The sequence below is a fragment of the Ochotona princeps genome, chromosome 6, assembly GCF_030435755.1.
Source record: "Ochotona princeps isolate mOchPri1 chromosome 6, mOchPri1.hap1, whole genome shotgun sequence".
Classification (NCBI taxonomy): Eukaryota; Metazoa; Chordata; class Mammalia; order Lagomorpha; family Ochotonidae; genus Ochotona; species Ochotona princeps.
The window spans coordinates 39,894,622-39,966,710 of record NC_080837.1 but is presented as its reverse complement, the minus strand read 5'-3'; the positions used below and the strand labels follow the sequence as shown (position 1 = coordinate 39,966,710).

At 39.8% G+C, this 72,089-nt stretch overlaps 1 protein-coding gene across 2 annotated transcripts; it reads left to right on the top strand.

Annotated features, from left to right (window-relative positions):
* Nucleotides 1-24,803: 24,803 nt before the first annotated feature.
* Nucleotides 24,804-40,481, top strand: TMCO5A (transmembrane and coiled-coil domains 5A). 2 transcript variants are annotated; one of them, XM_058665352.1, is made up of 12 exons: nt 24,804-24,896; nt 25,403-25,446; nt 26,762-26,911; nt 27,333-27,456; nt 27,837-27,887; nt 28,614-28,685; nt 31,652-31,708; nt 32,162-32,221; nt 32,644-32,708; nt 34,446-34,503; nt 34,800-34,840; nt 40,114-40,481. In XM_058665352.1, the coding sequence occupies exons 2-12, from the start codon at nt 25,409-25,411 to the stop codon at nt 40,310-40,312; spliced, it is 915 nt and encodes a 304-aa protein (XP_058521335.1). In that variant the 5' UTR covers nt 24,804-24,896; nt 25,403-25,408; the 3' UTR covers nt 40,313-40,481. The 2 variants fall into 2 exon arrangements, with proteins under 2 accessions (XP_058521335.1, XP_058521334.1); XM_058665351.1 differs by having other exon boundaries at nt 27,282-27,456.
* The last annotated feature ends 31,608 nt before the right edge of the window (nt 40,482-72,089 follow it).

Genomic DNA, 72,089 nt, shown 5'->3' with positions numbered 1-72,089 from the left:
GAGCACAGTAGAAAGACAGAACAAAGGGAAGATGCGCTTTGGCAGGGGATGGGGGACAAGGACTGGCAGATGTGGCTGTAGGTAGACTACCAGGATAAATGCCTCAGGGGATTGGTGGAACAGAGCCCTCAGGCATGGGGTATGAAGTACAGGGATTGGTGGAGAGCACAATTTAAATCTAAAGGGCACAAAGCTTACATAGGAAAGTGGACCTTTAAGGGAACCAAGACCTAGGGGATTTATGGTAGTGCTGGGTAAGCAGGTATTCAAGGTGGCCCTGGGTCCAGGATGGTGGGGTCAGGGATCAGTCTTTGGGCTGCTGTTCAAATTGCTCGTTACAGGGTGAACACTATCTAATTCTGGCATCTGAGAGGTGTCACATGTCATTAGTGTGGTGTGTCCTAGAAAGTGGTTCTCAAGAGACAGTTGATTCTTGTTCAAGTTTCTAGTTGTTATCTCCTTCCTAATTTATGTGGTCACTCCTCTGGTCCTCCAAGATCAGCTTCTGTCAGACTCTGGACAAAAGGGTAACCTGTTCTTGAATTGTAACCTCCAAAATTATCAGTTGGAATAAACACTTTCTTCCCCCCAAGAAGCTCCTCTTGGTATTTTAGTTCAAGTAACAAAAACAAACAACAAAAAAAACTAACTAAAACCAATACCTACTATATAAGCTTTCTAGGACTGCCATCACAAAGTACTTACAACAGCAGGGCTTAAAACAACAGAATATGTTGTGCAGATCTGGAAGTCAGAAATCTGAAATCAAGGTGTTGGCAGGACTTCTTTCTCCATGATGGCAGGGGAGGATTCTCAGCCTATTTCTAATTCCTCATATTTAGCCAAAGGGGTAGAGTCATGTGAACTGTCACATGACGTTCTCCCTTTGTTTCATATCTTCACTTGGTCATCTTCTGATAAGAATACCAGTTGTTTTGGATTAGGAGTCCAAGTCTAATCTATATGACTTAATTTTAGCTAATATCACCTGTAAACAATCCTATTTCCAAGCAAGGTCACATTTTAAAATAATGGAGATTAGGACTTCAATATATGAATTTTGGGAGTATATAATTCAGCCCATAACATGTGCCAGAAATTTCTACATATTTGCAGTATATCATTAAACGAACTGTACATGGAGCATTTGTGTTCCACATGGGAAAGTCAACCTGGAAACCCCAAAATACTTTACAATTATTTTAGTTACAGATAAGAGCTCTGAAGAAAGGAAAATAATAGATTAGAGCAGAGGTTTTCAGGAACCCTTTATTACTTTCTAAATTATTGTTATTTTATTTGTTTTCCCTTTATTTGAAATGCAGAGGGACAGACAGAGCTATACCACCCACTGGTTCACTCCCTAGTTGCCTGCGACAGCCAGAGCTAAGTCAGTATAAAACACATTCCCAGAATTTGATTCAGGTGCTCCATGTGGGCAGCAAAGACCCAGGTTTTTGAGTTACCATCCACTGCCTTACAGGGTATCCACAATCAGGAAGCTGGAACTGGGAAAAGGCCCAGACTAGAATCTAAGCACTCTGATATGAGATGTGTGCGTCCTGAGTGGCATCTTAACTGTTTCCCCTTTTACTTTTTGGACCCCAAAGAACTTTCGTGGATGTGTCAAAATTTTTAAAAATTGATCCTAATTTACCCATTGTTTCAAATTCAAAAGTTAATGACAAACATTTACTGTTTCATGTGAAAATAACAAGTTTAATATAAAAAAGCTAAACCAATATATGATTGCTCAGAAAAAAAATGCAAAATGTTAATTTCAACCTTCATAAGTCAACGAACATTTTTACACCAACTTGGGTTGTAAGTTTCATTGATTACTCAAAAAACCACATGTACTCAGATGATGGCCAATCAAATACCTAAGCACTGTGTTCATATTAGTAGATAATTTATTCATTCTTACTTAATTTTTTTTTGCTTCTCCTTGAAAGGTAGATTTACAGAGAAAGAAGAAGAAACAGCAGCAGCAGCAGAAGAGGAGGAAGAGGGAAAAAAAGGAGAAGGAGAAGAATGAGAGAGAAAGAGAGAGAGAGAGATCTTTCATTTGCCGGTTCACTCCCAAAATGGTTGCAACAGCCAGAGCTGGGCCAGTTCAAATACAGGAGCCTCCCCAGGATTTCCCACATGAGTGCAGCGGCCCCAGAACTTGGCCCATCCTCCACTGTATTCAAAGGTCACAAGCAGGGAGCTGGATCAGAAACAGAGCAACTGGTAATTGAATTGGTGTCACTATGGGATGCTGGAACTGCAAGAAAGGCTTAACTAACTAGGGCATAGCTCTGGCCCCATGACACTTATTTGTAAATACATGGTTCTTAAAATCATGTGGGGAACAGTAAAGGTGTTAATGACGAAGTTTAACTTAAAATCATTAAAATCGGAATGTCTGAATCTGGGTTCTGCTGAACATCACTGTCAATGATTTTGTATTTCAGTATAATAAAGACTCAAATTTTACCAGACACAAGAGCTGTACAGGTGATGCCAAGTCAGGGTTGAGAACAACTGTTCTAGTTTAGATGAATATGAACTCCAACAGGCATAGATTAGCAAAATCAAATATTCAACCTAACCTTTCTATCTTCCAGATACACAGAATAATTTTATCCAATATGAATATGAACAAAACTATGTATATTACATTAATTCTACCTGTATGTAGTCAGTTAAATGATTTCAATACTGGGAAGGAAAATTCAGCTCTTGCTATTTTGAAAAATGCTCAACAATCTGTCCTGCAAAAAGGTTGAAATGTCAAATGACATTGCTTCCTACAAAACCGAATTAGAGCATGACCTCAAATGTTAATATATTCAGATCTTTCCTATGCCCTTAGAAGGTCAACTATTCACAACAGTCATAAAAATCTGCATTGCTCTATCCTCCCAGGATTCTGAGGCTGCAGCAACAAATTATAGAATTAAAGAAAAAGAATTCCCCTATTAAAGGAAAGTTATGATCTTTAGAAAAGGTAAAACTTCGTGAAGTGGCAGATAAACAATGAAATATTTCATCAGTAAGACATTAATACCTAGTAACTGTGCCCTTGACAGTACATGGGACTTTTATTTGTAAATTGATTTTGATTTAATAAAAAATTGTGTTTAGAGACTGTTACTTAAATTTATAGCTTCTACCAGAGAGAGATTACATAACATCTAAACCCAGGTTTTAAAAAAAAACCTGAGCTCTTTCAACTGTTCCTCTATTTACTTCTTGAGCAAGTTTTCCTGTTAAATACTACCTACAATAAGAAATTTCTTCCTAGACTAAATAGAAACAAGATGTGTTTTTAAATCTGGTCAATGCATTATATCACTTCTGAATCACTAAAATAGTACTTTTCCACTAAAGATTCTTGGGCATTTTCTGTTCCTTATTTTCATCATCAACGGCCTAAAATCAAGAGGTGCACAATTTCCACAAATACTAGACAGAATTAGTTAACTATTTTCTTTTTGCTATTATCTCTCAAACCAATTAAGTAAGCTGAAATAACTCTGAAGTCTCTTACCAGATAAGTGTTTTTGGAGACAATTCTGAATCAAATGAAGAAGCTCAAAGTTAAGTTAAAGAAAAAGCTTTCCAATATTTTACCTAACAATCTGATCTCACAAAGAATGCAGTCATGGTAACCCATGGAAAAGGTTGTATTTTGAGTAAGCAATGGTGAATATGAGACCCCTTCAATGCCCCATATTAAAGAAAATCTGTAGTTCTTGTAACCAGTTAAAACAACAATCCCATTTTCTTTAGCCCAAAATCTTCTGTAAATGGTAAGAAAGAACAACCCTCAACGAAGCAAGATAGCCAGGAGTCTATCTCCTTTCTTATGAATCCTCAAAATAACAGCTTGCAAAATCCAACAGCCAAATGCAGACTGCACAGGGCAAGAGAGCAGGGGCAGCAGAAAAGCAGATGCGGTGGCAAGAAGGCAGCCTAGGGATGCTAGTTTCCAAGATTTTTATAGCAGGAATATTGAAAAGCAGAACCTAATTGAATAAAAGAGTTTTAAAATAGTGAACCATTAATTAGGTGGCATACGGTAAAGCACAGGACTTGGTAACATACAAGGCTTCTGGAAGTCACAGACTACATTCATCGATTCAGTCAGGGCTCCAGAAGAACAAGGGAGCCGAATGTTTTGTCTCTTCTGGAAACCTACCTGATACATTTGGAAGTGGCTTCCTCATGTACTGCCTCTGTGCAAATCATCCCATAATTACTCTGGCACCATAAGCTGCTTACTTGGCGGGCTCTGAGAGATATCAGATGTTTTTCTCATGCTTGCTGAACCTCTCTTAGACAAATTTTGCATTGTTTTTTTGTGTCAGTTTTATCGTGGAACATTGTGTTGCCATCTGGGAAGAAAAACAACATGGTAGAGGAGCAGCTGGTGAATGGCAATGGCCAAGTAAACATTGGCAGACACCAGCTATTAGGTGAGATAACAGGGATGGGCAGCCGCCAACACAAGTGATCTCACACCACTGGAACATCTTTCACTGTCCCGTTCTCTCTTATCTTCATTCAAATTAACAGCAATTTGTCATTCTGAAGTTCAGGCTCTCCAAGTACCAGGTATGGGGCCATCCCTTCTCTGTCCTGCAGGAACAAGATACATCTGTAGAGTGCCTAGCCAATTGAATCCTCTCCCTGGATAGGACAATAGGTTTCCTGAAGCAGGGGACAGCTTCTGACAGCTTACCACAAAGACTCCCCTACAGGAGGAAAAGATACCAAAACATTTATCAAGCTTTTCACCAATTTTCTGGCTATTATCTTGCTCCTGCCCAACAGCATATACTCATAGCTTTCAAGTACACTGATCTTGGAAAGACTATGAGCGTGATAAATATCAATAATATAAATTTGCCTTTTACAACAAAACAAAGAGAGGAAAGTGAGTTACACCAGATCAAGAATATTGTACCTCATGTTTCACTGTTTCTAAGATGTACTTTTCTGTTATAATATTTTTGAAAAATGAAATGCATAAAACAGCTTCCATTTATAAAAATGTTCAGAACATTTAGGCAATAAAATGTATTGGGAAGTACTAGCAATCCTCACTGCAAATAGGTAAACATTTCAGTTGTTTTATTTCTCTTGACAAGATCAATAGGCTTGAATTTTTAGCTTAGATTCAGATTTCAAGTTTTGGCTTAAAGTTTCAATAGACAAAATATAATGTATTAATTATCATGCTATTAACTTGAGAGAAACTTGCTTTATCATAGGCAGTGGAATCACTCAGAACCTACTAACTGCATCAATCAAAATAATATAAAATTTTGAATGTAGAAGAGGTTGATATGATGAGCACATGCATCATGGAAACTAACACTTCTACTAAAACATACAACCGAGTTTCCTTCTGATGTTCTAGATGTAATTCAATGGACACGTATCTAACAAAAAAAAGAGGATTGGAAAAGAATAAAGTGAAAAAGCAAGAACGAAATACTATTATGTCATCTATAAAGACTAAAGAGTGTTGAATTTTAGAGTATAAGAAGCTTAAACACATGTTTTGATTGTGATAGTTATGAATATGGCATGATATTACATGCATCAGTGATTATCTGAATAATCCATGGGGCAATTTCGTGGCCTAGCTGTTAAGACACTAGCTGGTTACGGCAACCGTGTCCTATATCAAAACACCTTGGTGGGATTCCTGCCTACAGCCCCTAACTCCAGCTTTTTGATAATACAGACTTCAGAAAGCAATGGTGTTGGCTCAAAGGACTGGTTTCCGACTATCCATGTGGGAGTCCTGGATTGTATAACCTGTTTCCAGCTTTGACTGCATCCTGGTTCAGTGTTATTGCAGACATCTGGTGAGTAAGCCAGTAAAGAAGAGCTGTCTCTCTCTCTCTGTGTCTCTCTCTCTCTCTCTCCCTGTGCTCCCCTTTGTCTATCATTTTTTTAAATACCTACATAAAAGCTGTCAACAGGTGAAATTAATCAGTGGTCATATTACAAGACATATGTTTTCAGAATTGCTGAGAGTTATAAAATTCATCCTTTTGTTTTCAAAAGTAAGAAAGATGCCCTTAGGCCAGCACTGTGTTGTAGCTGGTGACGCAATTAATTACCTGAGCTGCCCAGAATCCCCAAATGAGTGCTGGTTCATGTTCTGACTATTCCACTATAAATCTAGCTCCGTGCTAATGGCCCAGAAAAGCAGCCAAAGATGACTCAGGTAGTTGGGAGACCCAGAAGAAGCTGCTGGATTTGGCCTGGCCCAGACTTGGCCATCATGGTCATGTGCAGTGTAAGCCAACAAATGGAGGACCTCTCTCTTTCTCTGTGCATTTCCCCCTCTTTTTATAGTCTGACTTTTTTTAAAGATTTGTTTTATTTTTATTGGAAAGGCAGATATACAGAGAGAAGGAGAGACAGTGGCCACAATGCCTGGAGCTGAGCCAAACCAAAGCCAGGAGCCAGGAGCTTTTCCGGGTCTGCCATGCAGGTGCAGGGTCCCAACTGCTTTCCCAGGCCACAAGCAGGGAGCTGGATGGGAAGCAGGGCCACCAGGATTAGAACCGTCGCCCATATGGGATTCCGGCGCATGCAAGGTGAGGACTTTAACCACTATGCTATCGCACCGGGCCCTATAGCCTGACTTTTAAATAAATAAATAAATCTTTTTAAAAAGTTTCTAAGAATCCTTGCCTTATTCATAATACAACTTAAACTAGAATTTATGAACAAAGCAGGGGGACTTCTTTTTTGTGAGAGTTTGGTTTTTTTTTAATATATTTTTTTTTTTTTTATTCATTGATTACATTGCATTATGTGATACAGTTTCGTTGGAACTGGGAATCACCCCACCCCTCCCCCGCCCTCCCCCCATGTGGAATGTTCCACCTTAAAGGGAAGATGGAAGAACATGAAGCAAAATTCTTTGACCCAAGGGATATACCAAATTAAGACTAATCAGTAACTCTTTTTAACTATTAGAACAAACTCTTTAAAAAATACCTGCTACTGAATTAATTATGCTTTTTATACCTGTGATTAAACATGTTCAAGAAGATTATTATAGAAAATCTAGAAGAAATTAAACGATTACAAAAACTTCTATAAATCTGTTTAGATTCCTTTAAACATTGTTCATGAATGTCTGTCTCTCTGACAGTTTTAACAACAAACATAGGGCCCGGCGGCGTGGCCTAGCGGCTAAAGTCCTTGCCTTGAAAGTCCCGGGATCCCATATGGGCACCGGTTCTAATCCCGGCAGCTCCACTTCCCATCCAGCTCCCTGCTTGTGGCCTGGGAAAGAAGTTGAGGACGGTCCAATGCATTGGGACCCTGCACCCGCGTGGGAGACCCAGAAGAGTTTCCAGGTTCCCGGCTTCGGATCAGTGCGCATCGGCCCGTTGCAGCTCACTTGGGGAGTGAATCATCAGATGGAAGATCTTCCTCTCTGTCTCTCCTCCTCTGTGTATATCTGGCTGTAATAAAATGAATAAATCTTTAAAAAAATAACAAACATAATTCATGAATAGCCACACTCTTCTGCTACTATGCTATTCCTTCTTTTGACATCTGTCAGGGAAGTATACGATCACTGCTATCTTCATTTGATCTCCAATGAGACTAGTTCAGTTAGTCTCTTGCCACAATGCTGATTTAGAATTTTTTAAATCACATCCATCAAAACATAACCCTCCCTTATTCTATAAATTCAATAAAATTTGCTTACAGATCAGTCTTAACCTGAAATAGAGAAGGAATATTTTTCAAAATAAATTAATCACTGGGTAAAAAAAACAACACTACTAGTACTTTCTCTTTCCTGTGAAAATAAGTACCAGAGAGAATGTCAGGTGATGCAGAGAGGCGAGGGCTGGCCTCATTTTGTACTGGATGAAACTGAAGGTAAAAAAGGGGGGGGCAAAAATGGCAAGGTCACATGGTTTGAAAACCCATACAATATGTCTCTACAGCCTATGACTTTAACCACTGTACTCAAATAATTAGAAGTACACAAGTAAGTAAGGTGACTTTGAAGTCATTTATCATCATTGGATTAGTTTCCTGGCAGAGCTAAAAAGAAATGAACAGGAGTTTGAAGAATAAACATACTTGGAAAAGACAGATTTTGCCAAAGAATCAGCAAATAAATGTGACTGACAAACCAGTGGTCAATAAGCAAGGGAATCTCAGGATAGAATAGTTGGAATTTTGCAGAATATCCTCATGAGCAAAAACTTGCTTTGGAATTAAACATTGGCTGACACCATGCAAATCAATTTGTAAAGGACGATTGTTCCCGCTGGAAGGCTTCCAGGAGACACAGCATTAGAAGCAGGAAGCAGTCTCCCCGCAATGTGTAAGTCAGTGTCTTCCCACGAAGGGTAATAGCCTCACGTCTCACAGGCTCGGATGGCAGCATGCAAGATGGTGACAGGACTGGTATGATCTTTGCATGAAAAGTTATAGTATACAATCAGATTAAGACTGTTCACCCCAAAACATAAAAGTTTGTTCATGAATAGGAGGATCAATGAGAAAAGAAGCATTATTCCTTCCCCAATATGTAGCTCCCAGGGCAGCTGCAAACCTGTGGTGTTGAGGTAGGTGGTTCTGAGACAGTCATAAGTCAATCTTCTGACTCACATAAGGTCACTACTACCCAAGAAATTTCACAGGATTAGAGTAAACGATAATCATCATCTATCATATGTCTTTGCCCACTCATTCTGATGTAACCAAATACATGAGACTGGTTCATTTATAAACAACAAATATTTCTCACAGTTCTGAAAGTCAGAATTCTAAGACTGAGGCAATGGCGTGGTCAGTGTCTAGTGAGAGCCACTGCCTACTTTCAGGACTGTCTTTTGAAGACTTAAGTTTTTATGTGGCAGAATGGACAGAAAGGCAAAAAAAAAATGGCCTCACTGGTTCCTTTCTGTCCTTTTATGTGGCACCAATCACACCCATGCCATCTAAGCTATCGTGGCCTAAAGGCTCCACTTAACAATACTGTTGTTCTGGGGTTTAAGTTTTAATATGAATTGTGCAGGAGAGACAAACTTTCAAATCATAGCACCAAAAAGTCCAGGAGAGCAATAACAGGCCAATTGTAAAGCAAAGCAAAGGCTTTGAAGAGCCCAGATTTACTATCCTAAGGCAGGGAATCTTGCCATATCAACCTTAACAAAAAGGACATACTGAGTTTGGAAAATTAAACTAAATTACCTACCAAATATAGAAATCGAAACACAATTCTAACATTACACACCTCAAAATAGGGATAGATGAAGAGGAACTGGCATTGGGATAGGAGTCCCTGACACAAGGATGAGAGTAACTTGAAGGCTGCAGGATCTGTCTAAATATAGAGGAAAATTTATTCTGTTGTCTCCGTGTAGTACTGGGATGCAATGTCAGGAGCTCAGATCCTCAACTTTTATCAAGTTACCCGCCCCTTTGCCTCATTCTCTCAAGAGTACAAGGACTCTCTAGAAACACAGAACGTTACAGACTTCAATGGTATTCCAGCTAGCAGAGAGCTCAGCAGTGATGTGAATCAGCACTTCCCCTAACACAACTATCACATTCTTCGGAAGACTCATCCTTTTTCTATCTGAGGGCTGGCAACAAGTATGAGAAAGGCAAGACCCAGCATCAACTCATATTTAAGGACAGATGGCAGTAATGAAGAGCTTCTCTTGGTATTGATTCTATAGTTTTGATTAATTTTCTTATATTGCTTCACCTTTTGGTAATCTCCCCACTCCCCCCCCAAAAAAATCATTCATCCTAATTTGACTCTCTGGAGCATTAGGTAGATCATCACCACACTTTGAACTTAAGCTGCACCACTCTACTAGTATTATGATCATGTATAGCAATTCTGGGCCTTTGCTTCCTTAATTGTTAGAATGGACATAGTGATACCCATCTCTCAGAGAAATAAAAGAGACTCCCAACAATAAAGCATTTCACCTTAGCAGATATTTATTGGGTGCTAATTTTTTATCGTCTCTTATTTTTTTTAAAGATTTATTTATTTTTATTGGAAAGGCAGATATACAGAGAGGAGGAGAGACAGAGAAGAAAATTTTCTGTCCAATGATTCACTCCCCAGCTGGCTGCAGTAGCCAGAGCTGAGCCAGTTCTGAAGCCAGGAGCTTCTTCTTGGTCTCCCATGCAGGTGCAGAGTCCCAAGGCTTTGGGCTGTCCTTAACTGCTTTCCCAGGCCACAAGCAGGGAGCTGGATGGGAAGTGGGACTGCCGGGATTAGAACCGCCGCCCATATGGGATCCCAGCACATGCAAGGCGAGGACCTTAACCACTATGCTATCGCACTGGGCCCTTATCTTCTCTTCTTAAGGGCCAGATACATTGCCTGCAACATAGGAACTCAAAACATTTGCTGAATGAATGGTTTTCTAAATAGCTATGTATCTAGCCAAACACACAATAAACTACCCATATTTTCCAACCACATCTTTGAAAATGCCATGAAAGAACATGAGGTTACATTACATTTCAATTTCACCTTGGGTGAGAAGACTAAGAAAATTAAGATATCTGATGATATCTGCTTATGTTCTCCTAAAATTCAAGTGCTCTCACTCCTCACAACTGCTCATAAAGCATCCACTTCTCAGCCTGTTAAAACAGAGATTAAAACTAGGTTGCATGAGGACCGAGTATGAAGTGGGTAGGATAGAGCTAGAATGCAACACCCATTGGTTCAAGTGGATGACAGGGCTGGAAACAAAACTGACCCAGCAATTGCAACGACAAGCATGTGCACAAGCTGATTGGAGCGACGGACAGTGCCAGACCCTGTACTGGCAAACTCACACAAGAATCAGGTTTGGGATCCTCTCAGATGAAGTTTCTTTGGAGATCCCTCCAACTGAACTGCTGATCTCAGAACCCCAACCATGAAGAGACTATGTCAGCCAGTAGGTTCTGAATAGATTTCATCGCAATTGGAACAGGGAGATTGGCAGCAATTCAGAACTGTTGAACTATCAAAACTGCTTAAGCAGGACCCTCGGAGTGCGCCTCACATCAGGGACCTGGGATGGGTGGGAGGCTGGGTGGGGCTTTTCCCTTTGTTTCTCCCCTGACCCCAGATACAGGGAAAAAAAATTATTTTAGTGTGGAAACAATGGTATTACCCACTTTCCTGTAGCACTTGACCCTTTGTACCTTAATCAACTAAGTAAGATCATTTTAAAAAATAAATAAGAAAAAAATTATTAGCTTAGGGTTTTCAAAAGCCTTTTCATTTTCTATATTTTTTCTTCATTTAATATTTTTGGCAGATAGGTTCTCAATGGAAAAAAAATTAAGGTTCTCAAGAAAAAAAACCTGAATGAACGAAAAACAAGCGCTTGGTAATAATCGAAAGATAATCAGATAATCTGTCTTTGGTGCAGAGTTTAGGATGCCCTTGGGTCTATCAGAACCACAGGAGAGTTCCTGGTTCAAGTTCTGGCTTCACCACTTCTGATCCAGGTTCCTGCTGAGTACACTCAGAGAGGCAGCATACGATGGCTCATGTACTTGAGTTCTAGACTCCTGGCTTCATCTTGGCCCAGATCTGGCTACTGTAGCCATTTGGAGAGTAAACCAGTAGCTTCAAATAAAATAAAAGCATATTTTGAAAATTGTAAGAGATTTTTCTTTAAAACAATCAGAAATTATGTTTTGTTTTGTTTTGTCTTGTTTTTACATACTGGATGTACTGTGTCAAGACCTGGGAACCTGAACTGGACCTGGAAAGCAGATTGGTGCCCTGTGCTTCTGTCCACAACATAAATTGATTCCATCTTCCCACTTTCAGTTCTCTGTTTCCTAGAGTGAGATAAGACACTCAGAGGCAATAAGAATAAAATGTGAGTTTTGTTTTCTCCACAGCTATAACTGTACCAGCAATCTTGACCAATGTGAATCTTAATCCTTCTAGTATTTCTGGCAATCCTCCCATTCCCCAAGTGGCTCATGTAAGTTTCTCATCTTTAGTTATATGAGTCTGATTTCATTATTTTAGAATAGAGATGGTAATATTGATTTCATTTTATACCATGTTGTTTTATTTTTCCTCCAAACTGAAGCAAGACATCATATGAAAATTGTTCTGCTTCCCCAAAACCACATTTAAGACCAAAGCTAAAGATTAAAATACACTAAGACCCTCTCCCCATAATCTAACATGTGTCCCCTACAGAGATTACTAAGAGATACTGCACAGAATTAGCCTAGCCACCAACCTCTTTCTGGACACTGTAAGAAGAGAAAGTAGAGGGTGGTGGGGAAGGTCACTTTTGAATGTCATAAATACTCCTTTAGGAAAGAAGAAATTGCGTGGATTAGCTGGTCACCTAAGATCAAGAGGACAAGAAAATTAGTTTTAAGAATAAGCTGTGACTACAGGAAGGCAAGATGAGTAATTCTTTTTTTTATAGTTTTTTTTTTTAATTGCAAGGTGAGGACCTTAACCGCTACACTATTGTGCTGGGCCCATGGTTTAGTTTTAATTGTAAAAGTATACAGGGCCCATATGGGATCCCCCAGAAGAGCTCCTGGCTCCTGGGCTTCAGCACCGGCCTCTGCGCCCACTTGGGGAGTGAATCATCGGATGGAAGATCTTCCTCTTTGTCTCTCCTCCTCTCTGTATATCTAACTTTGCAATAAAAATAAATAAATCTTTAAAAAAAAGTATACAGGGGTTTAAGAATAATCTAAGCAGGTTTCCAAATAAACTATAAAATCTTACAACCTTTATCTCAAAATATGCTTCAAGTTCATGTTTTATTTTATGTTTCCCTGATTTCTTATTTCACATAGTTTAGTAGCAATTTGCAGGTTAACCACAGTGTTTGCAGAAGTCTTATAAAAGCAGCCAAGTAGGAAAATAACGACACATTATCTCCTTGCCTATGAGCAAGATTTACTTCTTCAAAAAAGAGTTTGTTTTAAAATTATTTTGCTAATTCCATACTTTCAGTCTTCATACTTTATAGTTTTCACACTTATATGACTTAGTATGGAAATCTTTAAGTGGCATTGTCTAAGGAAAGTTTTTTTTTTCTCCTTTTGCATGTGGGATTTTGGAGTAGATTGGTGTTTGTAGCAAGTCTGATCCCTACCCCTCAGCCTGACAGTGCCAAGACTTCGTTCTCTGCTGGGCTTCCTGATTGTTGCATCACTGACAATGAAGAGTCTAACTCAGCTGGAGTCAGTCAACCTGTGCTACTGACAGAAGATTTCTCTCCCAAAGTATTCTTATACTGAGCTCCTAACCCTTTATGTGATGATATTTGAAGACGGTCTTTGAAAACCACAGGTAATTAAATTTGGCTAAAGTTCTCAAAATAGAAACCCTTGATGGGATTAGTGGGGTGTAAGATATGTCTCTTTCTTTTTCTGCCATGTGAGGACATAGCAAGAGGGATGCTATCTCTATATATCAGGAAAGGGTCTGTTTTTGGCCATTTTCTGTGTTATAACGTAATATCTAAAAGTGTGTACCCATATAATTAGTGTAGCTAACAATTTTGGATGCTCAAATCTAAGATGAAATGACCTCTGCCTGGACTCCATAGGATACATCACAACATGTAGAAGTGGAATGGGAATTGGCCATGCATAGAAGAAGTCAAGTATATGGGGTGATCTTGCATTATCAACCTACTCTCAGGAAAACTAACGCACTTTGTGAGACCAGCATTAACTGGTGATACTCCCAGTGATGTAATTATTCCCCCACTAAACCTGTCACCTTTCTGCACAACCTCCCTGGGGACGATACAAGAGCCCCCAGGAGACATGTTAAAATTGTATCAAAGTCACAGAAGTGTTTTTACTAGGAACTGAATGGGCAGCTCCATGAGGATTTTCAGCCTCTAGAACTATGTAAGATAAATTCCTATTATCTAAGTCTCCTAGTCAATGGTATTTTGTTATAGCAGCCTGAGCAGACTGAAACAGCCCATCTTCTATTTTTTTTCCCATCCTGAACTCTCCATGTAGTACTTGAGATCGTACTTTATTTCTGTGACCAATATCCTAGTTTATTTTTCAATTACTGGCTGTGCAGTCCTGACTTGGGAATGCACTTCTTATTCATTCTGCATTTAGACCTTGTTCTCAGAACTTCCAAACACAGATCTCTGACCCTGAATTCTGCCCCAAAGCTGTCGGGCCCATGGCTCTGTACACATTTTTCCAGATCCTAGTTACCCAGGTTCCCATGTTTCTACGTGTTTGAAGTGACTGAGCCATGCCCTTATCACCATTTGTTAGATTTCCTTGGTGTTAAACACCTGTTGTGGCTCTCTCTCTAGCGAATGCTTAATCTCTAGATCTCAAAGGCCTCCCACATAATCAAACTTCTCTTTGCTGCTTCAATCAGAATCTTGAATAGGTGCCTCTTCTAGAAGCTGTATATCCTGGTCGCCTTAGTCCCTCTTCATATGCAATATTCTTCAGCAGATAAAACAACTGTTTTAATAAAAATAATATATAAATTAGAGCATTCCTTACAGAAATTTAAAAAAAGGGTTGAGACTTTAAATTTTGGGAAATCTAAGTGGCATTGTAGGGAGCTGTTTTTACAAATAACCTGTGTTTTCAAAGGTTGGGTTGTGTGAATATTTTTAAGAGGATGTGCTCCATTAAAGCTCATGCCCCGAGTATTAATTGATTTTTGAGATTTTGATATATTTTATAAACTTTTTTTCTGAGAACATGCAAGTCAACAGAAATAAAGTTGAATGTTTTCTTAAGTTAATTTTGGCTCTGAAGAAAACATCTCTGAGAGGTCAATCTCAAGATAATTTTGGAATTCTAAACAGGTTTTATAACCTCTATTGGCAAGAAATCTGTATTTGCAGAATCCATAAAGCTTTTAAGGTATAGTTGATATTGAAACAATAATGACCCTGGAACAGGATATTTCCTGGAGATTAATGACCAGTTGGGAGGGGTTGATGGCCTGAGGTGTAGTTGAGGGCCATTAACCTCAGACAGTCATTAAAGCCCAGGAAATGTCCTATGTCTAGGTCGTTATTGTTATTATAAATTGAAAATGGAAAAAAGAAACAGACATGCAGATTATCTGAAGGGCAACTCCATTTCCAATGGTTCGAACAGGGAGCGTTCTGGGAGAATTTATTCCCCTGTCCATTAGCCAACCAATCTTTCTGAATCCTCTGTCATTTCAACCTTCAATTGATGAGTCTTTGTACTGGAAGTCTGTACCTTCCCCAGTGCCGGAGGAGCCTGGACCTCTCCTGTGCTTCAGCTGCCTTTGCTCAGAACGACTGGCTGAAACAAACAGTAGTAGCCACTGTTCTTAATTGCATCCTACATTACCATCTACTTGTATCCCTTGGGATCATCTGTTTTCTTCTGTATTTAGCCACATTAAATTTCCCACAGCTAAATGTTAAGCCCTAGACTATTTTGTTTGTACTTATTTCCCAGATGCTTGGAGGTGGCACGTGCACATTACTCTGTTAGCAGTTGTGCTACCTTGAATCAAGCCAGAGATGGCATTTCAGTCCAAATCCATGTTCACTTTCCAGGAAACACTATAGTTCAGAGGTATTTTGGAATTCCCAACTAATAAATAATGCTTACTTTTGAACATGTACAATTTTAACCTTTAGTCCCATAACAATAGATTCATGTTTCTCTTTTTTCTCCTAAAGAAACTCAGGAACATTTAAAATGCAGAAGTTATGTTTTCAGAACTTCCAATATCTCTAGGAATCATTTGTTTTAATAATAGCATGCTAATACAGCTTGTTAGACTATCAATATTGTACAAATGTTATAAATATGCAGTCCATTATCAAAAAGCTTTATTTCTCGTGATAGTGATGACTGAAATTCATATGCTGTTTTTGAGTTTAAGGTGTTGAAAAACAGGCCCAGTACATTGGCTCAAAGGCTAAATTCTCCCTTTGCAAGTGCCAGGATCCCTTGCGGGTGTTGGTTCATGTCCTGGCTGATCTACTGCTTGTGGTCTGGGAAAGCAGTAGAGGATGACCCAAGGCTTTGTGACCCCATACCCACATGGGAAACTCAAAAGAGACTCCAGGCTCCTGGCTTCTGACTGGCTCAGGTCCGGCTGGGTTGCAGCCATTTGAAGAGTAAATTAGCAGATGGAAGATCTTTCTCTCTGTTTCTATTTCTCTCTGTAAATCTGACTTTACAATGGAAATAAATAAAGTTTCAAAAAAAAGTATTGAAAATGCATAGTTAAACCATAAATAGTAAGTTTTCAAGCATTAATGCTGGCTTTAGTTTTAATTGCTATATCTCGTGGGCCATAAGAAACCTAGAGACTCAATATAATCACAGTGATTAACAAATGAAAGATGTGAAACTTTTTTTTCAAATCCCTAATAATGTAATCTATAAAATCACTTTTCTTAGGAAGGCCTTCAGCATAAGTCACATTCTTTTTGATTCTATAAGCATCTTCCTCCTATTTTTATTGAACATATTTGTTGTTATTGTTGTAGTCTGTGCTGTATTGTTCTCTAGCCCTCTTCTTTAGGCTGATAATCTTTAAGAGATAGACCAAGTTTCATGTGGTCTTCAGCATTTGTCTTTGTCTTTTGGTGGCATGACTTAACTTGAATATCATCCCATCGGGTGTTAGTGTTTCTCAAGGTGCAGTGGAGGTTAACACTTTTCTCACAGCTACAACAATCTGATTTAAGTATTCATTTTCTTAATGTATCTATAGATTTCCTAATTCATTTTAATTTAGTAGTTTGCTTCCCTAGTCCTTCTTTATTTTTTAAGATTTATTTTTATTGGAAACCCAGATTTACAGAGGGAAGGAGTGAGGCAGAGAGAAAGATCTTCCATCTACTGGTTCACTCCTCAAATGTCTGAAACATCCAGAGGTGAGCTGATCTGAAGTCAGGAGCATCTTCAGAGTCTTCCACATGGAAACAGGTCCCAAGGTTTTGGACCATCCTTAACTGCTTTCCCAGGACATTAGCAGGGAGTTGGATGGGAAGTGAAGCAGCAGGGACACCGATGGGCACCCATATGGCATGCAGGTCCCTGAGGGAGAAGATTAGCCAGTTGAACCGTTGTGCTGGTTCCCTCCTACTACTCTCTATATTTTCCCTTTTAGTGGAATTTAGCACAATTTATATGATATTGATTGAACAAACATTGCAAGTAATTGCCTCCCATGCTGACCTACAAAGTTAACCACAAACCTTCCAAGAAACAAACACTTTGGTTTGTCAGTGGATGTATTTTCTTCATATTTCCTGTGTTCCTTATTAGAATGTTTATATAGTTGTACATTTACCTTATCGAGTTATTTATCTTTGCAATGGCCCTCTGATTATGCCTGGTAGTGTACAAAGAAGGCCCCTGGCATGTTTGAATTCTGGCATGAAGATCAGCCTGCTTGATGTTCCTCGTGTTCCAGCCAATGGAGGTGCTACTCAAGAGAAACTCGCCAATAGCATCATGCTGTGGGAAACACTGCGCATGGAGTTTCCACACAATACAAATGCTCTCATTAAGTCCTCTGCAGGTCAAAAGGCAACTGTAGGGTACCAATTCCCACTCAATTCCAATTGCAGCGAGTGCACACAAACCTCAGTGATGTATTTAATTCTACCCAGAACAATTCTAAAAAGTCCAAGTCCACAAATATCCGCAGATGAAATCTTTGGTCCTTTCTACTCCACCTGGTCAAGTAGCAATCTTAGAGACTTCAGATAACTTGTTACATATCTCTGTCCAACTGAAAATACCTAACAATAGTTTTACTTAGTATGGGAAGATAATGCGCAACCCTGCCCAGTCACAGGCAATTGCAGAACGCAGCCAGCATCTGCATCTGACACTGGGCTCCAGGAGTGGTCACATGGGACTATGGAGCACAACCAGCAACACCATTTGACTTCAAAGCCCAAAAAGTAGCTCAGCACAGCCAGTGAGCCTCAATACAGAAATACCACCACACTCAAGTAGAAGACCCAGATGAAGCTCCTGGCTCTGCCTTGTCCTGCACTGGTCACTGAGACCATTTGAAGAGTGAACCAGCAGATGAAAAATCTCTCACTTTCTCTCTCTGCCTCTCTTACTCTCTCTGCCTTTCAAATAAACAGAAAAATATTTTTTTAAAAAAATTTAAATCAAAGTTGTAAAATATGAGGGGCAGAGAGTAGTAATGTAGGGTGTTTGTATGACTCTAAAAGCAAATTGTTACCAGTTTAGTCTAGCTTACTTTAGAGATACTTTATGAAATCTTCATAGTAACCATCAACTGAAAAGCTATACTAGTTACACAAAAATGTAAAAAGAAAGGACTGAAAACAACCCATCACAGAAGACTAGAAAAACACAAACAATAGAGGAAGAAACAAAGAACCTAGAGAACAATTCAAAAACAGATTACAAAATGGCAACAGTGAGTTCTTACCAACCGTGACCTTCGACTGAAAGGAATTAAATAATGCAATACAACAGTATAGAGCAACTGGATTAATTATTTGAACGTAATATCTGAGCATGTGGCACTCACACAGACACATAGACAAAGTGAAGGGATCAAAAAGATTTTCCACAAAAATAGAAACTGAAAGACAGCAGAGGTAGCTACAGATGTACTAGACAAAACAGGATTTAAACCAAAAACTATAAAAAGACATAATATTAAAGAAGTTGAATTACAAGAAATAGATTTAAAAAAACATACCTAAATATGCAATTATGTAAGATCACCTAAATACAAAAAACAATTATTAAGTAATCTGAGAGACACAGACTACTATTCAATGGTGGTTTATTCAATACTGTGCTATCAGCAATGGAGAGATCAACCTAGACAGAAAATCAAGAAAGAAATACTAGATTCAAAATGCATGTTAGATCAAATAGATCTAAAAGACAAATACAGAATATTATATCCCATATGCTCTACTGAAAGACACACAGAACATTCTGCAAGATAGATCACGTTAAACCAGAAAACAAAACAAATTTAAGATACCTAAAATCATACCAAGTTTCTTTTCACTTCATCATGGTATGAAATTAGAAATAAATAATATAAGAAGTCTTAGAAAATACAGATATGTGGAAATTAATTAATGTGGTTCTACACAATGGGTCACAGGACAAACCAAAAAAAGAATACATCTTAAAAATGCAAATGAAAATGAAAACATACACACTACAGTATGAGCTGGTATAAAAGCAGTTCTGAGTTGGCTCAATAGGCTAATCCTTCACCTTAAAGCACAGGCATGCCATATGGGCACTTCTTCTAGTCTGGCTGCTCCATTTCCCATCCAGCTCCCTGCTTATGGCCAGGGAAAGTAGCATAGGATGGCACAAGGCCTTGGAAGCTGTTACCCATGTAGAAGACCAGAAAGATGCTCCTGGCTCCCAGCTTTGGATCAGCTCAGCTCTGGCCATTGCAGCCCTTTGGGGAGTGAATCAGCAGACGGAAGATATTTTTCTGTCGCTCCTTAAGTCTTTAAGTTCACCTTACCAATAAAAATATTTTTTAAAAGCCTGTGTATCAATAAAGATCACAAGTAGTCTATTGCACCTCGAGAAACTAGAAAAAGAACAAACTAAACCCTAAGTTAGCAGAAAAGAGAAAATAACAAAGCTCAAGCAGTAACTAGTAAAACAGACTAGGGAAAAGCAAGGGAAAAAAGTCAAGACTGAGTTTTTTTAAAAGTTAAAATGGGAAAGCACTCGGCTTGACTAAGAAAAAGTAGACTGCCCAAATCAATAAAATCGACAACAAAAGAGGAGACATTATGACAAATACCACCAAGATACAAAGGATAATAAGAAATTATTAGGAACAAGTATATGCTAACAAACTGAATAACCTAGTAGAAATGGATAAATTGAGCCATCCAACCACGACTATGTAACAGTCAAGGATTTTTGATCAAGGTGCCAAGAACACACAATGGAGAAAGAACCATTAATTCAATAAAAGTAACAGAAAAATAAGATATACATGTGCAGAAAACTAAATTGGGGAGTCAAAAAGATAGCCTATTAGGCTAATCCTCCTCCTGCAGTACTAGCATCCCATTTGGGCTCTGTTTCAATCCTGGCTGCTCCATTTCTGATTCAGCTCCTTACTATCATCCTGGGAAAGTAGTGGAGCATGGCCCGAGGGAGATCTGGAAGAAGCTCATGGCTCCCAGCTTCCAACCACACCAGTCTGGTCGCTGTGGCCATTGGGAGAATGAGCCAGCAGATAGAAGATTTCTCTTCTCTGTCTCTCTCTCTCTCACTTTCTCTGTAATTCCAACTTTCAAGTAAAATAAATATTTTTTAAAAAATGAAACTGGGTCCTTATTTCATACTAAATATATAAAAATAAAGTTGTTAAACACTTGAATATGAGCAGTTCTCAAAAAGTTCATGGAAGCTGCATTTTACAAAGAAATACTACGTATGGGGGATGGAGTAGAAGTAAACTTACACTTTAATTCTACCTTCTTCAAACTACCTAAGGTTTTCTTGTAGAAAACCTGAAATTATAAAACTACTAGGGGAAAAGTTTCATGATATTGTTTTGCGTTAATATTTTTTTAGTATGATCCTAAAAGCACAAACAACAAAAGCAAAATCAGATTAATGGGATGGCATCAAACTAAAAATCTGCACAGCAAAGGAAACAACTAACCAAGTCAAGAGAAAACCGCAGGAACTCAAATAAATGTTGGAGAGAATGTGGGGATAAAGTAAATGAATCTATTTGTCAGGAAAGGGAGGGATAAAAATTAGCACAGCAAATGTGGAAAATGGTTTGGGGTTCCCCCAAAATTTAAAAATATGACTATCATATGATTCAGTAATCTTTTTTCTGGGCCTGGATATAAAGAAACTGAAATCAATGTGTTGAAGGGGTATCTGCATTTCCATGTTCACTGCTAATTATTTATTGTCATTATTCACAATAGCCAAGACATGAAGACATGAAAATTATGTAAGTACCCATCAATGTGTAAATGGATCAAATAAGTGCTACATATTCATAACACAATACTATTCAACAACATGGAGGAGTCTTGAGTACATTATGCTAAGTGGAATAACCCAGTCACAGAAAGACAAACCTCCTGAGTTCCTGATAAACTCCAGATCACCACCTGCTGACCACTGCCACTGGGGTATCTGGTCACTGCAACACCATACTGTTGTCTCTGCTGCTTTCCCATATCCGTTAGTCTCCAGGTGCCCCTCTGCAGTTGGCTTGTCCTTACCTATTTCCGAATGTGCCCTCTTTGCTTCACCCTGGCTAATGATTCTCTTTTTAAACATGTCCTTACCCTCTTCAGCCATCTTGATTCTCTTATTTGCAATTAATGGCATGATAAATTTGAAAATTCATTAACATTGTGCCAATTCAAGCTATATAATGTACTGGATATTAAATTTTGTTAAACTGAGTTTGGACTTATATATATGATTCAATAAAAAAATAAGTAACATAGACTTGGGACAAATGACAATAGTAACTAATGACCACATTGTCTGTTTTTATCTCTGCTGTTATTTCTCCCCATGGCTCTGTTTCATGTCACATAGTTCATGTTTCTGCTTTTGAAAAAGCTGGGGGAATAGTACTCTGCAGGGAAATTCAGACATTTTATAATAAGCCTAGAGTTTGTACAAAAATGGTCACTAAAAATTAAAAAGAGAGCAAAGTGTATAAGGAAATCAAGCAGAGAGTTAGACAGAAATTGGTGAGCTGGAATTTTTGGAAGCCCTGTTTTATAGCTTTATCCTTTCACCTGTCAATCTAATACACTTACCTTCCCAGGATATACCTGTGTCTCATCTGGCACCAGGAAACAGAAGAAACCACAATGGCCAAATGCAAGTTACACTCCATGTGAAGACTTTACATGCTAAAACTTCACTCAGTTTGCTTGTTCAGCTAAAGCATGAAGCACTACCTCAAAACTGATCATGGGCAGGGGAAGATCTTTTGCCCCTGACAATGTTTAGGGATCCTTCTCATGCTTTCTCTCTCACTATCCTGTCTTAGCCAACTCTCCAGCCTACTTATGCCGAATATCTCTCCATCCAGGATGGCGCACATTCACAGGTGAATGCATGTTCATTCTCCCGCCTTTAAGTAGATCCTGCTCTTGTGAAATCTATGAATGCCTCTGCCTTGTGTTCTTATTTATGTTGGGGCAAGAACCTGGGGTAAAAATTAAGATACCTAAGCCCATAATAAAAGATGTAAGGAAAATGGCATATTTGAGTCTGTATTCAAAAAACAATGATTGAAAATCAAGTTCCAAACTTCTGCCTGTCTGTGAGCCTTAAAATTAGCCTCAATTATAAATATACCTAAGAGGAATTTGCCAACATTTGAAACAAGAACAAAGCAAGGTTCGAAGCAGCAGCTTTCCACCCCACTATAGCATCTACAAGGGCCAGAGCCTGGGCAATTTCCATTTTAGCTCAAGTACTTGATGGTCCCCTTACAGAGGCAAATAAAGGGCAAAAGCCCAGCAAACAGAGCCTGAATCGAATGCCCAGTTGGCAAACTGAGCAGGTGTTTGCCCAACAGCCTCTTCACACAAAGGCCACTGCATTCTGGTCCACTGTGGAGCAAAAGGTGAAATGTCTCTCAGCAAGTCTTGTGTGCAGAGCAGCACATGGCATAGAAAAGTTAACAAGGCAAAAACAGCTGCTCTAAAGCTGCACTGGGTGTTAATCAAACCATCTCATGAATAGCAGGGAGGCTTATATCAAAGACCTTAATTTGCCCCCAAGGTCCTGTTTTTACCTTGATTTAACAATTCCTGCTGATAGCAATCTGTTGTCCTTATCCCACACAAGGCCTGGAGCTTGGGGTTCTGCTGTTCATACCAGTATGCCTTTGGTAGCCCCTCAAGGAGAAAAGTTCCTCAGGAAGGAGGCAGAGCTTTATTTTTGTCCCAGTTTAAGTCCCTATCCAATCCATTAATAGCTAGAATAACCTTGGTCCAGGGCATTTCCTGGATAAGCTATAACCAGCTGGGGTTAATGAACTCTCCCTACCATTAATCCCTGAGAGAGGCCATTGGCCTGAATTGTTACTTAATTACTCTTCTGTGTACAGCTTCATAAAGCAATGAAATGCCTTCTTTCAGGAAGAAGGGAGATGGTAATGGGGGTCATCAGATGCCATTAATTTTACAAATAGTTTGCTAGAAACTACAGTATGTTCAGAAGTCACTCTGGCTCACAGATTTACTCAATGTGGCCCCTTACTAAGTAGAGATCTGAAACTTTACAGTTTCTCATGACTCTCACACAATAAAGTTAAAGAATCTATACAACTGCACACACACACACACACGGAAGTACAAAAGTAGATTATTTATAGTCTGTAACTGATTTAATCTTTCCCTCTAGCAACTATTCATAAAAACGGCAGAGAAGAGTCACTTTGAGATATCACAGACTTTGCCAATTTGAAAATCTTTAGTCATTCTCAGATTTTTTGAAAGATTCTTTCTCTTCAGGATGCTCCTGTTTCCCTAGATGGTGACAGGTGCATGGAAAACTGCTTCTGTAAAGTATAGCAGGGAAAAGTTCAGGCCTTCATGCTTTCACTTGGTATTTCTGGATCTGTTGCATTCTGTGTCAACTTCAACATAACCCAAGGTCTTCTCTTGCCCAACAAGCCTCTTAACATACTGCAATCCCAGTGCCAAGTCTAAGCATGCTAGCTGTTCCCTCTGCCACCGTATTAATATTACAATCACACACACTGCCCTCCCATTCTCCCCTCCTCCAAAACATGCATACTAAATTTCTTCTTCCACCATATCTATCTTTCATCATACCAAATTGTGTTATTGTGTCCTTGCTCCCTGCCCCTACACACACACACACACACACACACACACACCACATATATACACCAACACACCCCTGCGAATGTAAACTCAATAAAGCAAACCCTGCATATTTTCTTTACTCTTTCCCCCTAAGACTTACAACAATGCCTGGTAGTCATGGATACCCTTTTAATGTTTTAATATTTGTTGAATGACTGAGTAATTAATTGGCTGCAGAAAGAGATCTAACTCCTGGCAACATGTCCCAAGTGTTCCCATATCAGTTACACTTGGGCAGCAAGGAACCCATACCTGCCAGACAAATTAAAAGAGAGGCTACCTCTTAGTGTTTCCCATAAATGAAATTCACTAAACCTACCCAAGGGTGGCCAGCAATCTGGCTCAGTTGGTTAAACTACCATCTGAAATGCCAGCACCCTATATGAGTACTGGTTCAAGTCCCAGCTGCCCCACTTCCAATCCAGCTCCATGATAATGCACTTGGGAAAGTAGCAGAAAATGGCCTCAAGTACTTGGGCTCCTGTACCCATGTTGGAGACATGGATGAAGTTCCTGGTCCCTGGCTCAGGCCCAGCCCATTAATGGCCGTTGAAGCCATTTGAGGAGTGAACTAGCAAATGGAAGATTTCTCTCATGTGCTCTTTGTGTGTACGCATATATGTGTGTGTTTGTTCTTCTTTGTCTCTCTCTTTAACTCCGCATTTCAAATACATAAAATCTTAAAAAATAATAATAATAAAAAATAAAACCCTACTGCTTAGGGTAGACTCAACTATGACGTGCATGAGGCCATCAGTTCTGAACTCTGTACACACGATGAGAAACTCCAGCCCCTCAACCACCCTACTGTGACATGCTGCCCCACCCAATCCTATGTCAATAGAAGAATCATGACCTCTCACACATGAAAGGTTCCGAGATTCCATTGGATGATTCCAGTAAAAAAAGACTCTTCAGAAGCTGACTGACTAGGGCAGAAGCAGGAAGACACTACACATCAGAAGGAGGTGAAGTTTGTAGAAAGAATAGAAAAATAGAGAATAAGGACAGAGACAAAGAACTTCATTCTGCTTGGTGTTAATATCCCTTTAATACCATCTACTTTCATTTCTAAAAATTCATCTAGATTACAAGGGGATTATTCTTCATGGCTGTTATCTACCTATATCCATGTCTACAGAACCCAGAGCAAAAAAGGGTTTAAAAACAGTTGATAACCTCTTTTTCTTCCCACTCCCTTATATTAATTTTCAAAGATTTTTGAGTTGGTAAATCCTCTCTGAATGCATCAGCTAGAAGCGCACACTGAATTGTTCAATATTATCCTTGTATTGTTAGTGAAGCACAATCAGACAGAATTAAGAAAAAAAACTGGGTTTCATTATAACCAAAATATGGGCTGAAGGGAACAAACAATTTAATTTCTGTTTTTAGGGTTTATTGGTTACTTTGTGCTTCATGAATGCATCTATTTCCCTAATTCATTAGATATTTCTCTGTGGTATTTTAGGGACTTCATGATGGAAGAATGCAAGGAAGATCAGCTGGATTTTGAGTAAGTAATCATAATTATAGAAAGCTGTTTCCATGGACCAAGGTGTGAGTTAGGTCTACTTAGGTCGCTTATCCTCCAGTCTTCCTCTCCCTTTCTATTACATCTATCACCCCTCCTACCTGCTTCCACAAGCATTTATTTTTTTTAATATCATCCTTCATTTTTACCCCTTCCTCCCCCCAAAATCTTTTGTTCTAACCACTTTATTTTCAGTTAATTAATTCAAAGACAAATCAATGAATTTATTTATATGCAAGAAAAAAGAAGCTTCTTGAGAGCCAGCCATATGCCAGGCATGCTTTCTAGTCTACACTAGCTTTATCATAATTTCATTCAAATTTAATTCAGAAAAATATGTTTGCTTCTGTGGATGCTCACCCTGGAGGATAACTGCATGACAGTGGAATAACTGTCATGATGAGGCCTCAAACTTTGAAGCAGACCAGCAGAGAAGCACTGGAGCAGAAAATGCTGGAACCCTATCATAGTACCTTTCATGCCTCTGCATGAAGCCAAGCCCAATCAGAAAAGAAAAGTCCATTCCCTAGATAAACTTATTCAATAAACGTATATTATATAAGTTTTGTGAACAACTTATGGAAAAAAGTGTTAAGAAAACAATTCTTGGGCCCAGCACGATAGCCTAATGGCTAAAGTCCTCACCTTGAGTGCGCTGGGATCCCATCCAGACACGGGTTCATGTCCCAATGCCTCTACTTCCCTTTAAGTTCCCTGTTGTGTCCTGGGAAACCAGTCAAGGACAGCACAAAGCCTTGGGACCCTGCACCCCCGTGGGTTTCCTGGAGAAGGCTCCTCCTGGCTCCTGGCTCCTGGCTCCTGGCTCCTGGTTTCAGATCAGCTCAGCTCAGCTCAGGCCTTTGTGGCCACTTGGGGAGTGAGCCAGTGGATGGAAGACCTTTCTCTCTTTCTCTCTTTCTCTCTTTCTCTCTGTAAACCTAACTTTCCAATAAAAATAAATAATATAAATGTTTAAAAAGAAACAATTCTTTTCAATGCAAGGAAATATTTAAGAAAAGCAAAGCTTTTCATAAAACCAGAGTGAAGAATCACTATTATATTGAGCCCTTTGGAGGGGACAGCATGGGAAAAATTTGCCTTGCCAAGTTGAGATCTAACGATACAAATTATTTAACATGGTTAACAAGTAATATCTCTCGAGAGTGAAAAAAGAAAGGTAAGCTCCGAGGAAAACCATAGCTAATGAACAATGTTTATTCTAGATATTCCCTTAGACACAATGGTTACTGTGCTCAAGATAACTGACCCTTGTTCATTTTGGGGGCTGGATCTGTAGGTCAGAGAAAATGGAAATCTTAAGATTGGCCCAGTCAAAAAAGAATATTATCAGTCTGAACATGGACCTTGAAAAGGATATGCAGAGAATAGATGAAGCAAATCAGGAACTTCTCCTCAAAATCCATGAGAAAGAAAGTGAGATCGAGAGGTGAGTATGCTGGTTTCATGACAGAAGCTCCAAATCCAAAGGCAGGAATGACAGAAAGAGACTAAAACTCACTTAGTTTTCTTTTAGAAATTTATTTCTTGTGTATCAGGAAATTTCTTAATTTTTTGTCATTTCTCTGTGGCTCCAAAGCTGAAACATAGCAAATTTCAAGCAGGTCCCTAGAAAACTGGATAATACTCAACTGAGTAGACAAAATACTGGGTTTCTTGTCTTGAGAATCAGGTATATTTTAATTTTTGGTACCTCTGACATGTTTCTTATTCTGTGGATCCAGGAAAGGGCTTCCAAGCTGGATCTTAGGAGTACTGCCATTGAACTACCCTTACAACTGATATCTGTGTTTTATCAGTTCTGAAAGTGCCCATGATGGGTCCTCATGGAGCGTGCTTGTGTCATCCAGGCTGGAAAATGAGAACATGCAAAGTGGAGACTCAGCAGAAGATGAGGAGTGGGAAAAGGAGAACTGTACCACCATGGAAAGGGAAAGAGCCTTGCAGGAATTGGAAGAAGAAACATCCAGACTTGTAAGTAAGGAGCTGGAGAGAGCTATTTAATAGATTATACTCCCCATCCTGAACCTCAGCAACTATTAGATAAGTTAATCTTGTCCTTTTTACATGAAAGAGTAGTCAGCTCAAAAGTAGTAACAGAATGTGTCCAAGCATGCAAGAGAAGGAACGGAGCACAAGCTTTCTTTGATAACATTTAACACTGAGAAGTTACGCAAGCAGGTACCTATATCCTTTGTATGTGTGCATATACTGAAATCAAACTACAGGTAGATACATACGACATTATGTAAGTAAGGTAGAGTTCTTGTAGGAAAATCTTACTGAGATGATATGAGCAATTGACTAAAAGCAGATGACAGCATTCAGACATATTCTGTTCTTTTTGACCACAGGAAAGGAAAAATGAGACTCTGGTCCACAGCATAACAGAACTTCAAAGAAAGGTAGGTTGGGGCTTTTGTGTTCCTGCAATAGCCTCAATTATTGAAAAGACAAGGGTGGAAAACTGAGCACAGAGAAAGCCATATGTCAGAGAGGTCTATACTTGGAGTGGATACTACTTTCTGACCCATTCACCTGGGACTAAGCTCATAAAGGCCATGCCACGAATTTTCCCTGCAAATAGAATTTGAAGATACTAGACAAGGTGTTCATTGATCCCCTAACTTCCTCTTTCAGTAGTGAGCAAACGAATTTCAACAGATGCTCTGTTGAAGTGACAGATTGGGATCTTGGTGGTAGTAGGTTAATTTTTGCCTTGTCCAGGCAAAAATTTTTTCTACCTTGACCTCTCTTCAGAACACAGTGGACTTCCTATGATTAATCCACTGTCTGACCCACTCTACGATTCTACACTTGATCTTAGCCAAAAGGCAGAGCAACGATCCACTCTATGATTAATCCACTATCTGACCCACTCATGCAATCCCTAGTAACCCAGCACAGATTAGATTTTCAGAAAAATATGCCTACCTTGAATGAACTCTAACCTGGTGGCTAAGACTAGGAAGAAGATGGAGGTAGAACAAGGAAGCTTCCACCCAGGGCACCAACTATCTGCCAAGCTCCTGGCAGCTGCTATCCACACCACATTTACTGATTCCCTACATACCAGAGAATTGTTCCTCCTTTAATTTTCTTATTCAATGTATTTTTATTTGAAACTATAGCTTACAAGGAAATCTCAAAAAATAACCAGGAGTGAACAAGACAATCTACATGGAACCCCTGAAGAGTCGAAGGTAGAGTCAAAAGCAATCTTGAATGGGCTGTAGTCTATGTTACCAGAAACAAACTGTCATGTTGGGAACAACTGTCAATATTGAGATAAACTTCTTTGTAGTTTTCATCTAGGTCATGCTTACACCTCAGCAACTGAGAGCTGAACACTCCTCTGCTCTTAATAAATAAGGAATTTTATTATGAACTAAATTTTTTCTTCTCTCTTACTAAGAACAGGGCAAAACTGTGTATCATGTTTCTGGTGATCAGAATCCCTACTTTAAATTCTGGCTTCAAGATACAATTTGGTGTGTAAAGTGGAGCAATATCACCATTCCCTCCAAGCCACGGTTTGAAGTCTATGGAGGCAATGTATATTAAATATTCTTTTCTCTTTTGAATGACTAAAACCTTACTATAAAGTTTATTCCAAAGTCTGGCTGAGGTGTATGCATGAACAAATAGAGAGATAATTGCAATCTTTATATCTATTAGATAATTCAGAGCTGTCATTGAGTTCAGTGTAGAAAACAATTCCTTCAATTAGTAACTCAGAATTTAGTGACATCTACCTGCTAAGGTACTTAACATCTCTCTGTATTCCAGAACTAAGGATCTGGGTCTGTGCACATCCTCCATGTTACAAAATTAAAAAAAAAAGAAAGAATTTTAGTATTTGTTTTTATTTAGGGAGCAGAAAATTAGTTATCAACCCCTTCTCTAGAATTACATCTTTGTCTTTCCCTTACCTAACACAAACTGACCTTCTAAAGCCCCCACTTTTTTTTTTAATTTTGAATTTTATGGTACAGTTACATAGGGTCTGAGATTTTCCAGCCCCCCCCCACAAAGCTCCCACTTTTATTTATATATGATTCCTCTAAAGATTTGGGTATGCTGAAAATAGAAATAGTAAATGAAAGTATGGAGGAGCTATTCCCCTAACTTCTGCTGGTCCACAAACATAAGGGTCAAAGCTATGAAGCAAGCTTGTATGTCTATGTGTTCCTTCAGGAAACTTATCTGGAAACAAAGAAATCAGGATCCTGACATAGATCAGGAAGAAATGTGAGTTACATCTAGGCAAGATTAAGACCCTTTATTACACAGCCATGACTGCAGTGGCCCAGAATCAGCTCTATTTTCCCTTTCTTCTACTAAAAAAAAGTTTGTTTTTAAGGGAAACCCATCCATTAATGAGTGGTGATACTTAAAATTTGTTTACAGATTAACATCTAGATAAAGTCTGGCTTACCATCTATGTAAGGTGAATTCAAGTGATAGAGTCCCAGCATTTGTCCAAATCATGGAAATTATTTTGCTGACAGCAGTCAGCTCAGGCCCAAGGAATTACAATGCATTATTAAACCACTGAACTGCTCTGTTTTGCTCATATGTTTTATAAAATTCTCATGTGATATCTCTAATTCTGTGAAGTACATAGTATCATGCTTGCTCTGTTTCTTTTTGTTTATTGCCAATCTTATTCATAGCATAAAAGAGTGCCTGCTTCCACCACTTGTTATTTACATCATTGGCTTCAAACTATAGCACTTAGCACTTGGGGCTGGACCAGATCTGGGTGTAATTTATTGAACTAGGTAGTAACTGTCTAGAGTCCAGATGTGAAATAAAGGTATCTAAATGAAAGTGGAGACAATAGAACATAGAACGGCAAGAAGGCCGTTCATGTGTGCTCTATCTCCAGAACATACTCGAACGTATCAATTCCTCTCCATTGCTATCATTGTTACCTTTTTCAAGCCACCATAACCTCTCATCTGCACAACTTCAGTAGCATCTATCTGGTCTTGCTGTTGCTGTCTTTACTCTCAATCTACTACCCATACACAGAAATGACTTTTCTTTAAAATCACAAATCAGATTGTGTCTTGATACTTCAATCCCTCTCCAGGCTAAAATTATAATAAAAAGCCCAACACTTTCTAGATGCTGCAGGTCCCTGCATAATCTTATCCTTGTCTACCCTTCAGCCCTCATTACCTCTCTCCCAGTCTTCCCAGTGCTCCAGTAACACATTTTTTCCATACATAGCAAAGTTATGTTCACGTATGGTCATGACCTTGGCTAAAACTTCCCCCTTCCATTTAGCTAGTATTTATCTTTTAGGTTTTGGTTTAAGTATTATCTCATGAGAAGGTCTTTTACCAGCCACCTACCACCACCTCTCACATCAGCCTTGTACACCACCACTGCCATCACTCATTTTATTTCCCTCATGGAATAATCATGTTGAATTGTTAGTGACTTCCCACAATTAGAACATCAGCTCTGTGAGCACACAGGGGCTCACAGACATTTCCATATTGTATCCTCAATACCGTGCTTTCCCTGCTTGATTCCAGTAAAACAACAGATACAGAATAATCTTTTACCAACACTTTAAGGAAAGATGTAAGGAGGAATATGGAGAGGGGGAAAGGAATGAGCAAAACCCTTGGAATCTGTAACATGGAAAAGGATTATGTTTGTTTATTAAATACGTTACGATTTATCTACTTTTTAGAAATGTAGATTTTTACAGAGAGAAATGGAGAAACAGAGAGATGTCTTCTGTTCACTGGTTCACTCTCCAAGAGGCTTTAACAGTCAGAGCTGAGATGATCAACCAGTGCTTATTTGGGATGCCCACATGGAACATGAAGATTAGCTTGGTGTACTACTGTGCCAGCCCCAAGAGCGAGCATTTTCAAGACTTATGTTAGTTTTATGATAAATGGTTACATAAAAGAGAAAATACATGAATTTAAGTATAGGGGTGATGGTAGCACCAAATGAATGCTTGCAAGTATAGAAAAGTAGGTTTATAAAGCTGCTGCCAAAGGCACAAACTGATTTATCTCCTTCCTCAAGAACACATCTGTTAGTGAGGCCTATGCACTTCAATGGCCACCAGATAGTCTTTGAGATATCATTGCTTGTAGGTTCACCTTGCTGAATTACTGGTCTCATTCCTTTCTTATAGGTTAAGTTACAACAGTTGGAAGCTTCCTGTGCAGACCAAGAGAAAGACTTGGTCAAGGTAAGAACATAATCTCAATATTATTTCTCCCCAAGAAAGGTAAACTGGATCTTCAGCCAAACAATCTAACTTCAAATGATTGACTGATAATAAGGTTCAAGATTCAAGACGATTGTAGGGTTGGAAAGGGAATAAAAACAAAAGGAGAACATAATCCCCCTGTGTTACCTTCTCACTAACATTCTGTATAGCTTATTTTCTATAGTGCATATCTTCTGCATAGTATTGACTCCTCTCCCAGTTGCCCCCAAATAATTCTCATTTGAAGTACAACATATGGGTTATTGACCCCTAAAAGAGAAAGAGAGAGATAGAGTACAAAATGAATTCATATAGCACAAAACATATTTTGAGAAAACCACATCCATGGTCTGGGAAACACAGGAGAAAACAAATGTGCTGTCTTACAGCAATTTACTGACAGCATTTTCAGAACAAATTTTTGGTTTCTAGGTAATGGAGGACTTTACATTTGTGGCCCAGCTCTGTGAAGACCAAGCTATCTGCATAAAGGTACAGATTCTTTGTAAAGGGATAGAAACGGGTTTGTTAAGATACAGGAGGAAATGGAAACAAGATAGTAAAAAGAAAATTGGATAAATCAATCTGAAGTCCTCCAGATATCTCTGCAGAGACTTCAAGGCCATCAATACTCCCATCACAAAGACTGCTCTATCCCTGGAAATTATTGCTCTGACTTCCTAATCTTTGTGCTTTAAAATTAATAGTAAATACTTCTGCTATTGATAATCGCAATTTCTCCTGGAAATCTCTCCAATGGTGAGACATAGTGAGAGAGCAGGAGGGGTGGTGAGTGGGGTCTATTAACATATGGAGCACATTCATGGTGCTTTATAAGAAAAAGTAAGTGTTATGCATAGAAAAATCAGAAAGCTTCTAAATAGTAATTGTGCTTCCTTTATTTTGCTTTGAAGAAGTACCAAGAAACTTTGCGGAAAATACAAGAAGAACTAGAGACTCGGTTCCTTGAGAGAGAAGTGTGAGCTTTGGCAAACAAAGGAACATCCTGGTTTTAGTGGTAACTCCATCTCAGCCTGAGTCAGAGCAAACCTTTCTCAGACCGATTCCTTTCTAGAATTGAACAAGTCCAACATCACATTTTTTTTCTGTGTTACTAATCTGGTTGAATCTACTTGATTATCACAATCTTAAAATGACAAAGCCTTTCTCCCAGCCTTTCTAAAAGACTTCAGAAACACATCTATCTCCCTTTATAAACCATCAGATTATCACATCATTTTTAAAGGTTTATTTGCTTGAAAGAGTACCAGAGAGATGTAGAGACAGAAAGAGAGAGATTTTTCCATTCACTGATTCACTCCCTATATGGCTGCAAGGGGCAGCAATGTGCCAAGTCAAAGCCAAGAGCCAGTGCTTCCTCCAGATCTTCCACATGCATAGCAGAAGTACAAACGCTTAGGTCATCTTTTGCTACTTTTCCCAGACATGATCTGCGTACTGGATCAAAAGTGGAACAGCTAATATTGAAATCTGAGCCCATATGTCACAGGAAATGGATTTTTACCCTCTATACCACAATGCTGGCCCTCACTTTCATATCATTATTTGGGTTTATAAAAAGGGAAGAAACAGGTACTTTAAAAAGAACTAGTTGTCAAGAACTTGATCAGTAGAGAATTCTTTATACCTCATTGAAAAGTCCTAAAACTCATATCTTCCACAATTCTCTAAAATATACAAAACACTAATCACATGGATAAGCATGAAATCAACATATAGATACATGATACAGCTAACAAATTATGAAACTCTGAAAATAATGAAAAAGCTTCCCCCTAAAAAAAAGTCCCTGTTTTTGTCAAGACCGCAAATGGTCAGAAGTCAAAACCAAAAACCTTGTCACCATTATCTGATCCTCACTTTCGGGGTATATACATATAACTTTATGTAAGTTATATCTTAAGAAATCATTATTTAATATTTTAGGATTTTGAAATTAAGAATAACAAACTAAAGCCTCTAAGTGAGCCAACTATGAACTGTGGCCTGGATCCAGGGTATTGGTGCTTGCAGATAACATTACTTAAAGACACAAGTTTATCAAGAACCTAGTCAAGCCAGATAGTGGCTTATTAGATTATGGCTTGACTGTTAAACTAAAATTTTAGAACAGGCTTGCCCAATAGAATTTCTTGTATTATAAAATAGGCATCAATTAAATATATGTGACCACTAGGTACTAGAAAGATGGCTAGTGCAATTGAGGAATTTAATTTTTATTGATTTCTTTTAAAATATTTCTTGTATTTACTTACTTGAAAGACAGATTGGCAGAGAGAGGGGCATAGAGAGAGAAAGCATCAATCCACTAGTTCATTTCCCAATGGCCTCAACAGTCAGGGCTGGACTAGCCCAAAAAAGAAGAGCCAAGAATTCCATCAGGGGCTCCCATATTTGTGGTAGGAATCAAAATAATGGGGCTTTCCCAGCACATTAACAGTAAACTAGATCAGAAGTGGAGTAGCCAGGAATCAAACCAGTACTATAACATCAGATAACAGATTGAAAATGGTGGCTAAACCTAACACAGCACCAGCCCCTGAATTTTTATTTTAAATAATTTACATTTAAATAAATACATAGAGCCTGTGAATACAATATTGAACAGTGCAACTCCAGAATATAAAACTACTTTTAAGTATATTGTTTTTGAACATAAATTACTCATTCCTTATTTGTGTTCTTTTCCCTTTAGATCAAAAGTCTTGAGCATGAATTCTGCAAGGAAAGAATGTAGCAGCCAAAGCAATGAGGTAATTCCATTCTTTCTTCAGATCCCCTCAGTGAGATCAGCAAACAAGTTCTAGACCCAATCCTACTTCTTACTACAATTTACTTTGCTATTCAGCACATTAAAAAGGTAATAAAATAACAATAATAATAATACATAAAAACTTCTGTCATAAAAGTACTTCTGCTTATGCACATTAGAAGAATTATAAAAGGTTTTTTGAATATAACATACCTAGTAGCTTACTAAATAGTATTTGACAGGGATGATAGTTTCCAGGAATTGCTCATTTATCAATGTCTTTTTTTCCTCTCCCAGGGAAATTCTAATGGAAAGAGGGCAATACAGTTTGGTAAAAGGTGAGGAAAATATCTTGGGATAAACTTCCTGGAAAACTAAGCACTCTACTAAGCCATCCTGGCAGAGGATAAAAACCAGTCAAAGAAAACCTTTTTCAAACTCTGTCTCTCACTCTTCCTCTCTCTCCATCCCTCAGGTGTGTGCATGCACATAGAAGCAAGTTCAAGTCATGTCTAAGGACAATTCAGAATCTCGACTTTCCAGTATCAGAAGTCAATAGCCAGTAGTAACAAGAAACCAAAAGTTTATAATCTAAAAGAGATGTGACAAATTTCAAAAAGTTTCCTTTAACTACTTAAATTCTCTTAATGTGTATAGTTTCCCAGTAGCATCAGCAGATTAGAAATTGGGAGTGAACTGCTAGAATCAAAAATATCATTGCCTAACAGCATATAGAAGGTTTTAAAAACAGTCATTGTGAAAAAAGCACCTGACAGTATCCAGCTCACAAAAATTGTTCAAAAAATACTTATTAAACAGAAAGAGAACTCAAGTATCAAACACCCGAGTGGATATTAGTCCTGGGGGGATCATTGTGATAGCAAAGTATAATTAATATTCATGATACCCTGAATGTTCAGAAAAAGGTCATATTGTTAACACAACCTGTTTAAGAAGGCATAAAGAAATATATATATTCAAAGTGGTAGGAAATACGATTTAGGAATGATTCCATCAAAATGATTAGGATGAAATTATTGGTGCTTAAAGGTCAGCTCCAATTATCTTTAAAACTTTGTGTAAGGAAAATAGCCTCTTCACACTACATAAATGAAGTATTTCATATTTTGTTGTCACTAAACACAATGTTCTTGAAATAACTGGCAGTATTTTCTTCAGAACTCCTAGGCTACTCTCTTTGACCTCTTTTAACAGCAATGTCCAGCAAATAATGGGCTGTGAATGCCCAGCAAAAGGGTTCTCTGCCTTACTAACAGGTGGCATCCTGAAGGGAGGGAGCCTGACAAAAGATATCATCTAAATCTAACTCGTCTTTCAAACCCCAGATGCCTTTCCCCTTGTTCTGCTCCAATTATCCCATGGAGCCCTGGTTTTTTGGCAGTAACTCAAGAAATAAAAAGGCTAGGTCACTCCTGGGATTTTTCATGGGAATGAATATCATGTAATATTTAGTATATTGTATTGGTCACATAACATACACATTTTATCCAGTTTTAGAGAAACTAAGAGGAAATGGTTTGTAAGAGGTCACTGTCTATAATTCTTTTTTCTTTTTAACATTTTAAACTTTTTCTATTTAATTTTTAATTAAAATCAGATTCAATGTGAATTTTAGATACAATTCAAAGAACAAGATGATATTCCTTTCTGCCTTCCTTCCCACTCTCATTCCTTTTCCATTTCTTCTCTTTTTTGAAATAACATACTTTAAATTTATATTACACTAAAAAGCGTAGTACTTCACTGAATAAGGAGTTTAACAAGTCAAAAAGCAACAACGCCTATCTTCAGTGAGTATACAAAGTCTATAAACAATCATTGAGTAGGAAAAAGGACGATTTCACTCATATACAGAACATTTTAAATTAATTACACGTCATTAGACTATTAACATTCTTAATAATTGGTTTGACAAAGGCATAAAACAAAGTTTTACAAAACTAAATTTACAAACGTGGACATCTGTTTCCTTCTGCTTTTTTGTTTTTAAATTTTAGCTCCCACATATTAGAGAGCATGTAATATTTGTCTTTCTGTGTCTGGCTTGTTTCATTTAGCATCATGAGCTCCAGCTGAGTCCATTTTTTGGTACATGATAGAATTTAATTTCTTATTTAATAACTGAATGATATACCATTATGTATATATGCCAGATGATCTTTATCCATTCATCTCATGATGAACAACACCTTGATTGATTGAAAATCAAAGTGGTTTACAGTATGGTTTAGGTATTTCTTTAATTCATTGTACTCAAGTCTTTTGGGTAGAAACCCAGTAGTGGGATTGCTGGATCATATAGTAGGTATATTTCTAGCTTTTAAAGAATATCCATGCTGCTTTCCACAGTGGCTACACTAATTTGCATTCCCACCAACAGTGTATAAATTTTTTCTCCACATCCTCACAGCATTTGTTACTCTCTGTGTTTTGGATTTTAACCATTCTGACAGGAGTGAGGTTATTTCTTCTTGTGGTTTTGATTTGCATTTTCCTGATGGCTAGTGATCTTGAGCATTTTTCATATATTGGCCATTGTATTTCTTCTTTTAAGAACTGTCAATGTCCTTTGTCCATTTTTCAGTTGGTTTGGTAGTTTGTTGCTGCTATTGTTGTGAAGTGTTTTAAGTTGCTAATATATTTAGTATATAAATCCTTTGTCATATAAGTATTTTGCAAATATTTTTCCCATTTGGTTGGATGTCTCTTCACTTCATTATTGTTTTCTGTGCAAAAGCTTCTGAGTTTGTATAGTCCCATTTGATCAGCTTTGTTATTGTTGCCTTTGCTTTAGGGGTTTTACCAAGAAGTTACTCCCTACACCAATGTCTTCCAACAGTGTCATAGTCTCAGGTCTCAAAGTTAGGTTTTTAATTCACACTGAGTTGGTTTTTTTTCATATGGTGTGAGGTATATTGCTTTTGTTGTATCCCACAGGTTTTGACATGCTGTGTTTCTATTTTCAATTATGTGAAGTATTTGATTCTTTTTCATTTTCTCAATGACCCATTTATCATTCATTAGCATGTTGCTTACTTTTTAAGTATTTGAGTACTCCCTTGGTGTTCTTGCTTTGATTTCTAGTTATAGCTATTATGATCCAAGATAAATAGCATGAGTTCAATATTTTTAAATTTTCAGAGACTTGATTTGTGGCCTAATATGTGATCTATCCAAGAAAATGTTCCATGTGTTACTGAGAATAATGTGTATCTGAAGCCCTTGGGTGAAATGTCCTGTAGATGTTCGTTAGGTCCATTTGCTTGACAATGTGTTTCAATTCCAATTGTACTGATTTTTTTTTTCTGTCTGGATAAGCTGTCCATTGAAGAGAGTGGGGTGTTGAGAAATCATCCACTACTGTTGAGTTGAAGTCTATCTCTCCCCTTAACTCTAATAGTATTTGCTGTGCATATTTGATTGGAGATATATATATATATATACACACACACATATACACACACACACATATATATATATTTGCTAGGTATTCCTGCTGAATTGAGCTTTCTATCGAAGTATAATGTCCTTCTTTATCTCTTTTTACAGTTTTTGATTTGAAGTCTGTATTATCTCATATCAGGATAGTTATGCCTGCTTGCTTTTGCTTTCCATTGGCCTGGTATATCATTTTTGCAATCCTGCACTTTCACTATGTATGTATCTTTTTTCTAAAGTGAGATTTTTGTAGGCAGTATATAGTGGGGTCTAGTTTTTTTTAATCCATTCAGCCAGCCTAACTTTTGGTTGGTAAATTTGATACATTTACATTCAAAGTCAATATTGATATTGACTGGATAACAATTCTACCTGCTCTACTGGTGAGCTTGGAGGTAATATTTGTTTAATATTTACTTCTAATATTTACTTCTAATGTAGGCCATCCTTCAGAATTTCTTGTAAGGCTGGTTTGCTGGTGGTGAATTCTCAGTGTGTTTGCTTATCTGAAGAATATGTTACTTCTCCTTCACTTTTAACGGGTTGCTTAACTATATATAATATTCTTAGTGAAAAGCTTTTTCTTTTGAGGACTTGAACATATCATCCTACTCTCTTCTGGCCTGTAGGGTTTGCACTGAGAAGATGAATGTTAATCTGATTAGTTTTCTGATGCTTTTACTGTCTATCTTTAGAATTCTGTCTTTAATATTTGACGATAATATGTCTTGGAGAAAACCTTTATGATTGTGTCAGCTTTTACCTCCTTGTATCTGGATGATCATGTCTCTTTCAAGACCTGGGAAATTTTCTCTACTATTCTTTTTAGTTGGTTCTCTATGCCTTTTTCATTCTTTTCCTTCAGGAATGTCTATAACTTGGATATTTGGCTGTTTAATGGTATCCCATATTTTATGTAGACATTCTTTATTCTTTTTAATTCTTTTGTCTTTATTTTTGTATGATTGGGTTATTTCAAAATTCTTGTCCTAAAGGTCAAAAATTCCATCTTTCATGTGTATGATTCTGATGTTAAAGTTCTCAATCACATTCTTTTTTCACTTACTGAATATTTCATCTCCAAAACTATTTGGGTCTTCTTAATGAGTTTTATCTTCTTAGTAACATCCATGTCCTATATTGATTTCCTCATTTTTAATGTGTATGTAAACTCTCTTGCATTTTGTTGAATTTCCCTATAATTATTACTTTGACATGTTATATCATAACATATAGATTTCCTTCAGCTCAAGTTCTGTTTCTAGAAGATTATTACATTCTTTTGGACATGTCATGCTACTTCGCTTTTTCATTTCTCCTGCTTTCCTACACTGCCATTTGCCCATCTCTTGGACTTGTGATGTCGACATATTTGAAAATCACTAATGACATTCAACAGAAAACATGAATATCGTTCAGGCCTTGGGGTAAGGATGGTTTTCAAGCAGGATTCAGGATACACTGGTTCTAATTAAAGAAGACATTGGCAAACTGGACCTTTATAAATTAAGGATTATTGCTTTTCAGCATTTTAAAGCAACTGGAAATTACAAAGTTGGAAGAATATATAACTATACATAAAATGGGAAAGTATTGATAGCAAGAACTTACAAAGAACTCCTATAAATCATAAAAAAAGCAATAACTATCCAGAAGATAAATGGGCAAGATGATACAGATGAAGCCAATAAACCTGTGAACAAACATTCAGCATCATTATTCAGCAGGGAAATGTAAATCAGGGTGGCAATGAGATATTACTTTAGATTCAGTTGACCAGCAAAGTTCTTTAAAAAATCCTAGAAAATCAAGTGTTGGAGAAGACGTGGCTCCTCAGAAACAACCACCTTGTTAGTGGGGTACAAATTGATGAACCATTTTGGAAAACAATTTGCCACAACTAAATCAAAAATAAGGGAATGAGATTGTTTTAGATAGTGATAAATACTACAAAGAAAAGAGTGATGGGGAGAGAATAAATGAGTGGTCAGCTCATGGAATGAGACTGTCTACATAAAGGGTGATCAGAGAATCAGACAACAATTAATGGGTGACGTCTGAGTATCAAGAAAGAGCCAGATACGCATTCAGATATAACTGAATACTACAAGTTCCCTAACCTCTAGCTAACTTTCTTGACTTTCTCTTTCAGAATCTTCCGCTGCGTCTTTTTCACCACCCTATTTTTCATCAGACTGCTTGGCTATGTGTTTTTCCACTTAAGTTTTATAAACCCAGATCTCCTTGTCAACGTTCTGCCCAAGATACTGAACAGGGGTATCCTGTGGAAACTACGATGCATCCTCTTCCCATCCCTCACACTTGAGACAGAGGACATGTTGCCTCACTGAGCCCCAACAAATGTCCTTGAGCAGCAGAGGCGAGTGTAGATGAGAGACGATTCTTGTGGAGCCAAGGGGTTGTGTTCAGATTTCCCCTGAAGATTTGCTATCTGACCACTTTCCCTCTCCATGTCACCTTTCCAAGACTAACTTTGCCCAGTAAAGAGCTCTGTCAATAGGTTTCTGTGCTTATATGGATAAACTGAACAGTGTCTGATAGTGAAATAATCATTTCTGAACTTGTATAAATACTAAGAGAATTTAGAGTTGATTCGTTATTCTGGTTATTCTCACAGGGCAAACATGTTGGCTTCCTGAAATGCATAAGATTGCTCATTAGTTGCATTAGGTATCACTTTCAGGGTATAAGTGACCTTAGCTTCAACTAATTTACATGTGTAAATTAAAAATGAAAAAGTCCATGAGAAATACAGATCTGGGACTCTGGGCAATGCTGGATCCATATGCCTCAAAACAATGTCATTAACGCTTCCTCTTCTCTATGGATGGGCATGGGCATGGGCATTCTCGTTTAAGTGACAAGGTAGCTAAATCTCATATTACCAGGATAGCAATCTCAGTTGAACAAATCAGTCTTTTCTAATAACTCCAGGTATAAAAGCTGGAGGACATAGACTGGTACCTATTCCTGTCCCACGGTCAGTGTGGCCCAAGGGATGAGACCACTCTGAAGAGGTCAAGCAGGAATTTTATCTCCAATACCTTATTAATGAATAGGGGAGGTGAAGGGAGAAGAAACAGATAAAGGCATCAGCCCCACCTAAATTACACTGAATGTGCTTTCCACAGAAACAATGGCTCTGGTAACAAGAGAAAGAGAATAGGATTCTGGATGGGCAAAAGCATATGCCCACTTAATCACTAAACTGCAGCAATTACATGAGTTTGTAAAGCTATACTTCATGTGTCATCTTCCTACCAGATTAAAAAAAAAAAGGTAACTCCTCACGAAAACAGACTGAGATACTGGAAAACTACTGAGACAGCTCAGTGTACAAGACATATAGATTAAACAGGCATCCAGAGCTAAAGGATTCTCAAAGAAACAGCCTACGACTGATAAAAAAAATGCTTCATAAATTTGAAGTCACTTGTGCATGGTCACACCTCTTATTCTTCCAATTAAAACTGCTGAGGAGCCTACATGCCTTATTAGCAGTATCTTTTCAAACTCTCTGTTATATTCTCCTTCCTTCCTAAATTTCAGAAGCCTTGACAGCTCTGAAGTCCAGAACAGGGTTCATCCTGGCTTCCACAGGAGCTGGAACAAAAAACCTAACTCCTCTGACCACGGCAATTGCACCTTAACGCCACATGGTGTCACTGTTGAAAAGTGGTCTCACACGAGGTGATCAAATTATTGTACAACCAAAGACAAAGAGACATTATAAATAATTATGTCAAAGACTTTCAGAAAACCAGAATATATGCCTGCTCCACGTGTACTTCAAAATTCTGTTCACCCCCTGTGTTTTGTTAAGGTAAGTAGTTCCTGTTCTTCAGGGTAAGGGTAGTCAAAGATGCTTTGTGTTCAGGATCCCAGAGCCAGACCCCACCCACACATTTCCTTCCATTCAGATACTCTATATTCTGCTCCAGGATCCAGTTTCTAAAGGGTCAAGATCAATGCCAGTTTCTGCTTTTCCCTTGCTTGGTGCCCCTAGAAGCCCTTCTGTCCAGAAAGTCAGTTTGCTCCCCAGAAATCCACCCTTTCAGAGGCAAGGAACTGAGGGGTCTCTCCAAGGAAGCTTTGATGCATACACTTCCCCTCCTCAGCACTTTTCACTTTTCTTATGGAAGTTTTGCCTGTGGAGAAATACCCATTATTTAGGTCGAAGGCAATGTTACAGCCACATTCACCTCTATGACCAACCTGGATCTTCTATGGTATTATCACCTGACTATGTGTAGCCCGCATATATATGCATGTACATTTCCAAACCCCTGTTTCCCACAATGATGCATTCATGCTGCTCAGGATTCAAGGAAAGAGGGAGATGAAGGGAAAAAATGAAATATGCCAAACCCCTGGTGCTGTATAATTTCTGGGGATGCAACAATGAATAAGACATAGAAATTATCCTTAATGCAGAGAGAAGGAAAGGAAGATATAGTTCATGTACATCTGATGAGTCCTAACAAAAATACAGTAATAACACGCCACCGATGCCCAAAGTGTCAGACCCATGTACTAAAACATTGAGAGAAAATGACATGTTACACTCTGAATGAGCTGACTAGTTGAGACTAGAGTCTAGGTGCAACAGGTGACTTTCCAGACCGTCTTAATATCACAGACAACTGAGCAGCTTCAGGCTGTTTCAGCCCAGCACTCCCAAAGCAACTGAAAGAAGTTGTGTGTGTTTCTCATAAACAGCAGAGGGCACTGCTTCACGATGCATGCAGGACTTCCTCAGAAGTCTTTATACGTAAATTACAACACCTCTGGATGCAAAACAGATGAGCCAAGTACCGTAACAGCACACCTGTCCCATTTCATCAGGTTGAAGACTAAAGCCAGATTCAAACATCAAGTATATAGATGAAAAGGTATATGCATGCCAATGTCAAGAGCTGAATCACTACCTACAATCGTGATTTGCCTAAAAGCTTAAGATTATGTGTTCTAAAGGGTTTCTTAATAAAGTCTCTATTCCCACATTTTGATAAGTCCCAAAAACAGATCTCACCTCACAATGTCATATTTAGATGATATATCCAATTCCCCTTCAGTCATATTGTTTTCCTTTTCTAAATTTTTCTCCCCTACTACTTCTTCAATAAATCCACCTTAAGTTTCCTCCACATAGCATAAAAAGTAAATTCTGAAAAACACTACCCAGAGTTAGTCCAGTCTCCCTATCAGATTGTATCTTTGATTCAGCAGCACCGAATTATAGCTGTTACCCATAAAGAAACCAGAGTTTGTTCTACTCCATACATGCAGGTGTTTAGCTGACCCACACAGAGCACAGCATGAGTTTTCCATGACATTTACCCAGCCTCCTGAGAACACACATTATATAGAGAGCATAATTTCTAGTTATTGAGAATTCATCAGCCATCAGGTAATTCTGTGTTTTGTGTACATCCGTGTAATTCTGTTGAACAGACTTTCAAGGTTGATGGCATTCTTCCCACTTTACAAATAAGGAACTCAGGTAATACAAGTGAGGTTCTGAGTTGAAATAGTCAGGATGAGTGCCTGTCCATGTGTCTAAAGCATGGCCTATAGAACTCAACGTGGCTTTGGACAGCACATGTTGACCAGCCAGGGAGAAGCTAGGACACAGAGTACAAGGACATTCACCCACCTGGGAAGGTAAATCCAAGCCTTATCTTCATTTATAGAATGAAGCACAAAGGAAAATCTCAAATAAAAACTCATGCAAAGGATTTAGAGAGTCCTCATTCAAGCCCAATAAGACACTTTTCCAAGGACATGTGATGAGTTTGTGATAGAACCAAGATTAGAATTCAGTGATCCATCTATTAACATTTCCCAACTTTGTGCAGAAAACTGTCAGCAGTGAGGAGATTTTGTCACGATTGTGATTTCAAGCCAAAATCAGCTGTACCCTCTGACATGAAAGGCATGAGGAAATAAAAGCCCACATTTCTCTCCTGTTACTATCAACATAACAGGAGCATAGAAAGGAAGAATGTTGACACATGGAGTATGTCCATGATTCCTTTAACCGAGCACATTAATCTTGAGTTACTCAAAGTGTGACTAGAGAGTGGTAAGTGACAGATCTGAAATGCTTTTCCTAATAATACATCTTCATCACCTCGGGGATGCAGGGAAGCAGCAGAAGAGAAGGTGGAACAGCACTGTAAGGCACATCTAGGCTGGTGGAAACAAAACGGGGACTTTCAGAAGAGCCAAAAAGCTAAAATCCAATTTTACAATATGTTCTAATAAGATATATACTTCTACATAGTTATTTTGATCTTAAAATCCACCATACATAATTGTAGAAATGTGTGTCTATGAACTGCCTCTTTAGTACTTTGAATGTATCTGCCCTTCCAAAATTCAAATGGTAAAACGGTTGGACATGGCACAGTGGTTCATTTGGCTAGTCCTCCCTTTGCATGTGCCGGGATGCCACATGGGTACCAGTTTGTGTCCTGGCTGCTCCACTTCCCATCCAGTTCCCTGGTTGTGCCTTGGAAGCAGAAGAGGATAGCTCAAAGGCTTGGGATCCTGCGACCCATTGGGAAGACCTTGTGGAGATTCTAGCTTCAGATCAGCTCAAGTCCAGCCATTGCACCATTTGGGGAGTGGACCAGCAGATGGAAGATCTTTCTGTCTCTTCTCTCTGCTAAAATTTGCCTTTTTAGTAAAAATAAATCTTAAAAAAAAAACTGGTCTCCAAAGTGATACAGTATAAGAGGTAGGATCTTTGGAAGGTGACTGGGTCATGAGGCTTCACCCTGATGAACAGGGTTAATGCTCTTATAAAAAAGACTTTAGGGGCCAGCACAGTGGCACAACAAGGTACTCCTCCACCCTGAAGCACCAGAATCCTATAAGGGCACCAGTTCATGTCCCAGCTGCTCTACTTCTAACTCTTTTGCTTGTGCCCTGGGAAAGCAGCAGAGGATGGCCCAAACTCTTGGGGCCCTGCACCCACATGGCAGACCCAGAAGAAGCTCCTGGCTCCTAACCTCATTAGTTCAGCTCTGGCCACTGTGTCATTTGGCGGAGTGAATTAGCAAATAAAAGACCTCTCCATCTCTCCTTCTCTCTCTGTAAAATCTGCCTTTCAAATAAAAATAAATGCTTTAATTTTTTTGTTTTTTTTTCCTCTTTGAAAAATTTATTTTGCATAAAATTTGGTATATTTTATTTCTTGTCAAAGTGGAAACAGCTTTAATCAAATTTAGGGTATCTTTGAGCTCTGTCTTTGTCTCTCTCCTGCCTGGTCTCCCTCTCCATTCCTACTACTCTGCTCTTAAAAAAAAGAACATGTTGACTCATCTTGTGATTATTTTTATACATAAACTCATAAGCTATATAGAAAAAAATTGGAATTGCAAACCAAAGTTTAATAACAGTTTTTAAAATTTCCCATATACTCCTCTTTCGCTGGGATCTTTTTCTATACAATGGCCTCAAGTTGTCTCCTAATTTCTTTCTATTTCACTTTCAGGGCTCCATTTAGTTTTTCCTGTAGGGACGAGCTGATGGTAACCATCTGTCTCATCTTTTATTTGTAGATACCTTAACTTCTACCTTTTTTTTTAAGGGAAGTTTTACTGAATATAGAATTCTTGTTTGAAAGATTTTTCTCCCACACTCTGAATATGTCAATCCATTGCCCTCTGACCTGTAAAGTTTCTGATAAGAAATCTGATAACATCAGCAGAGGTTTCTTTGTAGGTGACAGGTCACTTTGTCCATGAGTTCTTCAATCTAACTGGTTTTGATCAACTATGTTGAGTATATTTATCTTTCATCAAATTTTAGAAGTTCTCACCATTATTTCTCCAAACAAAGCTTCTTTCTCTCTCCCTTTGATATCTCTACAATGTGTATTTGTAATGAGTCCACTTGATGGTGTCATGCTCTGATCAATGTTTAAAAATATTATTTTCTTTCTGCTTTTCAGAGTCAGTCACTTCAGTCATTTCATTAAGTTTCAAGATTTTCTTTGCTCAAATCTATCTTAACACTCCAGTGAATTTTTTTCATTGCAAATATTACAATTCACAGTTCCAGAATTTCTTTGTTGTTGTTTCCTTCAAGTTTTCTACCTCTTTTAATGGTATCTCCACTATATTCATACATTGTCATCTTGACTTTCTCCATATTTAACTTCCTTTGATTCCTGGAACATCTTTCAAGAAGGTTCTTTTGGCCTACTGTTAGATCTGAGAATGGGTCATATTTTTCCATTTCTTCATATGCCTTGTGTCTTTTTGTTGAAAACTAGACATCTAACCATAGAATGGTATAACTCTGGACATCAGATTTTCTCCCCTCCTGAGGATTTGCTGATTATTTCTTTCACTGGTAATTTATGGTTACTACAGACTATTCCTGTGCTACAGATCAATAAGAGTTATAAACGGTAGGCATTGAGGCTAGCATGACGGCTCAACTGGCTAGTCTTCCACCTGTAAGTACTAGCATCCTATACAGATGCTGGTTTGTGTGCTGGCTGCTCCACTTCTGATACAGCTCCATGCTTACGGCCTGGGAAAGCAGTGGGAGATGGTCTCAAAGCCTTGGGACCCTGCACCCACACAGGAGACTCAGAAGAAGCTCCTGGTTCCTAACTCCTGGCTATAAATCAGCCCCAGCCATCCTGGCCATTTGAGGAGTGAAACAGTGGATGCAAGATCTTCCCATTTTTACTTCTCTCTGTAAATCTGCCTTTTCAATAAAAATAAAATCTTTAAATAAGTAAATAAATATTAGGCATCTCAGGTCTTCTGTGTCTATACCTTCCCCTGAACATGCACTTTAAAAAAAAATCCCTCTGTGTGCTTGCTTTTAGGTATCCTACATTTTAAATATCTAACACCCAAAAGAGAAAAATAATAATGAAAGAAATGAAAGGTTTAGGGATCACCTAAAAGCATACTTTTAGGATCACCTAAAAGTCCCTGAAAGTTGAGTCAACTTTCAGAGAGGGCCTTGCAGCACTGAGAAAATGGGTGCCAGAATAGCTGACCACTCATCGGTCTACACCTCCAAGGTCAGAAGCAGCAATTACTGGTCAAAACAGATCTCTATTTTTAAAACACAGGGTCCTATATTTCACCTGGTTCTCACAAGAGATATGCACATGCTTGCCAATCCCTACAACATAAGTTAGAAGACAGCAGCTGCCACTATGCTAACAGCTAAAAATTGCCAACAATTTATTGGTCCACACTGTCCTCTGCAAATTATAAACCTTCAAATAGAATCCAGAGCTCCAATTATGTCAGACAGATTCTGATAGTGCAATTGTTCTCTGAGTATGGAGACATGTTCTGGTGCTTCCTACTCTGCCACTTCCCTACTCTAAATCAAAACTAGAAAACAGAATCCATCCAGTATTCCTCTAGAGAGCAAGGGTCCTTTAGTGCCCAGCTGCAGGATGAGAGAATTAACTCAGTGATTGGGAAATGGAGGCTTCCAGTCAAAAAGTGGTGATGCCGGGAAAACATCCAAAAGCCTCCTGCAACTTCAATGGCAAGTTTCCAAATTAAAATAGGTACAAAAAAATAGCACACTGGAATAGCTATCTCAGAGAGTCAAGAGGAAGAGTAAAAAGGGCATGGCAAAATTCTCTCATGGCTAGTGTGAAGACAAGGCTCATAATTTCCCTGAGCTGCAGCTTTGGTATTTCCACAGCTTTTTGTAATGGTGACTCTCAGAAAGTAAAGGTGCAGGTAAAAAGGCTAATGCCAAAAGGATACTAAAATAGAGGACTTCATGATCATTGTAATTAATTTATTTTTCTTTTATTTAACCAGATGCTTGATTCCAGCTGCTTGAGAATGCTTAAGGTCCTAAATCTGTACTTACTATGTCAGCTGGCCCTCCCAGCTTCTGGTCAAGGGTAATAAATGATACTCAACTATAAGAGATACAGATTAGGTCCCCAAAAACTCCCTCCAGATTGTCATCAGTCCATGTTCAACTTTAAGAGGCTCTTTCAATCTAGACCAATGTGGGAACTAGGTCAGGTATGGGAAAGCATCAAGACTTTCATGAATGGTGGAGATGAAAGGGAGCAGATGTGAACATATCTTGTCAGACTTCTACAGTTAGGTTTACTGTTTTAAAAGCTGGTAAACCTCTTCTGTTTACACTAAGGGAACTACGTGGTGCTAGAGCTTTATACACAATCTTCCCTACCTCTACATACTGGACCTGACTCCCAATATCCACGTTTTAAGCAATTTGGAAATGGGAATACGTCCAGCAGAAAGATAGGAACTAATTTAACTCAGTTCCATGGAACTGGGTGTCAGCTGCACAGGCAAAACCACACCAGAGGCAAAAATCCTTCATGCTATCTATACTATTCTGTCCACCATCATGTGCTTATGACCTGAAGGTACAGTCAATAGGATTCTCCACATTTTCCCACCCCTTCTCTTCATTCTGATTCCAAGAGAGTAAGGCCGGGGTTGGGGGGAAGTGTGGAAAACAACTTCATCTCATACTCTTCTTGTCCATGGGAGACACACCATTCAATCATAAAATTCTTTTGCACTCTGCAACTAGATTTTACTGTTCCTCAACTCTAGCCTATATTTTCTTTAGCCAATAAAGGTCAGAAAGTTGCCTCAGTAGCAGACACTGATATTTCTCGGAGTCCAGCCTGGTAACTTGCATTCAAAATCCTAGTGCTAATTCCAAGCAATATCTCTAGTTTAAGCACCATCTGTGGCCCCTCCGTGGTCACTTTTCCTTTTGTAGAAGCCCTCAAACCTTGGGAGCCCACAGTATAAGACACTTCTGGAAGGACTGTTTTTGTAACAAGGCTGCTCTGCGATGACTCAGAACAGATAGGAGAAATGGATGAGGAGATAGCAAAAAATTGCATTTCCAGAACTGGACTGTTATGCAATCTGAAGAAATGCTATCTGCACTTTATCCACATGGTGGTGCTCGCTTCCTGATATTCCCAGGCTACTTTCTTTTCATTAATGGAAAATCAGTACACTTGGATACCACTCATCTAAAGGGACATTATTTCTGAAATAATCACCAAGAAGAGATGGGTTTTTCCCTATTTTTCACTCCCACTTCCCAGAAAGAATAGAAGGGACCAATCACCTTTCTTTCATCTAACTCACTGATTTCAATCTTTTCAGCCTTGGGGTAAAAGAATGACTCACACCAGGCAGTTGGATGTTACAGTCTTGGCACAGAACCTTATTATTCCTGAGAGGGAGCCTGCTGGCTTGGGGGGAGGGAGTCTTCAACTAGTGATCTCAGGCTCTGCCTTTGGTAAGTGCTGCTGGGAATCCAACATGGAAGTGACAGGTACCTCAGTGGTGCTACCGAATAAAAAAAAATGTGGATGCATTCCAGCCTAATATGGAGGGAAAACCAGGAAGCATATTTGGGGTTTTGTTTTTTTAATTATTCTTCTAATGATGTTTACATAGTTAATCAGGGTGGGAAGGATCAAAGGTTATGGGGGAATGGGTGAGACCACTGCTCCATCTTATACACTGAGGAGACCCAGTTCTGACACATGTTTAGTCCACCGATCCTGCAATTCTTCCCATGGCTGGAATTCTGAGTCCGGCTACAGGGAGTCCCAAAGGGACCTCATTTGAGGTGATCCCAGACCTGACTCCTGTATGTGTTTGCCAGTTTAGGATCTGGCTCAGTCTGTCATTCACATCAGCCTACACACACACACACACACACACACACACAAACACACACACACAATTTAGCAATTGCTGGGTCAGTTCTGTTTTCAGCTTTATCTTTTATACAAACCAATAGAAGCTGCTGTTCAGACAAACACAGCCCACTACACACTCGGTCCTCACATACACCAGCAGGAATTGGAGAGTAGTCGAAGCAACTCCCAATAACCTCCATTAGGCCCACCCACAGCTCTGGTTCCTGTGCAGTAGACTAGTCCAGTCTGTTTCACATCCCACACAGCTCTCATACACATCAATGAAGCCTAGCTCAAACGAACTAACCCCACTATCTAGCCAACACTCGTGCCACAGGGTGCCACTGCCTGTGTAGTAATGTTCTCCCCCCATCCCTTGTACTCATTCTCACCAGTAGGAGTTGCAGCCCATCAGAGAGGTTCCCACAGTTTAGCCCAGCCCTTGCTACACCCACCCTGACTCTCATGAGCATCAGTGGATACTGGAGTCTAGCTCAGTCTGGCATACCCCAGACCCAGTCCACACCCATGCTAAAGGAAACTGCAGCCATGCCCAGCCCAGTTCATCACCCCCTTTCCAGCCCTTGAGCTCACCATTGGGGACCACAACCCAGCTGGGACATCTCCTTAGTTCCCTAACCATGCCTGTTCCCAGCCAGTGTTTGCTCTGACCCAGCCTGGCATAGCCCATTCCTTGTCTTAGTGTTTGTCATCAGTTGCTACAGCCTTATCTCTCCCAGCCCGCCCCAAATCCCGACTCTCACTGACAGGTACTGCAGCCTAGCTTTCAGTCTGTCCCCATCCCTGGTTCATCTAAACATGTAGGTGTGATAGCCTAGCCTGGCTCCTACCCATGCCAGTGTGCTAAGATTTGGCCTGGCCCTGCCCAATCTGCCCGCCTCCAGGACCAACCCACAAAGTTGCCAACAGTTATAACTACCTTGCCCAGCCTGACCAACACCCAGGCCTGAATCACATGCTCACCAGTGAGATTTGCAACCCACCAAGGCAGTGTCCCAAGTTCCCCCACCAGGACTACTTCCAGACCCAGATCTTGAATGTGCCAGCATGTGCTAGGCCCTTACACAGCATAGTCTGCCCCCTCTGTTCTGGCCTATGCTTGACACGGTGTGTGTTGCAACCTGGCTGCTCCATATGCTATTCTTGGGTTTGTCTGTGGGTGATACAGCCTGGATCAGCTCAGCCTGTTCCCAACCCCAGTACCCATAAGTGTCGGAGGATTCCATGGTCATGCCTAACTCAGCCCATCACCATCCCCAGCTCTCAAGCAAACCAATGGAAATAACATTTCCACAATGGTGGGTCCACATGCCCCCCACAGACTCTGCCTCCAGACTTGATTCTCTCGCATGCTGGTTAGTGTCATGGCCCAGCCTTAACTTTACCTGTCCCCTGTTTCAACTCTCACTGGTGGGTACTGTGATCTAACCCTGCCCAGTAGGCAGACAGGTCCCCAAGTAGGGCCCAGAGTTAGCTCTAGTGTGCACTAGAGAGCAGCATTCAGCAGTAGGCAATGCTAAGTAGCCCAGCTCAGGTCTGCCACATGTGCTGGTGCATCAGTCTGACCCTTAAAGGTCTTCCTGTTCCCCTCTTCAAACTGCTCAGTATCAGTACCCTCACATACCTGCAAGTACGGTCACCTTGTCGATGGAAGTCCCTCAGAAGTCATTCCTCATGTGCAGCATACTCCCCAGTGGTCCTCCCTCCCACACATCTCCTCACTCCCTTCCCTAGGCAATATACCCTCCATCCTCTGCTATGGTATCAGATGTCCTCTGCAAGCCCCAATGGATTGCCACATCTTCTTTCTTTTAAGATTTATTTAATTTTTATTGGAAAGTCAAATTTTACAAAGAGGAGAGACAGAGAAAAAGATCTTCCAATTCACTGCTTCATTCCCCAAGTGGCCGCAATGGCTGGAGCTGAGTCAATCCAAAGCCAGGAGCCAGGAGCATCTTCCAGGTCTCCCATACAGGTGCAAGGTCCCAAAGCATTGGGCTGTCCTCGGCTGTTTTCCCAGGCCACAAGCAGGAAGCTGGAAGGGAAGTGGAGCAGCCAAGATATGAACCGGCACCCATATGGGATCCCAGCCAATGCAAGGTGAGGACTTTAGCAACCAGGCTATCGTGCCAGGCCCAATTTCCATATCTTCATTGTGCATCTGGGTATGCCATCTCTTGCTCTAAGCCACTGAGGAGGCTCAAATCTGCTGAAACAATAGCCTTGTTGATTTAAGTACCTCAGAGGTCAATCCTCACCTGGACATAAGCCCCCAGGTCCCTGCATGCCCCCACCTGTGCTACCCACACTCCAGAGTCCCTCCAACACACCACTGGGCCCCACCCAGCCCGGGGCTCACCAGCTCAGCTCTCACTGTGTACACGGGGCCCCTATTTGGGGCTTTGAAACCCAAAAATAAGCTCCCCATTTGTCATTATGAGCAAGTTGCACAAACTGTCTCTTTTTATGCAATTTAAATCTTTCATTTAAATGTTTTTACAGCTCAGTGGACTTTTATTAAGACTGCTAACTAGGGTTAGGCAATATATAAGATGCCCAATTCATACAATTACCAGATAAACATACACATTTTTTAACATGTGGTACCTGTCAGGACCATTAAACACTCTGAACCTGAGGAAAGGAAAGCCAGCAAAAGTCCTCCAGTGAGTCTCTTGCCTGATCACTAATAACAGATACTGAAAACAACTAGACCATACGCCTGGCACGTCTGCAGAGCTGGCCGCAGACACTGACAACGTGATGGTGTCTCCGATTTGGAATCTGGTCAAGGTACTACTTATCATTATACCCAAATATTCCTCTATGACCCTTCATGGGCTTTGGGCCTTTTATGCCTTTAAAACCTCCAACTTGGGTAAGAGTTGCTACAAGCATATCCTTTAAACTTTGTACTTAAAACACATATCTTAATTGAGAAGAGAAGACCCCAATAAAAAATTCCCACTAGAGCAAGTTTCATCATATTGTCTAATTTCCTCCGAGAATTGAACAAGTTAACTCCTGAGAAGATAGCATTTAAAAAACTAAGTGCCAACAGAGCCAAGGACTGAAGCATTTCTAAGTTCTGGGGCCAAGAAATTACTTGGGGTACAAGCAAAAATGAATCTGAAAGATTTTTCTGTTCATCGCACATCAGATATAGCCAAGTGATAGCTCACAGATCCAACTCAATTCATAGATGCACTTCCTGAGTTCACACAGTGATTTTAAAATCTTTTCTTGGAAATAATAAAAATCCCTAGAGACGTCATCTAAAAACCTAGCTTCTTTAAAAAAAATAACAACACTAAGCTTTGTCACCACTGAACAGAATTATTTGTGAAGACAATTACTCAAAAGAGAAATAACAGCCAGTCAGAAAGCATAGAGTTGTTCCTTTGTTCATTCACTGCATCACACTCAGTCTACTTAATTCCTTTGTGCCACCTGCATATACTATGGGTTCTACCTGATTTTGATTCCTCAATGATCCCAAGAGAGAGAATCCTTAAAAGAAAGCTAACGTGGTCCAGTGCAGTGGCCTAGCTGCTAAAGTCTTTGCCTTACATGCTCCAGGATCCCATATAGGCACCGGTTCCCATCCAGCTCTCTGCTTGTCACCTGGGAAAGCAGTCAAAGACGGAACAAAAACTTTGCTACCTGCACCCAAATGGGAGACCCGGAAGAAGCTCTGGGCTCCTGGCTTTCTGATCGGCTCAACTCCAGTCATCGGCCGCTTGGGGAGTGAATTTTCAGATGGAAGATCTTCTACTCTGTCTCTCCTTTTCTCTGTATATCTGATTATCCAGTAAATTTTTTTAAAAAGGAAAGTAATGATGTCTATAGTGTGTGGAAGTACCAAAACTCCAAATCATCTTTGTAAAAGAGCCTTATTTTGTCTGAGAATGAACGGGAGCAACCTAGAGAAATTTTAGTTAGTACACAAGGTGTGCAAGGCTTCAGTTCAGTGCGAGGAGAAAAGAAAACTGAAGAGCTGCAGAACAGGAAAACTTCCCTGAATCGCAGCATTTGATTTATGAGTTGGCAAACAATGAGATTTACTAACAAGTCAAATGAACTTCAGAAGCAGGTGAAAATCCCCTGTGAGGCAGGGACATGTCCCTGTGTGCTCACTTTCTCATGGATAAGGAGCTGCAATGAAGGAGGTTGTCTCAGGCTGAACATCAGGAACAGAACACCTTCTAGGATTATGTACACTAAACACTGGGATAATTGTTCAAAATTATAAATTATTTCCACTTACATGATTTGTACTTCAGTCTTAATTCATTTTAAGATTTATTTTATTTTTATTGGAAAGTCAGACATAGAAAGAGGATTAGAGACAGAGAAGAAGATCTGTTTATTGATTGACTCCCTAAGTGGCTGCAACAGCCAGAGCTGCCCCAATCCAAAGCCAGGAATCAGGAGCTTCTTCCAGATCTCCCATTTGCATGCAGGGTCCTGTGGCTTTGGGTTGTCCTCGACTGCTTGCCCAGGTCACAAGCAGGGAGCTGGATGGGGAGCAGGGTTGCTGGGACACAAACCAGCACCCATATGGGATCCCGGAACGTGCAAGGTGAGAACTTAGCAACTAGGCTACCGCGCCAGGCCCTCCAGTCTTAATTTGTAAAGGTAAAAGAAAGATGATTAGAAGAGTTCAAAACTATTGAAAGGATGGTCTGTTGTTAGAGGTCCCCTCCAAACAAGAGGCCACACAGCAAGTACCACGGATGGTCAGCAGGCAGAACTAGGAACAAGGCCAAGGCATGCATGGTCCAGAGCCTTTGCTGTGTTCTCCTGGACGAGGCAAGGCAGGCCAGGAGAGAGCTTGGAGCTGAGGCACCAGGTGCTATGACCCTAGATGCTGAAGGGCAGGGAGAACGAGAGTGTGACATATGTGCATTAGAGAAACGAGGTGGTTCCGGATACAGACTTGGAATTGGTTGGAGGGTCTATAATGGAACTATAAATCTATAAATCCACAGCAGAGATGTAAACAAAGTTTCCATTTGTTTGACCTTGAGAGTAATGGAAACCAAGAAAACAAATACAGAATCTATAAAACACTGTAAGAGACCTTAGGAAGCCCTAGATCCAGACTCTCCATTTTATAAATGAGAATGTTGACATAATAAAAAGGCTGCATCTAATGCCAAAATCTAGCAAAGTTCAATAAGGAACAGAATTTGTTTGCACTACTCCCAACATTGCGATCTTTGGCTATGCTACACTGATTTATCCTGATGATGCAATTTTCTTCATCATGTCTTGGGAATCCAAAGCAGGGATTAGCAAACTTGTTTTGTAAAGGATCAGGTAGTAAACAGGTTTATGAGTCCTACAGACTGTTACAACTAATGGCTGTAGACAACATTGAATTAAATTCTTGTGTCTCTGTTCCAATATAAGCATTATTTACAGCTACTCAAACTAAATTTCAAGTGTCATGAAATTTTTTTTATTTCTTAGCTATCTAAAAATTTAATAGTTATTGTTCATTTGTTAGATATTTTAAAAAATGGGTAGCAGTCAGGTATGCCCATGACATAGCTTATAGACCCTAAGGAATGTTTCTGTCTGTATTTGAATGACATCACAGTTTAGCACTCTAAGTCTTGGCTTCTTCGTTGATAAAATGAGTTAACTAGACTCAGCCTCCTGGTGGACCTGTGATATTGGGGTGGTTCAACCACAAAAAATGAGTAATGAAAGGGGTATGTATTAAGAAAGATTTCTAGCTTGAGAATGTCCAGGAATCAAATTCAGAAACTACATTATGAAGAACATCAAACACACAGGAAGTTAACCTAAAAAATGATTTCATGGGATGATAAGTTGAGGAAACAGAATTAAGTAGATTTCTCAACTCTAACATAAATTAGAATAATCTAAAGAGGGGATTCTCCCCAGACTCTCAGACAAAGATATGGGTGCAAAGCATTAATATCAGAGGTATAAACAGGAAATACACATGAGACAGGAATGCAGAAGAGCCATGAGTTTGAGCAAATAAACTATCTGCTGCTGTAAGCGGCTAGAGCTCAGTTCCAGCGGGAGTTCTCTGAGAGGATGTAGCTTCAGAACTGTCCCACAGAGCTTCAGCACTTAATTAAGAAGTTCAAAATCCTAATGACTGAGGGTCCACATGGGGTGTAAACCTTCCTTCACTTCCAGCTTCTATTTGAGGGAGCCCAAAATTTCCCATGAGAGAAAAACAAATAAAGGATTCAGGCTAAAAGGGAAGAGAACTGGCTTCAAATGGGATGCTACAAACATGCCAGAAACATCCACCTGGACTATATGTGGAGAAGAAGGACAAGACAGGGTGCGAGTATAATACAGAAGATGTGGGTCTGAGGAGGAAGGAATTCAACACGCTCCAAACTCACTTAGCCCTAAAACACCTTCTTCCATGAAACATCCCCATTTTTCCGTGAAAAATCTATTCTTGGGTAGAGGCTATTATAAAGGATATAGGATTGTGCTGCTGACTGAGTAATCCTGGAAAAATTAAGAGGTATCTCCTAGCTTTATTTTCTAAAAGTACGACAAAACAGCGAATATTAATAAGCCTCTGAGCAAAAATGAGGCCAATGTATTTTACACAGTGCCAGGCATGAGGTCAATGCCCACATGGAAAACACAGCACAGAACAATTCACCTCCAAAATGAGGTTGCCATCTGAAGTGCTGCCTGTCGGAGGAAGCACAGAAGGTTCAAATGGCTCTTGGAACCCTGACAAAGCATCACCATCTGCTATCTGAGTCCCAATGCCTGAGTCTCTAACCATCTGCACACCTGCTTGGGCATGTCACACTGGGGGAGTGATGGTCATGCCCTCGTGATTGCTGTGGCACTAAAACAAACAAACAAATAAACAAACTTCAAAAATAGCTCTTAGGCCTCTGACACCATTGCTTTCATAAGTTTAGAGTCTGTCCCCATGAAGAAATACAAAAGAGAGATTCATAAGCCTAACTTCTGTAGGTAGTACAGACGTTTCTGTGTGATAAAGATATTTAGGCAACCAGGTTATATATTGAAGTCAACAAACTGTTAAAGGAATAATATGGTAAACACAAAGCAGAACCTAATCTGGGATCCACAATGTACATTCTTATTTTAAACTTTGATCAATGTAAGAATCACCCTCTACTCTCATTCAGATTTCACCTCCAGATCCACATTTCCCAGGAAAGCTAAACTAAGGCCTTTCAAAATTAATCATAAGTGCTTTTACGTGCACAAAGCAATCATTCTCTAACACAGTCCTCTCAAAAGAGCTTGGTTACTACACTTCTTTGGACCCTATGGGCCAGCCAGAGTTCATCTAAATGTGGCACACCAAAAAGGAATAGTCCTTGTCTTTTGATGAGAAAAACTATTTACTTGGCCTATCTTCTCCGAGCAATAGGAATTTTATCCTAAATGTTGAGTAAGGTCCACCCAGCTCAAAAATGCCTCTGAAAAAAATAACTGTAAGAGTTCCATTAAGTTGGTCCTTGTAAAGATATCTTCTTTCCCAAAAGAGTAAGAACTCATTGAGTATATTATTTTATAAAGGGAAATAGATTTTCATTTTCTAATTATTGAAGCATATAATAGGCAGATAGTACACTATAGCAATTAAACTTACAGGCTCCTAGGTCAAACTGTCATGTGCTCACCTTGGTTTACCACTTTTCATCTGTAGGACCTGAGTCAAATCACTCAGGCTGCGGTTCAGCTCATTTGTATATAAATGGGGAACAATAGTATATGCAAATAACATCCATGTAAAGACAAAGTATTTATCATGGTATATGGAATATAACTAGCTTTCAAATGGTCACTATTTGTGCTAAGCTAAACATGCCCACCTTCCTCAAGAAATGTCCAGATTTCAACCTGAAAATATTACCTTTTCTGGAAAAACCATCATGAAGATATGATGAAAGTAAGGATCTCGAGATAGGGAGACTATTTGGATAACCAAATAGGGCCCTACACATACGCACAGGGATCTTCCAGAGGAATTGCTGGGGGTTACACTCATAAACACACACAGAGACCATGCAAAGATGAGCACAGATGGGCACAGACACATGAGCATTAGCTATTTTTGTTGACTAACCACTGCTGATTAACACAACTTGGTGGCTCAAAACATGTTTTCCTATAGTTTCTAGGGGAAAGGAATCAAGGCACGCTTTGCTATGAGCCTCTGCATGGAGTTGTCTCACCAGCTGTACTAGAGCTGCCAGCTGGGTACATGAGCTCACCTTCATGCTTGAGTAAGGCAGGATATAAGCAGACTTCAGACTTTCTAGACTGAGAACCTCACATTTTCATTGAATACTGGAAGAGGCTACCCTGAGTTTCTTGCCACTGTGTATTACACTTTCATATCACAGTCTCAACATAGCAGCTGACTTCATTATAACAAGTGATGGCATGTTTCAGAAAGAGGAAAGAGTGAAGTCAGAAATCAGCATTTCTTCTAGCCTAATCTTGGAAGGGATAACCCACACTTTGCTGCCCTGTCTTTAAATGAGAGCAGTCAATTGGTTAATCTTCCCCCTACTAACACTGAGATTCCATACAGGCACCGGCTCATATTCTGGTTGCTCCACTTCCCATCCAACTCCCTGGGAAAGCAGTCAAGGACAGCCCAGAACCTTGGGACCCTGCACCATGTGGGAGACCCAGAGGGAGCTCCTGGCTCCTGGCTCCTGGCTTCATATCGGATCAGCTCTGGCCATTGCAGCCACCTGAGTGGACCAGTGTGGATGAAGGATCTTTGTCTCTGTCTCTCCTTCTCCCTGAGAATATGACTTTCCAATAAAAATAATCTTTAAAAAAAATACATAAAATAAGGAAGTCAGTAGGCACAAGACCATTTCCAGAACAATTATCTGCACATAGACTTTGGGATGGCTATCCTAATTCTTGGTCTTTCTCTGAATAGCAACCTAATCTAATTCACATTGGTCTGGTTATTGTATAAGGCATGACTGCTAATTTAAAAATACTCCTTTTGTCTGTAACTACTCAAAGATCAGACCTTTACAGGGAAATATTAAACCTATTTATATATTTTGACATTTGTTCCATGTATTTCTTTGCCTCTCTTCCAATCGTGAAAAGCATATGTGCTGTGAAGTTACTCAATAATGGTTTCCTGTACCTGCCCCACCATGGTGGAACGGTTTTCCCATATTTGCCTGCACTGGTGCAAAGTGAGCGATTTCCAGCCTGTAGCACCACCTCTGCTTCTCAGTGGTTACTCGCCATGTTTCACTGTCACTTGCATTTCGCACCAGCCCCAGAATCTGTGGCTAGTCTTCAAAACTGTTCTTTGGTTTCACTAATATTTTTCTGCTTAGTCATATCACTTAGCTCAAACAGCACACATTCTTTGAGCTGAAAATACCCTGAAGTTGTTTAAGCAACTCCTATGACATTTCTCTCAACAATTCTCTGACAGTCTCTGTGCTAGTTAGGTAAGAGTTGAGATGGAAATGATTGTGTATGTAGGAATATGACCCGTCTGTGTGTATGCGTGTTTTTCATCATTCATGGTGCACAGATGCTCTGGCCTTCAAGCAACCAACAGGTACTGAAGAAATGTTGGTAAGCAGCATCAAAATGCATGCTGCCACAAAATTAATATATTTTTTAAAAAATGCAGAATGTGACAAGGGTTCTGACAAGTGATGGTTAATGTGTGTACTGGTCCCTTAGAGAACAAAAATGCTTTTTTGGCTTCACATCCTATAGTATCAATCAAAGACCATTCAGCAAACAAAAATTCCACAATAACTTAAACTGAAAATAATTCATATAAAGGGTTAGCTAATAAAAAGGGAATAAAAATAAATATAGAGGTTATCTTAAGTCAGAGAAAGAGAATTCAAGGCAGCAACAAATTTGCAAGGGCATCTCCCCATACAAGACTAGGGTTCAAACCTTATTCAAGGAGCTCTGATTTAGGCTTACTGAGTACAGAGTAGTTGCAAAAGGTCCACAGTTTACAAGCCAAAACAGGCAAGTAAGGAACCATGGTTAGTTCTGCCAGTGAAGGTTGCTGTCACAGTCTCTGGGAAGCTTTCGGATGCACCCACAGAACTCACCAGGAAGCTGGCCACAGGAATGCTACCCTTTGCCCTAAGTAGCCAACTTTCAGCTGATACCTGAGAGTTGCTGGAGGTCATCTCCATTGAGTGATCCCTAAGCAAGCACAGTAGGAAAAAGGATAAGTACATCTGACCCAGAAGGCCTTTTCCTTGCAGCTTTGCTCCTCTACAGTTGAGTCTGGAGCTGAAAGGTAATTTGTATTCACTGGGAACACAAATGAGCTCTAGTTACATCGGTTCTGTTAACATGCAAGACCTCTCAGGTGATTCCCTGTGTGATACCTTATTGCTTCTCTTTTCCTTAATTCAACCTAGGAGACATTTTGAGCTTCATAGAGCAAATTAGCCATTCTATTACTTCAACACTCAGTAACCAAAAACAACAATGAACTAAATCCTCAAGGTTCAGATGTGCTGGCACAGTAGGATAAGTCACTTCTTGGGATGCCCATGTCCAACATAGCAGAGTGTACTTTGACACCTGTTACTCTGCTTCCAGATCAGCTCCCTGGTAATGCACTTGGGAGGCAGCAGATGATGAACCAGATTTTTGGTTCACTGTCAGTCATGTGGGAGACCAAGATGGAATTTTGTTATCCTGGTTTTGACCTGTCCCAGCTTGGCTGCAGCAGGCATTTAGGAAGTGAACCAGTGGATGGGAAAGCCTGCATTCTCGCTCTCTCCCTTTCAAATGAAAATCAATCATTAGAAATTTTATTTATTTTTTTATTAATTACATTTCATTATGTGACAGTTTCATAGGCTCTGGGGATGCCCCAACCCCTCCCTGTACCCTCCCCCCATGGTGGATTGCTCCACCCCGTTGCTGTATTACATTTTTGTGGTTTTTTTTTTATTATTACATTGCATTATGTGTCATGGTTTTATAGGCCCTGTGATTCTCCACCCCCCACCATAGTGTATTCCTCCACCTTGTTGCATTACCACAGATCAAATTCAGTTGAGATTCTTTCATTGTGTGCATCTACCAGGCAAGAAGTGCCGCATCTTATTGTCTAGACAAGCTCATCAGTTTCTTGGGGAGGCCATCTCTGGTCCAAAGGTAGGGCTGGCAAAGTAGTTTTGATAGTTTCACAGAACTGTATTGCTGCCAGTCTCACCACTCCAGGCACGACGCAGTCACTGGAGCATCCACAGATATACTCCATCATATAGTCTCCAGTTGGGCCATTTTTTCATTGTCAATAGAAATTTTAAAAAACACCAGACAAGATTCTCTATTCTGAATCCCATTTTCAAGATGCTAAAATGAATCAACAGATTCCTTTGGTTCTTCTTTCAGTTTATTTTTTCTTTAGTTCAAAAAATTTATTTATTCAACTTTCACCCCTTTCTAATTCCATTTTGTTGTTTGTGGGTTTTTTTTTCCATGTGGTATTAACTGGAAGTAGAACAGATATTAGATAAATGTTTTATATCTTGTTAAATTACCCCTTTCCTGGTCTTCTGGTTTTCACTGGGTAGTTTTGTTGGTTTATTTTCATTTTTGTCCATTTCCATAAGTGTTTCCAGGTTTCAGATTCCTCTATCTCCAGAATGGAGGGTAAAGGATAACCAAAGAAATTCACCATGATGTTATTCCTTCTCTCCATTTGAAGAATCAGTTCATATTTGCTGTATTTATAAGGTTCAGAGTTGTTCATTGCACTCAGCAGGAGGAATAACCAAAAAAAAGTGCAAAAAAAAAGTTTGAGGTTTAAAATATGTATATACGGGGGCAAGTGCAATGGCTCAACTGGCTTAATCCTCCTCCTCAAAGTGCCAACATCCCAAGTGGGCACTGGTTAGTCTCCCAGCTGCTCCACTTCCTTTTCAGCTCCCTGCTTGTGACTTGGGAAAACAGCTGAAGATAGCCCATGTCCTTGGGACCCTGCACCCATATGGGAGATCAGGAAGAGGATCCTGCCTTCTGGTTAGAGGTCAGCTCAGCTGTGGTTGCTGTGGGCATTTGAGGAATGAACCAGTGGAAGGGAGATCCTTTTGTCTCTCCTTCTCTCTATAAATCTGTATTTCCAATAAAAATAAATGAATCTTTGAAAAAATGCATGTATTATATTTCTAGTCAGAGAAAATAAGGTGATTTTTTTTCAGTTCAGTTTAAGTTCCTTCAGGAAGCCTTTGCTACTCCTGAATCTCATATTAGACTCCCTTCTCAGCATGCTGCCAGAACCACCCAAGACTTGTTTCACTATACAATTATCATGCTGGATTTTAGATGGCTGTCTACTTGTCTCTCTGCACTAAATTACAAGGTTGGTGTACAGTCAGGCCTACTGACCTCTAGGAATGAACCCCCCACCAACTCCTTCATATCAGTCCTTTCTCCAACCAAAACAGTCATTTTGTCTCCAGAACTCTCTTATCAGCATACATTTCTACTTGTCAGATTAGAACCCAGGGTAACTGGAGGGGGCTTATCTCATGTCTTAAATCCACTTCCTTTAACCTTCCTGACATGCTTTTCTGTAGCATTTGTGCTTTGGAATTATCTTGGACATATACTGAGTTTTTAAGAGGTTATTTCTAAGTGTATTATTATCTGCAAAGGCTCCCTCTCTATAAATCTCATGAAAGTAGGGTTTGTGTCTTTTGTCCTTAACAAACAGCCTAGTCTTACATATAATGGGAAGTCAATAAGCATTTATTGCTTAAAAAAAAAAGTGAGGCCCAGCACAATAGCCTAGTGGCTGAATCCTCACCTTTCATACATTGGGATCCCATGTGGGCGCTGGTTCATGTCCCAGCTGCCCTACTTCCCATCCAGCTCCCTGCTTGGGACCCTGCACCCACACAGGAGACCCAGAGGAGGCTCCTGGATTCTGGCTCAGATCAAATTAGCTCCGGCTACTGCGGCCACATGGGGAGTAAAAAAGTGGATGGGAAGATCTTTCTCTCAATATCTCCTTCTCTCTGTGAATCTGCCTTTCCAATTAAAATAAAATCTTTTTGTTTTTTAATGTGATTTTGGAGTATCTGAAGAGGATATAATATTAAGCCAAAAATTTTTATAATGGGTTTCTCCAAATAGCTCAGATCCTTACTTCAGTGCAACATAATAGTAACTAACTCAAATAATTTAACATCCCTGTTCTTACTTTCTTCAACAGTAACATAAAAGTAGAAGATGATCATATGTATATCTGATCTGGGGCTGGCATGTTGGTCCACTGGTTAATCATCCACCTCTAAGTGCACACATCCCATATGGGCATTGGTTCATGTTCTAGCTGCTCCACTTCCCAACCAACTCCCTGCTTATGGTCTGGCAAAGAAGTGGAGGATGACCCAAAACCTTGGAACCCTACATCTGCATGGGAGATATGGAAGAGGCTCCTAGCTCCTGGTTTTGGCTGGGTTTAGTTCCAGCTGTTGAGGCCATTTGGGAAGTGAAACAGTGGATACAAGACCTTTCTCTCTGTCTCTCCTCTCTGTAAATCTACCTTTCCAATGAAAATAAATAAATATTTTTAAAAATATATATCTGTGGTCAATGCTGATTATAAGCAAGTGATATTTAATACAGGTGTTTCTGTCTACGCATTATCAAAGACAGTTCAAATGTCCAGTTTCTTGGGTAAAAAGTTGATCAAACAACTTGAAGAAATGAGAATTTCGTTGCTGTTTCCACATTAATTCAGTTTAAGAAAGGTGGCTCATTCCATCCAATAATTCCCAGTAAGTACAAACCTACCTGTAAAAATGGATTTTCATCAACAGATTAGTTAATATGGTATTATGAAGTGCCTCAAGCACAAATATTTTGAGAATGTAGCATAGTCTCTTTGAAAAGTCATATTTGGAAAAAATGATTCAAGAAAATTTCATGAAGAATTCCCTCCAAAAAGTCATGGAATCAAGCACAAAAGGGAGATGGAGTCTGCCTAGCAGTGATGAGAGAAGTAAGGGTCAGAGACAGGACAGCAAACAGCTCCCGGAAATGATTTGTGCTGCTTACATAGGATCCCCAACTTGCTTAGTGCAAAATAGTGACCCTACTAGAATCTACAGACTAATTCTAAAAGTTTACAGAATGGACCACAAAGAACTTTCTTAACACAAGTAAATAAAACAAGAAGGTTTAAAAACTCAAAAATGAAGATTGAACTTTGACCCTATTTTCAATGTAATCTAAAGGTGGAACTTGAGCTTCTCAAGAAAAAGTCATAATTCAATAGGAAATAATTTTATAAGTTTCTGTAGGAGACAAGAATGGAAGAGATGTGAGTCAGATTAGCTTGGGTACGTAAAAGGACCAATGGGAGTGGATATGACCTAGGAAAAGAGATGTAGCAAGCAAGTGGAAAGTTACGTGGCTCTGTGTTTGACTTAAGTTTTACTCTTGACCTGAGTTCCAATGAGGTATCAATTAACATTATCATGTATGTGATATCTTCAAACACACACATACTCACACATATGCATGTATGCACACTCAGTGGCCACCTGTTGATAGTTCACTATTCAGAAAAATGCAATCCAAAAAACGAGCATTTAAAAGTGTATCTGGGGGCCCAGTACCGTGGCCTAGCGGCTGAAGCCTTCGCCTTGAACGCCCCGGGATCCCATATGGGCGCCGGTACTAATCCCAACAGCTCCACTTCCCATCCAGCTCCCTGCCTGTGGCCTGGGAAAGCAGTTGAGGACGGCCCAATGCATTGGGACACTGCACCTGCGTGGGAGACCCGGAAGAGGTTCCAGGTTCCCAGCTTCGGATCGGCGCGCACCGGCCCGTAGCGGCTCACTTGGGGAGTGAATCATCGGACGGAAGATCTTCCTCTCTGTCTCTCCTCCTCTCTGTATATCTGACTGTAATAAAATGAATAAATCTTAAAAAAAAAAGTGTATCTGGGCCAGGCGGCGTGGCCTAGCGGCTAAAGTCCTTGCCTTAAACACACCGGGATCCCATATGGGCACCAGTTCTAATCCCAGCAGCTCCACTTCCCATCCAGCTCCATGCTTGTGGCCTGGGAAAGCAGTCGAGAATGGCCCAATGCTTTAGGACCCTGCACCCGTGTGGAAGACCTGGAGGAGGTTCCTGGTTCCCGGCATCGGATTGGCACAACACTGGCCGTTGCTCTCACTTGGGGAGTGAATCATTGGATGGAAGATCTTCCTCTCTGTCTCTCCTCCTCTATATATATCTGACTTTGTAATAAAAATAAATAAATCTTTTTTTTAAAAAGTGTATCAAATCACTAGCTCAGCTCTCGCAGAACACAGAAGTTTGAACAGAAAAAACAAGGAATATCAATAGGAAGTGGTAGATTATTTTTGGAGGCAAACGTTGTGAGAACTCACACTACCGTGTTGTGGCTTCCCTCTCCCCAGGGTCTATGACATAACTTTCAGAGGACTCAAATCAAAATGAGCCTTATCAATGTCTCATTCCTTCCCTTTAGCAGCAAGTGGGTCGGGGAGATTGAGTCCAGACCATGTGCTTCAGTTCTAATCCCCATAGGTCTCCATACCTTCTTCTGGGCAAGTCCTGATCTCTGTCCAGAACTCATAAGATTAAACTATAACCCTGAGAATTACTCTGAGCTTTCCCTTCCTCATCTCCCAAATGAACAGTCATCAAATTCTACCCACTTTTTTCTAAGTACCTCCTGAGCTCAATGCTTAACAACCTTAGTTTTCACCACTCTCTAGTCACACTTCTATTATTACAGTATATAAATCCTTTTCTAGGCCTCCAAATTTGCTGCTTTCAAATTATCCTCCATATTGCAGCTGGAGTAAGCCTCAAGAGATCAAAGCAGGAGTAGACTGCATCACCTCAGATTCTTCCCAGTCACCTGCACACATCTGGTACCTATCCTAGCACTTCAGAGCTCTATAATTACTATTGGCTGAATGAACTAACACACACCCAGGCCCTAGAAGGGTCACACCTGCATCTCCCCACTTTCCTTTGTATTCTTCAGAGATAATATTTGTTAGTCCTAATCTATAGTCCCATGGCTGAACTTTGCTTAAACCCTATCCCTTGTCTCCTCTCTGTCCTAAGAATGTCTGAACTTCTGATGTGACTCAAAGATTCTATTCCATCTGACTCTTGTTTCATATTGTTTGGAGTAGGCTAGCCACAACAGCGGCCTACAACGACTCCAGCCTCCTCATATTCACATTCTTGTGCCATGCCCCTCACACGCTAAATCAGCATTAATCCATGACCCATGGCATACAGTAGAAATAATGACATCATTTATGAAACTAGGCTGTAAGAGCCATCTGTCTTCATCTGTCCCACTCTCACTTTTCCCACCCCTCCCTCTGATAGCTTTTTATAGGTAACATTAGCTGCCATGTGCAGGGTATGAATATGGAGAGCCTCGTGTTGAAAAAAATAGGCCTCTCAAGCCAATGAATAGCTAAGGCCTGCAGCCAATCATCATGTGCAAGAAACTTCTTTGGAAGTAAATTTTCCAACCTCCTTCAGTTCTTCAGATGATTACAGTCCCATGAGAAACCATGAACAAAAATCACCATTTTGGCCATTCCTTATGGATGTATCCTGTGGATACTTGATCCTTAGATTATTGATAATAAATGCTTGTTATTTTAAATCACTAACGTCTGGCTGCAAATATGCAAATATGCAATATGCAAATATTTGCAAATATGCAAATATGCACTCCAGCATCACCAAGGCCCATTGACCCTTGCTAGACCTCTCTCCATTCTGGAACCATGCTAGAGTCCCTTTTGCCTTCTCACATGCCTTTTCTTCCCCCAGGAAAACGTCTTCTCATTTCAGTCTAGATAGCACTTCCTCGGCACCTGAACAGATGAGACCATCTTTCACATGCTTTAGGAACAGCAGGCATGTTTTCTTTCTAGCCCTTATCATCCCTAGAATATCATTCAGTGACTGATTGTAGAATGCCAACTCTGCCAACAGTGTACTGCCTAAGGGACGAAAGCAGGTATTATTCTGCTTATCATGCTTGTATCTAGAGTAATTCTTCACTTAAGTATTAACACAGGGAGCTGGATGGGAAGCAGGGCTGCCAGGATTAGAACCAGTGCCCATATGGGATCCCAGTGCGTGCAAGGAGAGGATTTCAGCTGCTAAGCAGAGAGCTGGATGGGAAGTGGAGAAGCTGGGATATGAGCTAGTGTCCATATGGGATCCTGGCACTTGTAAATGAGTTAGTCATTCAGCCATCACATCAGGCCCTAATTTCTTATTTTTTAAGGTGTAATTTTTAGGACCCAGTATAGTAGCCTAGTGCAAAAACCCTCACCTTGCATGCACCAGGAACCCATATGGGCACCGGCTTGTATCCTGGTTGTTCCACCTCCCATCTAGCTCCCTGCTAGTGGCCTGAGGATAGCCCAAAGCCTTGGGACCCTGCACCAGCATGGGAGACCCTGAAGAAGTTCCTGGCTCCTGGCTTTAGATCACTTCAGCTCCATCTGTTATAGCTACTTGGGGAGTGAACCAGTGGATGGAAGATCTTTTTCTCTGTCTCTCCTTCTCTCTGTAAATCTGCCTTTCCAATGAAAATAAATACAGTTCTTATTTTGAAAAAAAAAACAGGTTTTTTTTTATTACTTTGAAATGCAGAATTATAGAACGAGAGGACGAGAGACAGGGAGAGAGACCATCCATCCTCTGGTTCACTTTCCAAATGGCCATAACAACTGGAGGTGAGTTAGACCAGAGCCATGAACCCAGAACTTCTCCCAGCTCTTCCCTGTGGGCACAGGGGCCCAAGCACTTAATCCATCCTCCATTGCTTTCCCAGTCACAGCAGCAAGGAAATGGATCAGAACAATAGCAGCTAGGACTTAAACCAGCTCCTCCACGGGATGCCAGAATTACAGGCAGAGAGGTAAACTACTACTCTACAACACCAGCCCCAATTTGCTAATTTCTGTATGATTCCAAAGTCATAAGCATAGGCCTCTATAAAAAGAATCTGTGCAAGGCCCGGCGACGTGGCCTAGCGGCTAAAGTCCTCGCCTTGAACGCATCGGGATCCCATATGGGCACCAGTTCTAATCCTGGCAGCTCCACTTCCCATCCAGCTCCATGCTTGTGGCCTTGAAAAGCAGTCAAGGATGGCCCAATGCTTTGGGACCCTGCACCCGCGTGTTGCAGACCTAGAGGAAGTTCCTGGCTCCTGGCTCCGGATCAGCGCAGCACTGGCCGTTGCTCTCACTTGGGGAGTGATTCATCGGACGGAAGATCTTCCTCTCTGTCTCTCCTCCTCTCTGTATATCTGACTTTGTAATAAAAATAAAATAAATTTTTAAAAAAAGAATCTGTGCAGTATTTTGAATTACATTTGCAGAACCAAGTCCTGGCAGAGAGAAGTTCCCAGTCCAAGAAGACCGAGAACCCAGCCAAGACATTGTCTGCCATTCAGAAACTTCCCAACAACAGCCAAAAGGAACAAATGCAGATCAGCATGTAAGTATTGTAGAGCTGGAAATAGTCTATTAGAATGAGAAAGCAGAGCACCATGACAACACAACACACCACTTTCAGAGACAGATAACAACACTTTATCTACCACTGTAAATGAAAATAATTGCCAAAAGTAAACAAAGAGCTAGCTAGCATTGTGGCACAGCATATAAAGGTATCATCTACAATGTCAGCATTCCATATGATCACCAGTTCGAGTCTCAGTTGCTGCACTTCTAATCCAGTTGTCTGCTAGGAAAGCAGCAGAAGATGGTCCAAGCCCTTGGGTCCCTGTCACCCACATGGGAGACCCAGATAGTTTCTGGCTCCTGGCTTTACCCTGGACCAGTCCTGGATATTGCAGCCATCTGGAAAAGAATCAATGGATGTAAGACATTTTCTCTCTCTCGTTCTTCATCCTTCCTTCCCTCCATCCCTCTCCTTGTGTGTGTATGTGGCATTGTACCCTTCAAATAAATAATTTTTGAAAAAATAAATGAAGCCATTTGTATAACAGTAAACATCCCTTCCAGTTGTATTTTTTCTATAACTGCATAATCACTTATTCTCTTATATGAACATAGAACATTTTTTTAAAGTGAGAAGACCCTTTATGAAAAGAAGTGAAGTTTCTTTGTACAGGCAATCACTGCTTACTTCTCAGAGAAAGTGTTCTGTGATGGATACCACTTACACATTCATCCCATCTGTTTTGCCTCTGTTCCCTAAGTTTGGGATATATTACTGCTGTGAATATAAAAAGAAACACTGGGAGCAAAACAGCATTTTGCTTTTGATGGAACCACTGGTGAGAAATAAGAAATGTGGGAATTTCAACTATGTTGGACTCTTGCACTCAACTGTACCCAGACACTCATTGCAGATTGCTTTGTTTCTCTAACTAGGAATCTTCCAAGGCATCTAAGGTGAGTCTAATTAGTGTTCCAAGCAGCACGACTTTTCATATATTGCACACTGAGTCATCCTTACAGCTTTGAAATGAAAGTCAGTTCACAGAGGAAAGAGGGTGCAAAGAATTCCTCATGTGTCTCTGTGCTTTGGGATAAGATCCAGCTCACTGTGTGCATGTCAGTCAGAATGAATTGTAACAAAACTGTGTGACAAAGACAGTCAAAAGATTCACAGCTTCAGGCATCCCCATCTGTGCAAGGGCGAGCAGGAAAAAAATGCAAGATTTAACTGAACAATAAGGGATTTAAGGGAGCTATATGTTGAAAATTCTATGTGCGAGGGTTGTTAAACATAGAAACGGTGACTAACAAAGATGGAGTCCTCTTAGGTAACTTTCAAAAATAGAAGCCATGTTCATTAGGCTGGGATTGTTTGATTATTATCTGGGTAAGGAAATGCAAGGGAAAGCTAGTAACAAGTTCAAGTTTATGGCAGCTGTCAACTAGACAAATGAAAAATATTTCATGAGCTCTATCAGGACACAGCCACCCTGCACACAAATCCCTTCATTCCCAAGGATCATCATAAATAGTAGCACTCATAATAAAAACCATCATTCCTCTTTTCTTCTGAATATTTAGTCACTTTCCTTGCAACAAGACTTAAGAAAGATACATGTGTCCTGGTCAATCAAACAGGCAGAGCAGAAGTCTATTATTACTCCTGCCATCTTCTTTTCCAAGTCTGGAGATGTACAGACTACACCACTCCAACTATACACCTGAATTTTCACGGCATTTTGTCCTTTTATTATGATCATTAGCCTGATAAATAAAAAGATTCTTTTTTTTTCTTGACAAGTGAACTCAGTGGCAACCTTCCAAGGCCTAGATTTTGTAGTATTGTCCTAATACTACGAAATAAGCTGTGACAAGTTTGGTTCAATAAATATTACAAACTTATTCCTCAGCTTCTGTGAACTGGGAACTGGGCATAATTGAGCTAAGTCCTCCCCGGGCCATAATCAAGGTGTTAGCTGGGCCGCATTCTTATCAAAGGTTCAGCTGGGGAAGAATCTACCCCCAAGCCCATCCCACTTCTTGACGGAATTTGCGCCTTGCTGGACCTCCACGGACCTCAGCTTTTGCTGGCTGGTGGCAGGAGGCTGTCCTTAGCGGCCAGGGCTTCAGAAATTAGGTTGGCAATGACCTATTTTGAAGAAAGAGCATGCAGAGTTTGGACAAAGGCTTTCAACATTTTGGGTAGTGGGAGCTCGCCTACATTCTGGGTGGCCAGTTCCATTACCAACTGTGCCCATCTTTACTCCACTTATCTAAAACTGAGCATGTCATTTAAACCAGGAAGATTTTGCTATTAAACAGAAAAGCCAACTCCTGATCAGCCTCAAAGCAGAGCGAGGGTTTCCATGACATTCTGCGGTCTCTTTCAAGGCTGGTATCAATGATTTTAGGATACTCCAGATCACGGATGCCAAACTCAATCGCCAAATGGTAACACATATATGAACTACCAGCTGGAGAATACCACTATTTTGCTCTGCCTAAATACTGCCATTCAAGAATTCAGACCTGGCTTTGCTTGAAATTTCATATTATAAGAGGAGGCAGAAACAGGATATGCTTTATTATTTTTAATTGGCACATAATAATATACATTTGAAATAGGAAACTTTTGGGCCCAACACAATGGCTTAGTGGCTAAATCTTTGCCTCACATGTGCTAGGGTCCCATATGGGCGCTAGTTCATGTCCTGGCTGCTCTACTTCCAATCCTTCTCTCTGCTTTGGTCCAGGAAGGCAGCAGAGGATGGCCTAAGTCCTCGGGACGCTGCACCTGCATGGGAAACCCAGCAGAAGCTCCTGGTTCCTAGCTTCAGATCAACTCAGCTCTGGCCATTGCGACCACTTGAACAGTGAACCAGCAAATGGAGATCTTTCTGCCTCTCCTTCTCTCTGTAAATCTACCTTTCCAAGAAAAATAAAGGATCCTTTATTTAAAAAGAAAGAAAGAGGACCTGACACGATAGCGTAATCGTTAAGGTCCTCGCCTTGAATGCCGGGATCCCATATAGGCGCCGGTTCTAATCCCAGCAGCTCCACTTCCCATCCAGCTCCCTGCTTGTGGCCTGGGAAAGCAGTCAAGGATGGCTCAAAGCCTTGGGACCCTGCACCCATGTGGAAGACCCAGAAAGAAGTTCCTGACTCCTGGCTTCGGATGGTGCAGGACTGGCTGTTGCAACCACTTGGGGAGTGAATCATCAGAGAGAAGATCTTCCTCTCTGTCTCTCCCCCTCTCTGTACATCTGCCTTTCCAATAAAATAAATAAATCTTAAAAAACAAAGAAAGAAATAGGATGCTTTTGTGTTGCATGCTAAATCTCCAGATTATGAAGTAAGAACACTTAATTTTAAACCTTTACAATTCTGTGAAAGCTAAACAAAATATATCTGTGGCTCTTTATACCCACAGAAGTTTATACCCTCAATTTCAGAAGCAACCTTCAACTAGACATGACTCACTTGAAAGTGACATTGTGGTCAGCATCAGATCAAAATTTCCATTAGAGGCTTTTCCATTTAACCAAGCTCCCAGTCACAATATACCTCTAGATACATATTACCACCTCACTTTGTCCTTGAAAATTCTTGCATGACATCGTGTAACATAAGTCAATATTGTAGCAACAGAAAGTCGGACAATTATTGGAAAGGAAGTGCTTATGTTTTTTTGGACCATACATTTTTTCAAAGAGCTATCACATACATTTCACATCCCTGTTTTTTTAAATAAAGGGAAAAAAAGAGAGTGAAAAGAGATAAAGATCAAAATGAATAAATTAAAAAAGGAAGGAAGGATGTTAGGAAGATAGGAATAAATGTCAG

Bases quoted from the DNA above. Each gene is read 5' to 3' on its own strand.
- TMCO5A (XM_058665351.1), top strand. From the start codon at position 25,409: ATGATGGAAGAATGCAAGGAAGATCAGCTGGATTTTGA. The intron at 28,686-31,651 runs GTAGAGTCAAAA...CCTTTCTTATAG, and splicing joins GAACCCCTGAAGAGTCGAAG to GTTAAGTTACAACAGTTGGA. The intron at 34,841-40,113 runs GTGAGGAAAATA...TTTCTCTTTCAG, and splicing joins GCAATACAGTTTGGTAAAAG to AATCTTCCGCTGCGTCTTTT.